The sequence below is a fragment of the Peromyscus eremicus genome, unplaced genomic scaffold (genome assembly GCF_949786415.1).
Source record: "Peromyscus eremicus unplaced genomic scaffold, PerEre_H2_v1 PerEre#2#unplaced_621, whole genome shotgun sequence".
NCBI classification, from domain to species: Eukaryota; Metazoa; Chordata; class Mammalia; order Rodentia; family Cricetidae; genus Peromyscus; species Peromyscus eremicus.
The window spans coordinates 1-71,879 of NW_026734857.1; the positions used below are offsets into that span (position 1 = coordinate 1).

The following is a 71,879-nucleotide window of genomic DNA, read 5'->3' on the forward strand; positions in this document are numbered from 1 at the left end:
ACATCTTGTAGCTCTGAACTAACCAGTGAGGAAAATCCCAACCTACCAGCAACCTACTAAATAATGTTGATTCATTATTCCAGGAGAAAATAAATCATCAGAAAGAAGCTTGAGCTACAGAGGACCTGCCAAGACTACTCAGAACTCAGACATCTATTAACAAGTGGCCCTCAAACGGGACACAGCAGCATGAGGAGGGTATGTTGGTGAGCCAGAGTTACTCTGACAGTTTACTCTCCATGTCTTTAGTAAGCTGTCTGAGTCTTCCACATGTGGTGAGAAATCCGACAAGAAAGCCTGCATGGCTGTCATGCTGTTATCTATATACCACATGGAGAAGAATAGGATTCCCTCCCCAGGGCAATGCTGAAGCCAACTCCATGTCACGTGAAAGTGTTGCTGAAGATGACGCACTGCAGGTGCTACAGCACTCCTTCACACCTATGTTAGTTAGTCATCGGATCTTCCATCAAGAAAATGACTAGGGATTCTCCAGTGTCACAGCCTGGACTGGCAGGACTGGTCCTGAGAAAGAACTTATAGAGGAGGTCTGAGTCATCTTTGGTGCTTTGGAAAGCCAAATGTACTCCATTGATTCGTTGGGTCTAGAGTAGAAGAATATTTGTAGCTTAAGTTTTTGGAGGGGTCTTTTCTTTGCTGGGGTTTTGTTTGCTTGGTGTTTTTAGTTTAGTTTAGTTAGAAATTTTGTTATTTTTTGTTAATTTTTTTATTCTTGTCAGTGTTTTAATAGTTGGCTAAGTATATACACTGCATTTACTGACTGCCTTTTAAAAGTCCCCATTGAAGACTTTTTGTGAATAAAAAAGCAATTTCCAACTCTTCACTTTTACAACTCTTCTTTATTCAGGCATGGTGTTGCACTCCTGTAACTTCAGAACTCAGAGGCAGAGATGAATCTCTGCAAGTTCCAGGAGCCTTGGCTACAAAGTGAATTCCCACCTAACCAGGGCTACATAGGGGGTTGACACATTGAATGTTGATGGCATGGTCTACTCCAGTCTTCATGACCTAGCCTTTATGTTAACAGCCAGATTTAGAGAATGTAACAATGATGAGCTTCTGGAAAGAAAGGAATCTCCCTTCTGCACTACATTAGTCCTTTCCCCATGCCATTTCACAATTGCCCATTGTGGTTCTGGGATAGCAAAACAGTGAAAGTGGCCTTGAAATGCATGAACAAAGTTTACCACTACCCACAGCAGAGGGGAACTGCTGAGCTGCAAGTGTGAATACTGGAGATGACTTCTAACCTCTCACTCCTTTAGCATGACTGTTGCATTGGGGAGATGTAGAGTAATGACCTGCTCTGGCACTGTCATCTGCTTCCATTAGAAATATTGTGAACAAAGCCTGAAGGATTCATTCCAGTCTCTGAAATGGTGATTCCCGTTGGTTTATGACACAAAACATTTGATAAAATTCCATAAAGCTGTCTCAGATAGGTTACTCAGAATACCAATTCCATCTGCTAAATTTAAGAAGTATGAGTTTGGGGCTTGGGGAGATGGTTCAGTAGTTAAGAGCATTTGGGTTTGGTTCCCAGCACACATAAGGGGGCTCATATCCATCTGAAATTCTAATTCCAGAGGACCCAATGACTTCTGACCTCTGTACCAAGTATGCCTCTGGTACTCAGATATACATGCAAGCAGAACATTCACACACAAGTATACATAAAAGTAAAATAGGTGAGTATTACCAACTAACTTAATGCTACGTGGCAGATGAAAAGCTTCATCTACATTTTTTTTCAAGACAGGGTATCTCAGAGTAGCTTTGAGCCTTTCCTGGAACTCACTTGGTAGCCCAGGCTGGCCTTGAACTCACAGAGATCTGCCTGGCTCTGCCTCCCGAGTGCTGGGATTAAAGGCACGTGCCACCACCACCCGGCTACTTCATCTGCTTTTACTTTTAAATATTATCTCTAGATTTTTCTCAGGCTACATCAGAATTCAGTATCCTACTTTGGCATCAAATATCAAGTTTGTTTATTTTATTTTTTTCTAATAAAACTAAATTTATTCAATATCCTACAGTAATGGTTTTGATAATAACTATCCAAGAGTATAAAAAGTATAAGACATATTTGTAGAGTTAGTATATTAATACAAAGTGCATGCCTAAATACAGTAAGTTTACAGGCAGAGAGTTGAGTGGGAGAAGACTGCAGTTGAGGTCTAATAATAAATATATAAATGCAGAAATAGAGATGCTCAATCATTGGGCACTCTGTGCATATGGTGGCTTGTACTAGGTAGGTTTTTCTCAAAAGAAAGAAGCACACAAGGTAAAACTATAAAACTACAGGTTGTCATAAACTGTGGCTCTCCTTGTTGTGAAACACTAACAGACTTTAAAAATCCAGTTTTCAAAAATAATCATGAGTGACAGAATACTAAGGCAGCATGTACCCTTCCCTCTAAGAGATGTCTGACATGGCAGTATTGTATTTTCCTGAATTTTGAGAAGAAGCCATTGGACAGCTTCAGGAGCGTTCTACGGAGAAACCCTCTCTGAGATCTTAATGTGAGGCATTTCATTCAGCTACCTGGATGTTCAGAAGCCCAGCTCCAAGAAACCAACTCAACTAACCAACTTAATCTCAATATACAAGTCTTCTCTTTAGCCTACTTTAAATAGTGGGAGAAAAGCAACAAAAGCCCAAATCCTAATAAGGTCAAGACAAGGCAAAGGGCTACTCTATAGATAAAATCTCCACAAAGGTCAACTGAGGAAATCCAGAGCTAGAACTGAATCATACAGATATCAGTGAGTCCCATACAGTCATGTAGCAGCAATGTCAATTATTTATACACTGCAAGTTCTCTAAAAAATGTGCCTCAAGCAGCATCAGCTATGCCCAATGCATCCCCAGGACTTACACATTCTAATAAGTGGTTTCTAACCGCGTGTTCTCTACTGTATGGTGATATTTTGATACTATTCGTATAGGACCTTGCCCATCCTACAGGCTTACCTTCCCATGAGGGAGCTCTGGTTCTGTTTTAGAAGATTCACATAAAGTCTTCTTATCAAATATTAAGATGAAGGGAGGTGACACGATGCTACCTTTGTGTTCAGAAATTGCTTCCTCCTCCAAGCTATTTGGAGAAATCTCAGTCTCCCCTGCTTAATAGTCAGTACTAATGGTCTGAATCATCAGAAGTTTGGTAATGCTGAAGCACTCCAAAATTTTTAACTGTCTCTAGAGGCAGGTCATGCTTCTGAATTATGACAAATTATCATGAGGAAAAATAAGTGTAGCCAGACATTTTAAAGTGCCTCAAGTACAACCTTTCCACAGAAAGACTAAACTACATGTGGTTTATCATAGAACAATCGCACCTCTGTGCCCTGAAATCCCCTAATTATATTCATTTGGGGGTATTAAACAAGCAAAAAAAACTTAAAGAGTACTTTACAACAGCATTCCACTTTCCAATGAAATACTCAGCATCTTAAGTATCATGTACACTTTTTTTCTTGCAGTAAGCTAGATACTGGCTTCTGAGTTTGTTGGATGGGGAATGGGTAACACATTAAAACTGTTATATAAAATGTCTTTTGGCAGAATAATAGGTATCCAAGTTAAAAATAGGAGGTCAGTTTGTTGCTTTGTGGTCTTTTCAAAGTTGAAACCAATCTTTGTTCCCTTCTACTGAACCTCAGTCACTACTCCTGAGTGGAGATGGGCAGAGGTGCCTGCCCCTCTTCCTCAGGCTTCTCAGCAGCTGCTTTCTTTCTGCTGCAGCAAGGCTTAAAGAGATGGGTGTCAATGAGAACTTCACCAAAACTGCCCTTAAAGATGATCCCACAATGTATTTTCTGTCTTTTCCAGTAGGTAATATCTAAAAAGGAAAAACTGGAGTCCTCTTAGAGCTGGAAGCCATCTCTGTATCTGAGCCTTGATCTGACTGGTTACTGAAGCAGAGACTGGGCTGGAGAGGCACTTGAGGTGCTGTGAGCATCAGGATTGTGGTGTTTAAATTCCTTCCACAGTTTACTCATGTGATTGCTTTTCATCCTGTTTCCAGTTAGAGTTCTCACTTTTTTTTGTTTTAAATGTTGTCTTTAGACTGGGTCCTGCCCTTGCATCTACCATATGATTCCAGTTTTGTTGGTTTTTTGTTGTTATTTTGTTTTTGTTTTTTGTTTTGCTTTGTTTTTCTGTATCAGCTGGCAACTTCTTCCATCTTTCCACAAACAACACACAGACACTGCAGATGTCATGTGCAACCCAAATAGCTCTGAAAATCCTTTTTGTAATGTTTACTGTCCATGAACCAAGAGCTGGAAGACTTAGCTCTGCAGATACAGCAGTCCTCTGTTCTTCAGTGCACCTTTGGCTTGTGAAAACCAAACATATTTCCTTCTGGGAAATAGCTTCCACGTGCAGCAGCATCCACACAGGGCAGGCTGCACCGAGAAAACCCCTGCAAGCACTCACTGTGCCCACAGTGAATCCAGCAAGTTTGCTGATTTTATCTGCTGCCTAAGTTAAAAAAAATTCTAAAACCTACCCAAATGTTATAGCCTAGAGCAGTAATGAAACAAAAATGCTAAAGCCAATTAATGATAAAAAAAATGTGAATGTGTATATACTTGTCAAAATTCTTAAAGTGGTAGTGTGGAGCTATTTTAATGGTTGTAGCAAAAGAAATGGAGTCAAACCACAGGGGAAAAAATGAGTTTGATGGGATATACTTCATAGTTCTCATTCATTGTTTGCTCCTCATTACAAAAACAACCCTCCCCCATATTTATAACACTTTTATTATCTCCTTCTATTTTGTAATCAGAAGGTCCTATGGTATATACCTATGGTTACTTTACCATGATATGGACCATGCGGAAAATAGAAACAATGAAGATGATTGAGGAACAAAGATATGAAAATGTTTTCATCAGCTCCTATTTAGACATAAAAAACAATCCATATCATGAGGTGTGGTGGTGCATGTCTTTAGTCCTAGCATTAGGGAGGCAGAGGCAGGAGGCAGTGTTTGATGCACACCCCAATTGTTAGTTTCTGCCACGCCGCAGCAGCCTGCATCTGCTGCTGCCACCACAGCAATTACGTCATCACTTTTCATCGGGTTCTTTCCACCCTCAGCTCTGCCACACGTGCAGCCTTAAAAATGCCCACCAGGCACAGCTCACTCCCTTTCCATCTCTACCTTTTTCACATCTCTTTGCTTCTCCTCTCTTGCCTCTTCTTTTCTCTCTTGCGTCTCTTCTTCCTCTTGTCATTCTGTCTCTCTCAAGTCCCCACTCCCACACAGCCCTTCACACTTCCACTCACCATTCCCCAATGAACCTCTTTGCAATAACTGTTGCTGGTGCTGTGTGTTGCTTAGTGGCATACCTTGGCAGGACCTGCTGAAAGGTACTCAGTATCACCTCGCTTTCTTTTTTATTTATCATTTCACCAATTACTTAATTTAATTTAGTTTATGTGCTTTGGGGTGTGGGATAGGGAGAGGTGTGCATGTGGAGTTAAGAGGACAGATCTTTGGAAGTCTTTTTGAGAGGATGCCAGGGTTGCAGCCATCTTAGAGAAGGGTCAGACAGGGGACAACAGGCCCTTGGATAAATTGTTCTTAAAAAACCCACCAGATGATCTGCTGCCCCTTCACCCCTAGACAATTAGGAGCTGCACACCAGGCATTTCCTGCCATAACCTAAAGGATATGCTATAACATGACTGGCATAATAAATAAAGCACCAGATATGTCCTCTGAGATATTTTCTGCTGTTATAGATTGTATACCATAGCTGTCATAGGGAATGAGTTTCCTGCAGATAAAAAGTGGGATGTCTAACTGTCAGAGGAAATGGATCTGCTGGTCAAATGGATACAATAACGTAGATTGCTAGAGGATAGGGCAATTTCCTTTGAGTTGCAACTCTCCAATCAGTTCAAACCAAGCATCTCTAACCTGACGTAAGCACCAGTCTTGAGCTTGTAATGATATAGAGTTGGAATTCCCCTAGATCTCCTACCCTAACCATTAGAAAAACCCTGCTTGAGTGCTACTCAGGGTCTCTCCTGCTCTGCTGCATCAGATGGATGGAGAGACCCAAGTTAACTGGCAGCAATAAAAAGACTCTTTGCTGGATTTTGGTCTCATGGGGGTCTTTGGGGTACTCAGGGTACAACATGTTCCATCCCGCTACCTTGTGAGATTTCAGGGTTGAACATAAATTCTCTGGTCTGCTTGGAAATGCCTCTCCCCAATGAGCATTGCTAGTCCTTGTAGCAGGAATCTTGGAGAGTCTTATTAATAAAATCAAACCCGAGGCCAGTTATTGGGGTGAATGCTGGTAGATCAGAGAGACAGAACAAGCCACAGCATTCTCACCTCGCCGGATCCTCAGCTGGTCTCTTCTCCACAGAATGGAGGCCTCTGTGTCCTCATCCCAATGGCTCTCAGCTGAACTGCTGCTAGAAGCCTGAATGCTTAACCAGCCAAATGCTCAACCAGGCAAATGCTTAACCAGGCAAATGCTTCTAGTTTCTGGTCCTCACAGCTTATAAACCTTTCTGCTTTCTACCACCACTCCCTGGGATTAAAGGCTGCTTTCTGGGATTAAAGGCGTGAGTCACCATGCCTGGCTGTTTCCAATGTGGCCTTGAACTCACAGAGATCCCAGAGATCCAGAGGGATTTCTGTCTCTGGAATGCTAGGATTAAAGGTGTGTGCTAACATTTTCTAGCCTCTGTATCTAGTGGCTGTCTGTCCTCTGACCCCAGATAAGTTTATTAAGGTACACAATATTTTGGGGAACACAATACCACCACAAGTCCTCAAACAGTTTCTTGAAGAAGAGCTTTTATTTTTTTTTTCTTTTGCAATTTTATTTCACTTCCAGCACAGCGTGATTGATGGCACAGAACTCAGAGCCTGGAGGCAAGGCAGGGTGTCCAGAGCCAGTTTTTCTGCCTTATTGTTGAATTTCAGACTTGATAGAGGAGCTGACAGTTTGGTTCAGCTGGTAAATTAGGCACTAGTCACCAAGCGTGATGACCTGAATTCAGTCCCTGGGACCCACATTTTTTTGGGGGCAGAGTACCAATCCCTTACATTGATTTCTGACCTCTATACATGTACTGCGGCATGCATGTCACACAAGTGCACAGAAATAATAATAGCAATAATAAATCTAATTTAAAATTGATGGAGAATATTGTTATGTCTATCTCACAGAATTTTAAGCTTTACTGGAGCTGTGTGCCAATAAAAATTATGTTGATTTCTATATTTTATAAACTCAAAATCTGTGTTAACTTTGTGTTAAGATTAAAAAATAACAAATATGCTTCTAAATTTATTTAACTCAGTTGTGCTCTGTTATTAGCTACCTATGTCTAAACACGAAAAAGAGCACCAGACTCTAGGTACAGAGATTATAATGCAGGACTAACACTTGCCTCTAAAACAAACATGTTTTTGTCAGATGACTTGCAGGGTGCATTCAGAAACTGAGGCCAAACAAAAATCCAGCATCTTTCCAAAGAATCCATTAAGGCCCAGGAGCTAACTAGAGCAAGTATACAAAAATGCTTTGAACTCAAGGTGAGGTCAAGGTCACTGGGTCTTATGAAGGCAGCACAGCATGATTGATGGTACAGAACTCAGAGCCTGGAGGCAAGGCAGGGTGTCCAGAGCCAGGGCTTTGCTAGCCTTGTTCTCAGGCATTCACTCAACCTCCCAGCTTTCATTTCAGATGGTGAGATGAGAACTGTTACAGTTGGCCACCTTCCTTCTTTGTGATTGTGAAGAGCATTAAGAGTTCTAACAGCAAATGACCGCCATTGTTCATTGTTAATTACATGCTAATTGCAGGCTGAATGTCCCTTATATAAAATGCTTGGGATCAACAGTTTAAGATTTCATAGCATTTTTGTATTTCAGATGTTTTTAGATGTGAGATGCCCAATCAACCAGTGCAAGGTAAGCATGGGGTGCACGGGGGGGGGGGGGGTGATGGTAAATTCAGTTATATATAGAGAGAGTGAATTGAATTATGTCAGTACTCACTTTTGACGAGATTTATTTAACAGGTTTCAAACACACTTCAGGTTATGGAATATTCTGTGCCAAGCACTGTAGCACACATAAAGAAATACTCAAGTTTGAAATCAGCCTGGGTAGCTAGACTTAAAACAAAAAGAGGATGAGATAGACAGACAGACAGACAGACAGACAGACAGACAGACAGACAGACAGACAGATAGATAGATAGATAGATAGATAGATAGATAGATAGATAGATAAAATGAAAGATTAAAACCTTCTCATCTTGGCCACTTCTACTCCTGATAATTATTTACCAATGGGGTCCTTGCTGTTCTCTGGAGCTTATGTTTCCAGATAATTCCAGTATTTGCCCTTTGGCAATGAAAATCTTGGAGAGTCCTAAGATCCATCCAATAGATTCTTATGAAATCCTTAGGTTTTATAAGATGCCCTTCCTGAGGAGAAGAACAACTCAAATGTCCAGAAGAAGCCAGGATCTTCTTATGACTACTTCCATTCCTGGTTCTTAACGACATTACTGTGTTGATGAACTTTAACTTATGTGTAACAACAGCTCTAGTTTTCCTGGAACTCGCCCTGTAGCCCAGGCTGGCCTTGAACTCACAGAGATCTGCCTGTCCGACCAAATGTTGAGTGTTGAGATTAGAGGCATGCTCTCCAACCACCTGGCATTAAATTGTATTTCTTTTTTTTTCCATTCACAGGCAGGTTTATTAGGTCACAGCTCAGGCTTGCATCACTGGCCGAGACAGCTCTGCCTGTAGCTTCACTCCTGAGCCTGCGAAGCGGGTACCGCCGCGCTGCAGCACGATGATATCACGTTCTGTCAGCGGATCCCCGTTCACCGGGTCCACCATGTCCTTCTGGATCAGTTTCTCTACACACTCCAGGGTGACCACAGCCCCAGAGGGCCACAGCACTGCACATGGTGTGGCATTGCTCAGGCTGTCTCGGGTCACAGCACACACGTAGCGCTCACTGTGTGTGATGAGTCCCACGCGGTCTCCAGAGTCGTCCAGCTGCGTGAAGTGCACTGGCATCAGGTCCGACATGCGTAGAGGCTTCCCAGACATCGGGCAGGTCACAGTGCGAGATGGTTTTTCCAGCTTGGTGGCCTTTGCCTCAGGCGTCAGTGAGGGAATCCAGAAGCTGGGCAGCGCTTTGTTCTTGTCCTTGCCTGGGGGACCCACCCTGGGCCCTGGCTGCTCACCATCTGTGTTGGGTAAGGTGGCAGCTTTGGGCATGAAGGGGTTGAGGGGCCGGCTCACGATGGCTGCCTCCTTCTCCAGGAAGCCTCGAACTTGGTCCTAGGCTGCAGCTTGCTGAAGCTGTTTCTGCTCTTCCCTCCGGGCTGCTCGCTGCTTCTCATCGGCCTTCATCTGCCGGGCAATCTCTTTCTTCTGGTGTAGGATGTACTCCAGGATCGCCTCCCGTTCGTACAGGTAGCCATCTGGGGTGACCACAGGATCATGGCAGGGCTGCAGTGAGAGACAGCAGCAGTCAAAGTCCTTCACGGCGTCCCGGCTCAGTCGGATGTTCTGGGTCCCATAGCCTGAGGCCGCTGCGTCCCTCTTCTTCTCATGGTAGGTGTAGACAGCCCCTGCAGTACAGTTCTTACCATGCCGTGTCATCCTCACAAACGGTTATCCGACCCGTCGCTGCTTCTACTGTGTTATGATGACACATAAAGTTCCATTTAATAACACACTAGGAAATAAACGTAGATATTGTAAATTTTCTTTCTACTGTGATTTCTTACAAAGAGTAATTGTTTCCTCGACAACTCCTGATCAGATCCTGTTTCCACGAATCTGCAGACTGAAGCTTGTGAGTCCTCGCCGGAATGGATCTCAGCCGAACTGCTGCTAAAGGCCTAAAAGCTGAAAAGGCACTAGTTCCTGGTCCTCACACCTTATATACCTTTCTGTTTCCTGCCATCACTTCCTGGGATTAAAGGCGTGTGTCTTTCCCAAGCAAGACATGATATCTCAAGTGCTGGGATTAAAGGTGTGTGTCACCATGCCTGGCTGTTTCCAGTGTGGCCTTGAACTCACAGAGATCCACATGGATCTCTGCCTCCCAAGTGATAGGATTAAAGGTGTGTGTGCCATCATTTTCTGGCCTCTATGTCTAATGTGTTGGCTGTTCTATTCTCTGACTCCAGATAAGTTTATTAAGGTACAAATATATCAACCACAGAACTCCCTCTCCCAAGTGGAGGCAGTGTGGCTTATGGGTGGAGTCCCTGCCTAAAACCTCACAGTGAGTGGCTGGGTGCCAGTATGGTTCACCAGTGGAGCCCTTGCCTAGAATCTCCCAGAAGGGATCTACAGGCCTGGCTTAGTGCTACTGCACTTGGCTACTTGCAGAAGGCCCTGGCTTCCATTCCCAGCACTGAAAATAATAAAGAAAATAACAACAGTGTAGGTGGCCCCAGGAATGCATCATGGGTTGACTGGACTCCAGCCAAAGTCTAACATGGAACACCAGGAGAACTGTGGGTGTCTAGAAGCCCAGACACTGCTGAAGGGCTACATTCCAGGCTACATACATTGCACTAGAGTTTTGGGGTTTTGGTTTTGTTTTCTTTTCAGCACTGGGAATGGAACGCAGGTACTAAGCATTGGGCAGACACTTATTACGGAGTTACAGCCCCAAGCACTCAGGAGGCAGAGGCAGGCAGATCTCTGAGTTCAAAGCCAGCCTGGACTACAGATTGAGTTCCAGGAATGTAGCTAGGAGCAAAGCAGGAGTCTGAAACTTCTAGCCATAACTCTCAATGTGAGCCCGCATAAAGGGCACCATTGGCAGGCAAGAAGTTGTCTGGGCTGCTTGCTGGTATCCACACCCACTGAGAGCCTTGGTTACTTGGGATGAGGATCTTGACAGAAACTGAGAGTAGAGCACATATCGTAGGAAATTAGAACAAGCCCTAAATGCAATGTCTGCCACTCTTAGAAGACACAAGGCTGGCATGGTGGCACACTCCTGTGTACATAGCACTAGAGTTTTGGGGTTTTGGTTTTGTTTTCTTTTCAGCACTGGGAATGGAACGCAGGAACTCAGCATTGGGCAGACACTTATTACGGAGTTACAGCCCCAAGCACTCAGGAGGCAGAGGCAGGCAGATCTCTGAGCTCAAAGCCAGCCTGGACTACAGATTGAGTTCCAGGACAGCCAGGCTGTTACACAGAGAAACCCTGTCTCAGAAAAACAAAAACAAAAATCCCTTATGTTGTATACTGAGGACAGTAATAGATTTGACTATGGCTTTGGACCTGTACCCTTCCAACTCTGTACACTTAGGGACAACCATGCTGAGGGTGTAATCGTGAGGTGCAGATTGCTTTGGGAACCTTGGCCTACTGTGTCTACCAGTTCATGCCCTATGGAGCTAAGTGATATGGTAGAAGCCATTAGGGCTGAATTGTCAGGAAGGCAGGTCTTGAGAGAGAAGTGATAACCAAAGCCACTGAGACAGAAATTCCTGAATTATAGATCTGTTAGCCTCATATTTTTATTTACTTAATTTATATGTCCAAGTGTTTTACCTAATGTGTGTCTGTGCGCCATGTGCATGCTTGGTACCTATGAAGTCCAGAACAATGCCCCTGGAACTGGAGTTACAGGCTGCCATGAGCCATCAGGAACTGAACCTGGGTCTTCTGCAAGAGCAGCCAGTGCTTTTAGCCACTGAGCCATCTCTTCAGCCCCCCATTAGCTCTATTATAATTGAGATTTAATTATTTTTGTCTTCTGCATTTGATATAACCCTGATCTAACTAATGTTAGTGTGATGGTGTGTAGACACACATGCAGGCAACACTTTGTACACATAAAATAAATCTTCTTTTTCCTTCTTTTTTTTTTAAAGAAATACACAATCCAACATGGTGGCATGACTTTAGTCCCAGACCTCAGGGAGCTCTATGGTTGCTTGGGTGGTTTCTGCAAGGAGTAGGTTTTAGTTTTCCTCTTCCACCCTTATGGTGATATTTTATTTGTGCTGAAATGTGATTTTATTTGTATGTTAATAAATAAAGTTGCCTGGGGGTCAGAGCTAATAGCAAGCCATAGCAAAAGTCTGGCAGTGGTAGCACACGCCCTTAATCCCGATCACATGACAGGCAGATCTCTGTGTGTTCAAGGACACCACCAGCATGGAGACACACGCCTTTAATCTCCATACCAACCATAGAAGACCTGGAGTTCTGTATAGACAGGTAGTAACGAGAAGGTCATGTGGTTGGGTTTACAACCAATTAAAAGGCAGAACAGAAAGTCAATAAAAAGACAGACACACAGGAAGTAGGTCTCTTTCTCAGGGGAAGGATGGCAGCGGCAGTGAGGGGTAAGAAGACGGTTTTAGTCTCAGTTCTTGGCTACTGCTCTGACCTCTTAGGCTTTTAACTCTGCATTTGGCTCTGTGTTTCTTATTTAATAATAAGACTGTTACATCTACACACCCTGCTGTCTGTTTATTTCCTAGGGAGGGTCTCATTCAGTGGTGAATGAGAAGGGCATGAACCACAACACTACCCCCACCGTGCTCCTTCTTGCTTTACCTGGGGTAACTGGCAGCCTGGCATCCACTGTTGCTTGTTGTGCTGTTGCTGTTTGTAAGCTTTGAAGACTTATGCCAGTGTAGAAATTTGGTGTCCTCTTAAGTCCAAAGCAATATGTACAGAAAACAAGTATATCTTGAGAATGCCATAGGAAGTCAGTTGCCAGCACCTCCACAGCACACAGGAGCACAGGCCCATCGAGATGGCTGGGTGTTGAAGGTAGTCCAGCAGATGTGCCATTAATTTCCCATGTCTGATGAATGTGACTGTCCCCTATTAAACAAATCCTTCTTGTCCTGCATACACAGTTTCAAGACTCCTGCATCTCTCTCTGACCTCTAAGCAAATACATCAAAGGTCAACTGGCTTGATCTCTGACTGTTCCCATAACAGGTTTCTGTACTGGCTGCTGGAAAGCCACCTGAAGGAAGGAGCAGCATATTGCCAAGGACCAAAGGCAGGGCCTGGCTGGGGCTTGGGGGTTGGCATTCTGGCATCAGAGAAGGAGCTGCCAGGCTTCCCTCAGAGCAATCAAGACAACCTCTCACAGACATGCCCACAGTCCAGCCTGATCCAGACAACCCCTCACTTCCCAGGTGATCCTAGATTGTGTCAGGTGGACAATGAAAACTGACCATCCAGGGGTCTCTGTCAGAAAGGATATGATTCAAGTGTTTGTGATGGGAGCATGGGGCAGTGTGTCTGAGGGCACAGCCATATGTCCAAGGAACTACTTGCAGAACCAGGGACCAGGTGAGGATTGGCTACTGCATTCTGTTGGTTTAGGGGCTCTGCAGAAATTAGAGCCCACTGGGTACCTGACATCTGGGCACTTAGGAGTTGGAGATAGAAAGATCAGGAGCTCAAAGTCATCCTTGGCCACACTGGGGAGATTTAATCCAGTCTGGACTACATGAGACCCTACCTCAAAAAAAAAAAGCAACAAAAAATTCTCCAGGTGGGGATGAGAGCAGCGCACGAGTCTGGCTAGGATTTTCTCATGTCACTGAGTGAGGGCTGTGATTGAAGCTGGGCCAGTCAGAGGCCAGGACCTGCCTGGATTAAACAGAGTGCTCATCTAACAGTGACGATGACTGGTTAGGGATGTGTGCAGATATTTTATTTGGATTTTCATCATTGGTAGTTTATGGGTTATGATCATCCCAAGATTTGCTCAGCAGCTGCTGGTTGAGTCCTTGGTGCACACAGCAACCCTGGACAGGCCCTGACTAGCCCAGAGGTCAGCAGTACCAAAGCTGAGGAACTGCTTTTATTTTATTTTATTTTGTCATCACTGGCACCTTGGCACATGTGGCATCAGAGGACAGCTCTGTGGGTTCTCTCCTTCTAGCTTCCTTTGCATTCCCCAGATTGAGTCCATCATCAGGCTTACCAGGCAAGGAAGGGCCCTTATGGGCTGAGCCAGCCAACCAATCCCAGTGTTTTTTGTTTTTTTTTTTTTGGTTTTTTGATTTGTTTATTTGTTTTGTTTTTGTTTTTTGTTTGGGGGTTTTGGGGGTTTGTTTGTTTGTTTGTTTTTGGGTTTTTGTTGTTTTGTTTTGTTTTGTTTTGTTTTGTTTTGTTTTTTGATACAGGGTCTCATGTAGCCCAGACTGGCCCAGAAGTTGCCTTGCGTCTGAGGGCAGCTCTGAATTCCTGAGTGCTGTGTTGGGACTTGAGCACAGGAACTACTAACTTCATAGCTCCAGAAGTCAGTAGCTCCTGTGTTACTGTGAAGTTTCTTAACTGTTTCCTTGCATAGCATGGTTGTAAAAGCAGTAAAATAGAGCCCCTCCCTACCTCTTTATAGGTCACCACTTTGAACAGATTTATGTTTATCTCTAGGAATTACTTATTGTGGTTTACGGGTTATGATCATCCCAAGACTTGCCCAGAAGGGCTCCATCTTCAGCACCACAAAGAAGAAACACTTAGCCTAATGGCAGCCATGGTCCCTTTAGTCTGTTTAGAATGCCTGTGCCTGGGGAGTTGACAGGGTTTGTTGTTTGTTTTTGAGACAAGGTCTCACTGTGTGGCCCTGGCTGTCCTGTAACCCATAGAGATCCAACTGCCTTTGCCTCCTGAGTCCTCTAAAAGTAAAGGTGTGGGCCACTAAATTATGCTTGGCAGTAATTTGCTCTTCTGAGAAAGAATTTGTTGAGGCTAGAGAGAAGGCTCAGCAGATCTTAGAAGGTGGGAGAGATGGCTCAGAGATTAAGAGCACTGGCTGCTCTTCCAGAGGACCTGAGTTCAACTTGTAGAACCCACATGGCAGCTCACAACCATCTATAATGAGATCTGGTGCCCTTTTTGGCCTGTAGTGACACATGCAGGCAGAACTCTGTATATCTAATAAATAAAATCTTAGAAAAAACGGAAGGGTAAGTCTCTGTTTGTTTGCTTGCTTGCTTGTTTTTCACAACACCTGGCTGTTCTGAAACTAGCTCCATAGACCAGAATGGCCTTGAACTCATAGAGATCTGCCTGCCTCTGGCTCCCAAGAGCTAGGATTAAAGGTGTGTGCCACCACCTGGCAAAAAAAATAGATCTTAAAGAAATAAAAAGGTTTCCTACACCCACCCAACTCCCACCCCGTGAGTTGGCTCAGCCAGTAAAGGCACTGGCTGCATGCCTGGTGCCCTGAGTTCAGTCCCTAGGACCAGCCTAGAAGGACCTCAGCCCACAACAGTCTCACTCACCACAGTAAATAACTTCCTAAAAACAAGACACTTAAAGAGGCTTATTGAGCTCATGCTTCTGTAAGTCTGTGCACAAGGACAAGAGAATTGAGGAGCTGCCCCTCACCTCAGCCACGAGGCTCACAGGCACAAGAGTCCAGCACCCACACACGGGGGCCCCAAGCAGTACTGTACCAAGAGGTGCAGGCCCAATGGCACTGACAGTGGCATTCTTTGGGCAGAAGAGAGCCGAGTGATGATAGGAAGAGGAAACCTGCAGTCCACCATGCTGGATGGGCACGGCACAGCTCCACCTGACCTAGACCTTTCAGCCATCAATGGTAAGTGGTTTCTTTTAGCCCCTCAGCAGCTGAGCTTGTAAGGATGGTCCACAGCCTTAGAAAGCCCTTGTTGCCAGTTTGACTCCCTGCTGTGAGAAGAATCTGTGCCTTTCATGCACACCAGGCCTAGGACTGTGGGTCCCAGTGTGTCCTCAACTGGCAGTGTGGGTCAGTTCCCTCCTGCCTGGTGGGGTGGCAGGTCCCAGGCTGGGTGACTGTACCAAGTACAGGTCACAGGCTGGGTGGTGGTAACAGGTGTGGGTCCCAGGTGGGATGACAGCAGCAGGTGTGGGTCTCAGATGAGGTGGCATCAGCAGGTGCAGGTCCCAGGCAGAGTGACAGCAGCAGGTACAGGTCCCAGGCAGTGCTTCTGTCATAAAGGGCATGAGGGCCTGGGTGCTGGGGTTGAGGGTGACATCTTCCGCTTGTGACAGTCTGAGTCGTGAGTCAAGAGGCACCTGTTATGTTCTTGGTCACTTATGGTAGCACAAGCCTGAAGCCCCAAGCTGGGGCAAGAGGATTATTAAGTCTTAGGCCAACATGGACTACATCTCCAAAATCCAAGTGAGAGACTTTTTTAAATAAATGAAATGGTCTATTTTAGACAAAAGCATATTCAGGGAGGCTCCCCAGCTAGACAGGACAATGTCAAAGAAAGCCAGCTCCAAGTCCTTTACCATCTCTCAGAGAAAGAGACCCCTTCACAAGAAGAGACAGGTAAGTACAGAGATATTGGGCAGTGGGTAGTTCTGACTCCCAGCGCCTTAGGCTTCAAGTCAGAGGCCAGGACTGTGCTCCCCATGAGACCTGCTCAGGTGAGTGTGTTCATATACTGAGTGGGGTAGGGGATACCCATACAATTTCAGGCAAGTATAGACCTGGCTGCACCCCCAACCCCTCTGACACTATTTCCATTTGAACCTATAAAGTACACAGAGGTTGGGGGTTCTACCATACCCGGAAGAACCAGGTGAACTTGGCTTACTGAGAACTGAACAGCTGGGCCCTGCAGGATCTGCAGCAGACCATGGACATGATGGAGTCACAGATGCTGCTGACCCTGCTGTCTGTGTAGGTAGCTTAGCTGGACCTCATGAGCACCAGTGTGTCTTCTGCCATCTTCCCCACCCCACCTGAGTTGGCCTTGCACCCACAGATGGAAGAGAACATGATTCTGCTAGAGAAGGATGAGAAGGACTTGGCAGCCATGTGCTGTGAGGAGAGGCTACAGGACAGGTGCTGGAGATGCAGCACCAGCTGCTGCTCTAGCAGAAAGACCAGGAGCAGAATGCCATCCTGGATGCCCAGGTGGGTCTGAGAATGCTCCTGAAGCCAGGGGTGCATGAGGGAGCAAGGGTCAGGGTGTCACCACTGCATTCTGCCCACTCTGCATAGACTGTGTATGGACACGTGTCTGCCACAAGATGTGCAGAATCCTTGGCACCTGCCAGCTGATGGCAGCTCCATCCCACCCTGGTGCCTAACACAGCAACAGTATCCCATCAAGGGCAGATCAGAGGGGTTCCTGTTTCCCGGAGGAGATGGCTAAGTCAGCCTCCAACCTTGTGACTTTCCTGTGGCCAGGAAACCTGAGGCTGGAGGCTGCCAACACCCTGTTGGCTGCATTCTCAATCTGCTAGGGAATCCTGGGGCAATTTTCTAAAGCTAAGCACATGGTTTCCATGATTGTACCCTTAACACAAAGCTGGTGTAACCATCCCCATCTTCCAAGTGCCAGGATTAAGGACATGTGTCACTACCACCTGGCAATAGCCTCCCTCCAAAACATGCATTAACCTGTATTTAGATTGTTAGCACAGCCTACAGAACAATTTTAGAGTGTTTGATGATTGGGTGACTTTCAGGGATTTGAAGCCTGTGGGTCTCAAACTGAGTATTTCCAATCCATAAGTGCTTGTATGTATGACTATCTGACAATTTTCTCTCATGTTTTATAAAAATCTAGTGAAATTATACATAAACTTGCTGGAGTTGAGTGACTTCAGTGTAGAAGCTTAGTTCTGAAGAAGTTTTCTTTGTATTTCATAATCATTTCCTGAGACTTTTTTTGTTTTTTTGAGAAAGGGTTTCTCTGTAGTCTTTGCTGTCATGGAACTCACTCTATAGACCAGGCTGGCCTCAAACCCACAGAAATACACCTGCCTCTGCTTCCTAAGTACTGGTATTAAAGGGGTGTGCCACAACCTGACTGGGAAAGTAATCCTGTTGGTAGGGTTCTTGCCTAGTATAAATGATGCCCTTGGTTTATTCCCAGCACTGCACTGAACCTCCCATGGTGGTGCATGTCTGTACTTTAGAGCATGAGGAGCAGAGGCAGGAGGATCAGAAAGTTCTGCTTTGTCCTTTGTACTGCCGTGACGTTACTTCACTTCCCCACATTCTTAACCTTAGATAAACACTGACACTGTGTCCTACCTAGCTCATTAGGTCAGAACAGATGAGAACCAGCACCTTTTTTTCTGTGTAGCTTGAACTCAGGATCCTCCTGCCTCACCTTCCTGAGTGCCACAATTACAGGCTACCTATTCAGTCACAATCATGTGAAGCATAGTGAAGGTTAAAAAGTCATTTTCTAAACCCGACATGATGCTTGTAACCCTGACCCTCAGGAAGTGGGAAGTGGAGAATTCAAGGCTGACCTACACTAGGGAGTAAGACCCCATGTCAATAAAATCCTTTTCTAAGTCGTAGTTTCTCAACCTGGGCGGTACTGATTCAGAAGAGAAAACTGTCAGGGAAAGGGTGGTTGGTGCCCTGTATCCTGTGCCATGTTACACTGTGGCATACTTAGCAGCATCCCTGGCCTCAAAGTTTGACAGAGGTACTTTCTTCCCAAGGCAGGCCAGCCAAAATGCCTCCAGACATTGTCTAATGTCCTCTCAGCTGCAGATCAGCCCCTGATGGAGAGTGCCATGGGGAAGAGGGAGGTGATTATCCCCTGGGAAAAGATGAGTAGGCTTGGAGGGGCCTCTTCCTGAGAGGAAGGAACCCAGTGGGTTATCCCCACAACCCATTTTTCTGCCCACATCTCTGAAAAGGTTCCAGTCCTAAAAGGGGATATCAGTGCAAGACCTGCTCCATGCCATGAATAAATTGTGTTTGAGAACCTGGGTGGGACATGGATCAGGGATGGCCTGCCATAACTGAGTCAGTGTCCTTGTCCTGTCCATCCCCAGAAGCACCACTACAGGGAGCTCCCAACTGAAGTACACCAGGCTCTGGGCCAAGTCCCTGCTGGCTACATCCATTACTTCACACACCCATTCCAGAGGCTGCTGCTACACACTCACCATGCCCTGAGAACCTGTGCTCCTGAGAGTTTCTTCCTGCCCTACTAGTCACCAGCTTTGGATTCTGAGAGGTCCTGCCAGATGTTAAAGAGCTGAGACAACCAGGTGCCCCAAAGGTGGACCAAGGAGTTAAGCCTGTGGATCAACCTTGTCTAGGGAGCATCAAAATATTGGACAGCAGTTTAGCAGCCTGAGGATCTTGGAACAGAGGAATACTCTGGGTTCCATGTACTCACAAAAACAGAGGATAAGAAAAGATATGCACATATATTGAATAAATATAAAATGAAGAAAAGAACAGTCTCAAATTCAATAGAAATATATCTATACAAGTTATATCTATACAAGTTATACAGTAGGCTGAGGGCAGGGGAAGAGGTTATAAACTCAGATCCAAACATATACAAAAATAACTTACACAGCAACCCCTTCCCCACCCAGCCCCAGGGACACGGGCACTGAGCAGCAGTCCCAGAAGTCCAGCAATGCAGCCCCAGGCAGAGTGAAGGGGCACCAGCCTAAAGGACAGAGGCTTAGGGGTTGTCCTCGAGTCTGCTGCTGGTAGACTTTGAGCTCAGCAGCCTGTCTACCATGGTGTGGGCATAGCACAGCTGTCTACCCAGTTCCTCGCAGCAGCCATATTCCTCCAGAAGGCTCAGGCAGTATGTGTGGAAGTCCTGGTTCTTGCTGATGCAGGTCACAGCTGCCATCATGGGGCACAGAATAAGTTTGGTGTGGTCCTTGGAGGGAAGAAGGGAGTGAGTGAAAAGCTCAGCTGGTGCCTGAGGTTGAGGCAAAGGGGAGGAAGTCCCCCCACCTGGTGAAAGGGACAGCACTTCCACCCACCCAGCCACCTCAAGTACAGGCCCCTGCACACCTGGAAGAAATTAATCTGTATAGTGCCGTTGCTGAGGTGCAAGACGATGGCGCGGCTAGTGTGGAGCCATTTTTTCAGGTAGGGCAGCCGGGCCAGCTCATCACCTTCCCGGGGTGTGGTTTTGACCCCTGCCTTCATGTTGGCCCCTGCCTTCTGCAGGTGTTCATTCATGTAACTTCGGAAATGCTGGAGGAGAGTGACCTGGTTGGAAAGTTGAGGCAGGGATTCCAGAATGAGAGCCTGACCCTGAGGCAGACCCCATACCCTGCCACACCCTCTTACAGCAGCCAGTTCCCACCTTCTTCATCAAGGAGTCAGGGTGGGAGCTCATGGTGGGGTAAGACTCCATTCCATCATGGTCTATGTACTGGAGGCTGTCGCCATCATTGTAGAGGACGAGGCATGTTGAGTCACTAAAGAGTGCCCCTGTACTGTTGTCACAGAGCCGATACCCTAATTGCAGGGGGAGGGCTATCTTAGAAAGGCAGGAGGAGGTGGACAAAGGCTGGGAATAGCTCAGTAGTAGAGTGCTTGCATGCATTAGGCCCTAACAATTCTTGGTAACACAGCCACACAATTATGGACATCACTCACTTGTTCACTCAAAGGCTACTATGGCAACACCATCCCCTGCCCATCGTACATTCTGGAGACACCTACCAAGTCCATACTTCATTGATTGGTCTACCCACTGGCTGACCCAGAAGATGGGGATGCATGCAGGATCCTCAGCCTCCTCTGGGACAGAAACACAGCACTGCTTAGGCCAGTCCCTTCTTCTGTCTTCTCAGATAATCCTCCCCAGAGCTGGGGGGTCACCACATGAAGCCTGTGGAGGGCTCTGATGGCACAAACCCAGACACCCAAATTGCAGCCCAGGATGTCAAGTCCCAATTCGTTAAGTGGGCCCCTTTACTGTGTCTCAGGAACTGTGGTAGGTGTGGATAGGAAAAGAAAAGCCTAGGCTTCTAGAAGGACCCACATACCAACCAGAGGGATGAAGAGTAACCAAAGTCATTAACATCAGGGCTGGTGGAAAGCCTAGTGCCCCAGATTAAAGTGCTGAAGAAACTGAGCAGACCCAACAATTTCTGCAATGCTAGAACCACCTCAGTGCACACGAGTCCCAACTGCAGATACATGAATGTGTTGGGAAGAAATGTTAAGGAGAATTACATCAGGTTAGGAAGTGCTGGCAGTGGGGGTCAGGGTGGTGACAGTGGGCACAAAAGCCCTGAGGCTGGAGCTGACCTGAGTCTCTTGAGGACCAAGGGATTAATTCCCTGGGCAGAAAGGAGACAACAGACACAGCTGTGCAGAGGTGACCTATCAGTCACCTACAGAGTGAGACGGGGCAGAAACAGGCAGAAGGCACACCAGGAGGGCCTTGGGTGTCAGGCTAACTCATCTGGATTTTGATCTCCAGGAAATGGGGGCTCTGCTTGCTGACTGAGATACCCTGCCTTCTCCAGATGGGAAGCCCCTTGCAGGACTCACCTTGCCACACCAGCCTTCGCTCTGAGGGCTTGGAGGCATTGACCCTGGTCAGCTGCTGCAGCATGTCACTGAGGTGGCACTCGATGGCCTCACTTGTCCCCCAAACCACTGGCTCCTCCTTTTCCCAGGGACGGTCAGGCAAGGGTCTCTCTACACCTAAGAAGGTGACATGGTCATTAGCCAGGCAAAAAAACCACTGGAGGAAGCACAGGCCTGACTGGCACAGCCAGCAATCTTCCCACAGTACCATCAGCTCTCACTGCTGTTGGGAACTGAGTCAGGACCAGGTTGGTGTGTCAGGTATATGGTGCTCACTGAGAGGCCACAAAGCTTCAGGAGCTCAGGCCTCTGCTCCAACAGCCTGCCCTTCCAGGACCCCTGCTGTTGCTGCCACTCAGGGAGGGAGCCCGAAGGCACCAATTCAAGCAAAGAAGGAAGGGTACCTTGTGCATCCAGGAAGGCGGAAGGATGGGTGAAGCGCAGTGTAAGCCTTTTGCTCTGTGTGCTTACAGATAAGTGAGTCTAATGAAATCCACACTGAAGCATTAGTTGGCCTGTGGTGACCGGGGCTGCGCTGGTCACTGTTGCTGTCTTTATTCTTGAACAATTCACTTCCCCAAACCAGCATGTGTCATTTCTCCCGTGAAACAGGACATTCCCTAAATTTTCAGTTAAAAACAACAACAACAACAATCCCACCATGCTGTATTAAGAATTTAAGTGTGAAATAAAATATCCAAGCTCTGATTTTAAAACTAGCCAGAAAGGGGCTGGAGAGATGGCTCAGCCACTAAGAGCACTGGCTATTCTTGTCAAGAACCTGGCATTGGTTCCCAGCATTCTCATGGAGGCTCACAACCACCTGTAACTCCATTTCCAGGGGATCCAAGACCATCTTCTGGCCTCTGTGGTCACCAGGCATTCACGTGCTACACAATCATATATGCATGTAGAACACCCACTCATAGGAAAAACAAAATGAGACTGTTTGCAGAATATGTAAAATCAAACTTGTCCAAATAAAACTATTGAAAATGGAGGACGACTACTCCAGGATCATATAACACATGATACAATTCCCTACCTTTGGATAATCTGGAAAACGTCTATAAAACATTTTCATTTATTGCTACTTTACTAAGAAAAAAAGAATCCTAAAGGAGCAGTATTTTAATACCTCCCCATAAGATAGGATCCACAAGTCCAGCACTACAGGAAAGGGAACAGAAAAGGGGGCTCAGCAATAGCTCAATTAACAGAGTGCTTGTCTAGTGTGAAGTCCTGAATTAACATCATCAGCTCCTTATAAACTGGCTGTGGTGGTGTCTCCTAGCACTCAAGAGACAGAGGCAGAAGGAACAGAAGCTCAAGGTCATCCTTGGATACTGGGAATTCTAAGCAGACTGGGCCACATGAGACACTGTCTCAAAAATTTAAAGGGAAAAATAAAAATTACAGCAATAATTACTACACCAAGACCCACATGTGGGTGCCAAAATTGATGGGCAGCAGTGTTTCAAACAACTTCCTGCAAGATACTTATCAATGACCAAAAAAACAGCATCTGTAGCAGAGACAGCCTTGTCTCCCTAACACACTAAAAAGAGCACATCCCCTCTGCAGCATTCCTGCTCAGAATGTAGAATCTTCCCTAAATCATGAGGAAGCAACAAACCCAACAGGAAAGACACTCATCAGCACCCTCTGAAAGTGTCAAGGTCACAAGACACAAGGAAAAACCCAGAGACTGTCACAGGCTAGAGGAAACTAAGAAGCTGAGGTCTCTAAATGCCTTGTGTGGTATTGACATGCACCCTGGTACAGAACAAGGTGATGTTAATGGGGAATCTGTTTGATTGACATGAAGACTGAAGTTTGTTGACAAGATTATCTTGTGGTTAACGTTTTAGTTTTGGTAATTATTCTGTGGTAGAGAGATGCTGATAGCGGAGGAAGCTGGGGGAAGGGCACATAGGAAGTCAGCTCTATTTTGTTTATAACACTTTGTATAGCTCTAAAATTATTCCAAAAAATCCAAGTCATTGAGTCAGGGGTGAGGCACACATTGGTAACCCCAGCATTTGGCAGTTTAAGGCTAGTCTGAACAACATGAGACTCTGTCTCAAAGCACCAAAACCCAAACTAAATCATCGCAAGTCATTTGCCTAAAAATGTAAATCTAATTGAACAGACAAACTGAGAACTTTATATTAAATTGGTGGTATAGCCACACAGAGAAACAAAGTCCTTCAAGTTACTTCTCAAAGTCTACAACCCTTAATGAAATATATTAAGGTCAAATAAAGCTGCAAGAAAAAAAATAGTAATTCTAAATACAGTGGCCCACTCCTATAAGCCCAGCATCTGGGGGGAGAGGGGGTAGTGAGGCCAGGGATTTCAAACCTGAGGCCAGTCTTGGCTTCATAGTCTGTTTCAATAAGTAAGTAAGTAAGTAAATAAATAAATAAATGGAAGGAGGGAGGGAGGGAGGGAGGGAGGGAGTCAAAAAAAAGAATGCTACCAGGTGAGGTGGCTCACGCCTTTGATCCTAGCACTTGGAAGGCAGAAACAGGTGGATCTCTGTGAGCTGGAGGCCAGCTTGAGCTACATAGTGAGATCTTGTCTCAAAAAAGAAGGAAGGAAGGAAGGAAGGAAGGAAGGAAGGAAGGAAGGAAGGAAGGAAGGAAGGAAGAAAGGAAAAAAGAAAGAAAGAAAGAAAGAAAGAAAGAAAGAAAGAAAGAAAGAAAGAAAGAAAGAAAGAAAGAAAGAAAGAAAACAGAAAAGAAAAAGAAATCGTGAAGACAATACGGGGTTGGATTAATGCTCACAGTCCTGAAGGTTGTGCTGATGTCCGTCATGTCTGTTTTCAAGAAGTATACACAGAAGCGTTAACAGAAGAAAGTTTGCTCTTGGGGCAGCAGAGATGGCTCAGCGGTTAAGAGCATTGACTGCTCTTCCAGAGGTTCTGAGTTCAATTCCCAGCAACCACATGGTGGCTCATAGCCACCTGTAATGAGATCTGGTGTCCTCATAATAAATAAATAAATTTAAAAAAAAACAAAGTTTGCTCTCAATCAGTTAAGAGAAACACAGAGGATTGATGATGAAAACATCAAAAGAAATGGAAACAGACTGGGAAAAGAGAGTCAGATGCTTCCTGTTCATTCTTCTACCTATTTAATCCTTCGTTTTCTTTTTCAGACAGAGTTTCTCTAACAGCTCTGGCTGTCCTGGTACACGCTCTGTAGACCAGGCGGGCCTTGAACTCACAGATGTACTTTAGTTTAAGTGTAAAATGGCAGACTGCTGAAGTTGGCTGTAGTGACATTTCAAAAGTGAGATGTGCTGACAAACTTATAATCCAGAGCCCTAGGCAGGAGGACTGACTCCAGAGCAGCCTAGTGACAGTGAGAGACCTGCTCCTGACAGACAAAACGCAAGCACTCAAAGGGGTGAAAGGTGCAGAGTGAACCATGGCTGAGAATGAGAACTGAGGATGGGTGCTGTGTTATACTCCATGTCTATACCTGACAAGTTCCAGCATTCAACAAAACATGCAAAAGAGATGATAGAGACTTTTAAACAAAATCAAAAAGAATTTCCTGGGCTTGGTGTGCAGTCCATTTTTTCCTTATCAGATCAAATGGGTTGATTCAGTCTGTTCTTCCTGCCAAGCCCAAGGGTCAGAAGAACCCAGGGACCAGACCTCAAGGATAGGACCCACCTCTGGGGGCAGAGTAAGGTGCATGCACCCTGAAATGCACCCTGGAAATATGGGCTCTCTGCAGTCTACCCTACCAAGACCAAGCTTCACCTTTCTCGAGGACCATGAGAGGCTTCCTGCTGCTGGGGTCCAGGCCGCTGGGAGCCACTGACAACCTTGGTGGGATGGTGAGGCAGGTGATGGGCAGACGGGCAGGGATATAGCCAGAAGTGAAGAACTCATCTTTGAGCAACTCCTCAATGGTGGGGCGGGCAGCAGGTTTTGCCTGGAGCATCTTCTGGATGAGGGAAGCAGCAACGGGATTGATGTGCTGGAGGGGAGAAGCAGAGCCTAAGTGAGATGAGACAGGGACCCCACCTGACATGTGGCTGCTCCTATCTCAAATATACCATAGCTCAGTGGCCGTAAGCTCCACCAGGTCCTCCACCCCAGCTTTAGCAAGGACCAACGTCACCCTGCTGGTGAGAAGGATCATTTCCTGCCACTTGGCACTCAATATTAACTTGGGATGATTTCCCCAGCTTGCCCTTGCAAAACACATTTAGTTATTTACCACCAGAGGGGCCTCCAGGTCCCCACACCTGTGTTTAAATCCCAGTTCCACCCCCATGATTCCAGCTCTGACAAATAGCCTGGGTTTTCTGGGCCCACCAAGGCATATCTGTAGAATGGGGGAGCGGTACCATACCTGGGACCCCACCACGTGAGACCCCTGGTATATGGGATAAAACCTACAACAGGCCTGTCAGTCAGAGCATTAACTCTAGGCTTCTTATGTATCAGGAATGCAGTCTTGTATATTAATTCATTTGGGCCTCACAAAAACTCCTATAAGACTCCCTCCCCCTATATAGTTTGAGACAGGATTTCACTGTGTAGCTCAGGCTAACCTGGAACTTGAGATTCCCCTGCCTCAGCCTCACAAAAGTGAAGACTCACTCCACTACTATGCCTCACTTTAGGTGAAGAAGCAGGCTCAGAACTGAGAAAGTGCCCCGTCTGAGAATACACACAGCCTAGGTGATAAAGCCAGGACTTATACCACAGCAGTCCAGCTGGGTCAAGCCAGTCCATGCTGTCTGCAGTGAGCCAATTCTCTGTGACATAGCAACTCTACATACAAGTCAAGGACACCAATTTGAAAGTGGCCATATGTCCCAGGTAGACCTAGTCCCCAGAAATGGGTTATCCCTTCAAACAGATATCTGCCATTGGTTGTGAAAAAAGATGTCATTTTGTCACTGGAAGCCCTTGGGGAAACTTCCACTTTGTAGATGGGAAGCCTGGTTCACAAGAGTCAAGCTATCATCTGCTAAACACAGCTCAGCTGGGTGGAGATGGTCCATGTCCCAAGCTTAAGTACGTCTGCCTCTTCTCCCCCATTGTCTCCCTGCACTTTACATCTATTCAGGCAGCTGGGCATGGGACTCAGTTGGCAGAGTGCTTGCCTATAAGCACAAAAGCCAGTTCAGTTCCCAGTAAACCCCATAAAGCCAGCCTAGTGCTGCATGCCTATAATCTCAACACTTGGGAGGGAGAGGCAGGAGAATCTGACATTCAAACTCAACATGTAGCGAGTTCAAGGCCAGGCTTCAGACATACATTCTCTGTGGCTATACTAGAGTCAAGGCTCTGTCCTCAGGATATAGCTGGGCACAGTGAATAGCTTTTCAGTGAAACATAAAATAAAATTGTGTTGCTGTCACCTTGGGAACACTGTATTCATTTGGTTTCATCCGGAGGTAGGTTTCTTTTTCGAATGAGGTCTCAAAAGGTGGCTTGCCCACTAGCAAGGTGTACCTGGAGGTACAAGGAAGAATTTTGCTCAAACTCCCTGGAAAGTCCAAATGCATAAGTCATTGTCTAGAGGAAGGGGGCTGTGCTGGATTCACTGACTAGGAAGAGATGGGGATGGTCTCCAAGTCTGCCTAGTGCCACAGTAACCTTGGCTAGGACAAGCCCTCAGAAGAATGTAGCTGATAACACCTGGATACTAAGGGGCCAGGAATTCCCCAGCTCTGGGCTGCAGTAATAAAGGACCCCAGAGGCCACTGCTATCCACCACAGGCCACCATGATGGGACTTCTGCCTACCATCAGCCTTTCTGATGATCTGATTCTCCCATCAGTGCTCATCAGTGCTTCCAGAGCTTTCTTGAAAGTCAGCCAGGGACACAATTAAACCCAGGTTCAGAACTGAGATTCCATAGTCCTAACAAGCCCTCAGGTGTTGATGGTTTGGGTCTGTGCACACTTTTAGTAAACAGCAAAGAGCTGGAGGAAGAATTGTAGAGACTTTCTCATCCCTTCTCTGGACCATAAGTCCAAGCTACAGGAAATCCTACATCCTACACCAGATTGATAAGGAAATAGGGCTTCATGTGGGCAACCTGCTCCCTGAAATAGCCTTTCTATAAGGAAGAAGGATCCAGAGGGTAAGGTCAACTGGGTGAAGTGCCTCAGAAAGCCCCATTGAGACCCATAGCTCCTGAGTCCATTCCCAACTTACATGATGCACCCGATGGACCATACATCCTCCTCAAAACTTCCCAGTCTCACCGCTTCGGGAGCTATGAAGTTCTGGGGGCTACAAAAGGTCTTCATTTGTTCCTCTTCATATTCCACTTTGGTTGCCAGCCCGAAACCCCCTGGGACAGAGGAAAGAAGAGAGGGCGCTCAGCTGCTAGGTCTGGGTCACCTGTGGTTGCAGACAGCTGCCTCAGGTCTGACCATTGAGAATCAGACTCCAAAGTCTCTGTTCCGGGAACCTTCCTACTTTGCTGGCTCTGGCAGGCCTCCCACTGCCCTTTACACTGCTCTTTTAGATAGCAGGGCTAGGGCGGTAAGATGGCTCTGTAGGTAAAGGTGCATGCTTCTAAGACAGATGGCTTGAGTTGACCCTGGGACCCACACAGTGCAAGGAGACGACTGACTCCTGAAAGTTACCTTCTATCCCCACCCCTCACATAAATAAATGAAACTTAAAACACATGACAACAGAATGGGATGCACTAGGGAACCAAGTAAATACTCTTCGTGACTGCTGATGGACAAGGTAAAGGTGACGTGGGAATAGGGACTGAGGCGAATCAGAGTCTCAAGGGAACAGAACTTTTCAGCTCAGTAAAAAGACAGCTAAGGGAATGCTGCCAGCCTTGCTGCATGGCATACGTCTAGACCTCCAGTTTAAAAAGGAAACTGACTGAGGAGCACCTGGCTCAGTGCTATGAGATAGGGTAGTAATTGGGGGAGGCACCCCCAAGTAAACTATTTTCAGAACTACTGTATTGAGGTACACAAAACAACAACAGCAAATACAAAAACAAAAAGAGCAAATGCATCTAAAGGCAAGACACTGGCGTGTGGGCCCCTCACCTTCCATTTCTAGACTAGAGGGCGTTCTGGAGGGCAGCACCTCCATGTCCCACTGGCCCTCCATTTCTCTGGCTCCCATTCTCCCAGATTTCCTCTTCTTGCCTCCTCTTGTAGTGGCACCGGCCACCTGCAGGTCCAGCACCTTACCTATTTTCACCTCCAGATCCTCGTTCAGGAAGACGTTGCTCAACCTAAGGTTCCTGTGAATGACTTGATTGTGGTGCAGGTACTGACAGCCTAGAATTATCTGCCTTAGGTAGTAGCGTGCCTCCAGCTGGGTCAGGGCTTTCCTCCTCTTGTGCAGCTCCAGGAGGGACTGAGGAAGAAGGAAGAAGTTACTGAAGCCCACCGAAAAGGGTGGCCCGCTGGATGGGACCAGGACTAAGCTCTCGGGATTAAAGGGAGGTCTTGGCAGACTCCTGATTATTCTGCCCATACACTGGTCATTATCATTCACAGGACCCTCTACTGTTAATGCGTGCCCTTACCCAGAGTCTTTTCTCAACCGCACTCAGCACCCTCACTAGAAGCCTTTCCATAATTGCTTCATACACAAGCACTCCTCTAGGCTACTCCAAGGCATCAGTGCCCCAGTCCCACAACAGAAACACTCACCCTCTCCCGACAAAGCTCCAAAATCACAAACACAAATTCACTGTCTTCGAAAACGCTGTGGAAGCCTACGACGTGTTGATGTGAGAGGCTGCGGTGAATGGAAATCTCTTTGGACAGCTTCTCCTTCTGGGAGGGTGTGAGCAAAGACTTAGGCACCATCTTGGCTGCGAACACCTCCTTTGTGTCTGGGTCTGAGATCTCAAAGCATTTGACAAAGCCTGTTTTACTCAGAAAGCGTCCCCTTACATAAAGGCGCCTGCTGCCTTTGTCCACTAAGACCTCTGGAATCTTTTTCAACAGTGGGGCGGCCATTGGGGCACTGGGACCTGCATCTCCCTGGACCCTGGCTTTCAGGAGGTCTGCTGGTGCTCGAGCCAGCTTTTCAGCATTGTCTGATGTCTTCATGCTCCTAAACTTGCTCTGCTCCCCCTCGAATTCAAACAAGGCACTGGGAATCTTTCAAAGGCCTGCGCGTTGCTGATTGGCCACGGGGATTTAAAACGGAAGCCACCCAGCACTCTGCAGCATGTGAGTGCTCTAATGGTGCAGCTCCTTTTAAAACCTGTATCTTGTGAGCAAGAAACTTGATGGGCAAGGACTTGAGGACTGAATGCACGTGGGATAGCCAAGGAAACTAAGAACTAATCGGATACAGGTTAGTTGATTCTATGAGTCTTCTTGTGGTGTCCTGACCCCTCTGGCTCCTATAATCCTTTCTCCTCCTGTTCTCTAGGATTCACTGAACTCCTTCTAGTATTTGGCTGTGAGTTTGCATCAGTTTCCATCCTTTGGTGAACGGTGCCTCTCTGTTAACTTTTTTAAAAAGATCATTTGCAGATTGCCCTGTGCCCTGTGGCCACTAGATCTATGGTCAAGTCCACAGTGGTCTTCAATCTCGGTATAGACAGCCACCCTTCAGCTGAGTCTTCCTCTAGCTATTTGCAAAGTTCCCAAGGTAGAAGAAAACTTTGCTGCTCTGAACATTTGAAAGGAAGTATTTGGTTACGAGTGTTTCTCCTTTCACTGAATTATTCCAGGATTCATGTCTGGGTGGTGACATTATGTGCCATAGTCACTCATATGAAGTCCATCCATCCATGGGGTGAAATTTAAGGATGGGAATGTCATCCTGAACGTTCAGGTCCTGGTATTTTGTTCATGGCAAATGATGAACCAAGACAAACAATTTCCAGTTTTCATCTGCACTGCAGAGACTCAGTGTTTTCATGGCAAACACATGGTCCTTGGGAATGCTAAAGAAGACACGAGCATTGTTGAAGCCATGAGCACCTTGGGTCCAAGAAGAGCAAGTTCAGCAAGAAGCTCACCACTGCCAAGTATGGGACAGCTGTGACAGTTCTGACTGACATACACCTTAAACACCAGACCCTCCCATCCGCAGCTCCGAGGGCACCCATCCAACTGTGGCACCCATCCTTCTGCTATGAATATCTTATAGTCCTTGAGTCCTGATGCTCTTCTTTGGGTTTGTAATTTCCTCATTCCCCCGAAGTTGAGCTGGATTGTGTAGTTAAGATTATTATTATGAGTAGAAACTAAATAAGGGAAAGAAAGACACCATGTTATAACAAATCAATACCTTCAATCTAAAAAGTGTTTTATTTTGCCAAGTAGAGGGGAGGCTGGGGAGGAGCTGGTAGTTCAATCATGGGGTAGCAAGCTGAAGAGCCAGACAAACACTAGAGCTGCTAATTTCCTTCCAACGCTCCTTTGATGCTAAAGCATCTGTATTCTGATTCCTAAATGCCTTCCTAAACACCTCCTGACAGCTTCCCCTGTAAACACATGCAACTCCTCCAGACCTTGGCTGCTGCTTTGAAAGTCTGTTAGTGCTGCTAGGCAAGGGAACCTCTGAATGTTACTTTCTTTATAGAGAAGCAAAGGGGCCTAACTTAACATTAGGGCAGCCATGACAGGCTGCAAACTAACAATATTAGAACTAGGTCTCACCATTACAATAACCAGGAAAAGCCACAAATGTACCCTGCAGGAGCCCAATAAGAATTGAGACAAACAAGTACTAAGTGCTCATTAAGGATAACTTACTTAATTAGTATACAGACTGCCAATTTCCTTGCAGCCAGTACCAACCACTGTTTGACAAAACTTCTGTTACCTTGCTCCTGCCCAATCAGGAGTTCAACCCCCATCTGAATCCAGAATTCCCCGAACCCCCATCCTTTACTCCTTAAAAGCTCTGCCTCAACTGAGCTCGGTGCTGTCCCTGATCCAACCACTGTGTCAGAATGGATGAAGAGCCCAAGCTGGATCTTGCATGAAAGGTTCTTTGCTTTTGCATATGAACTCGGACTCCTGGTGGTCTCTGAGAGGCTCATGATGTGGGAGTAACAGGAAGTAGGTTGTGAAAGGAGAACTTGGCATCTGTTCATTTCTGAAACTGTATCATGGATTAAATGTGGTATGAAGAGATTGTGCTGGGAGTTAAGATCAAGACTGTGATTTTTTTCCATCTTAGCATCAGACTGCTTAGTTATAAAGTAGGCATATTATTAGATCTGTTTACCATTATATTGTGAATTGACTCAGGTATCAGGAAGATAACCTCTAGCCTTAGCCTGTCATGACTAGTTGAAACTGGGAACTAAAATCTTTAGGAACTCCCTTTTCTCTCATAGTTTCAAGAGACAGTAAATTATTGTCTGTCATGTAAAGGATTAAGTGACCACAGTGAGGCAGACAGTGGAAGGATGTGATGAAATGTGCCATCTAGAGGTTGCCCCTCTCTCTCTCTCTCTCTCTCTCTCTCTCTCTCTCTCTCTCTCTCTCTCACACACACACACACACACACACACACACACACACACACACACACACACGTGCACATCTAGAAAGGGGACCTAATTGGAGGAGGGAGGCAAAGAGGATAATGGTGTATATGAGATGAACGCAGAAAGTCAATCTGTTTGGGGTGGAGAGAGGGAAGGTCTAGTTGACAGAGTGGAAAAGGTAGTGAGAGCATAAATGAAAATATAACATATGAAAAATGTCAGAGCAGCTCAGTTCTATGCTAAATATAAAAAACCCACAAAACAAAAATGAAGCCGAAGTGTGCATGGAACAGCACAGCACCAAGGGTCAAACATCGTCAGCTCCTGGAGGCAGTTTCAGGTTAAATGAAGGGTCTAGATTGGGTTCATAGGTCAGTGGGAAGTTGTTGCCACCTTTCCAGCAGGGCCCCATTCATCCAGTCTTTTCTATACACAGAAGCATTTTCCATGAATGCTCACTGAGATGGATGTGCAGAGGAGCCATGCCAAGAATCTGCTCAAGAAACATATTTCATGTTGAGGTGCATACCCACAGTGTCATTTACTCAGGAGGCCCAGGCAGGTGTAACACTTGAACTCGGGGCTTTAAGATCATCCTGGGCATCATAGTAAAGACCAGCCTCAAAAAATACACATGATAAACTTAGTGTTCACATAATTTTTTTCTTCCTATTGTATGTTTCTTCCCTAGTCTAGGGATGTAGGTCAATTGGTCCTGGGCTCCATCCTCAACACTCACACAAATAGGGCATGGTGTTGCCTGCCTGTAATTGAAGGACATCTTTGCTACACAGTGAGTAAAAGGCCAGCCAGGAGTACACAAGACCCTGCCTCATTAAGACAAATGTACTGTCTCTCACACAGGTATCCTTGCTTTGAAATTTTTCATTTCTGTGTTTTTGGAGTACATGTGGAAGCCAGGTAATTAGAGACAGGCCATTGGGGATGGATTCATGAGGGCAGGTGGATTTAGTAAAATATAGTTAAAAAGTCAAGGTAGAGAGCGGGAATGCTCAAAGTGGGAAGGTTCAAACATGGATGGGGGAGTGACACACTGGAAAAGACTTAACTAGAATGAAGGGCATATGAAAAAGCTATAAGAAAACCTACATCTTGCAGCCAAAGTAAAAAATATAATCAGAAGGGATAGTAAACACAGGTTGCATGAAAGAATGAGGGAGAATACTCCAGGTTAAAGGCGTAAGTGGGGCTGGCAGCAGGCTGGTAGGGGATAGTGGGGTGGGGAGGGTAAACTGTGCAAGGGTGAGTTAACAAAAACTAAAGATGTCCGAAGAAGCCTTTTGACCATCCAGTCTTTGTAAGCTAATTATAAATGAAACAAAGATAAAAGGATGTTGGTAAGGATACTGTCCCCATGTCATTTCCACGCCAGTGCATTGAGAGGCTTAGCTGTGAATGAAGCAGACCCTGAAAGAGTCAATGAGGAGGTTTTGTAAGGCTGGTCCTTTAATAGCTGCAGATCCAAAAATTAACAAAGCTACATTTTTCACTAGGTGCTGATGTTCATTTCTTAATCTGCAGAACCTGTGATTTCAGTGCCCATAATGGAGCCGAATGAATGAATTGATTAACTGAATAAAGCATGCAAGCTGGGAGACACCATGAGCAGAAGAAAATGAGACAGAATGGGTTTTCCCAGTCGGTGGTCATTAGGGACTTGCTGGATCAATAATTACAGTGGAAGAAATGTCCATGTGTGATCTCGCTACAACTTAACAGCCAGGTGAATCATGTATAAAACAAGTTACATACGCCAGAAAAGCAGGAGTCACAGTTCCTGGGTCTGATGCCTCACACCTGTTTATCAGGGTTTGGGAGACTGAGGTAGGAGATTACAGGCATGTAGAAGGTACCAAGTTTATGTGGGTGCTGAGGATTGAACCCAGGGCCTCATGCATGCTACACTTCTAGTCCCTGGGAGGAATATGAAATTTAGATAAAACCCTTTAAATTTTAATATGGATTTTTGTGAAAATTTGAGGTCAGCATGGGCTACATGGTGAGATTGTGTCTAAAGAGTAATGGTTCAACGACATAATGGAAACAGGTCAGAAAAGGACCAGAAAATATCCTTTGAATTCAGCAAAGGGTTTAGATACCAATTTTAGGTGATAGATTTGCTCATTACTTTGACATAGCTATTCTTACTTCTAACACTGTGCATAGCACAAGGTATTTCCTAAAGTACCTTATTTGATATTGTTCTTGTTTAGCAAAAGTCAATTTAACTTACATTTATATTTCAGTGGCAATAACAAGACCAATTTCAACATATTAATGTTACCCACTACATGCAGATTCTGGGAGGAAAGACAACAGAAAGAACTCACACTAACCACAGTCTATGCTGGAATAAGGCAGTGGGTGAAGCTCAGGGCCACAGTACTTTGCTGGAATTCAAGAAGCAGTTCTCAACCTTTGGGCCTTGACCGCTTTATGAACCTCTAGTTCCAAAAATATTTACATTACAATTCAAAACAGTACCAAAATTACAGTTATGAAGTAGCAATGCAAATAATTTTATGGTCGGGGATCACCACAATATGAGGAACTTGGGGTGTTTAAGGAGGCACTGAAAATGCCTGATCTGGAAGGACACTGAATGACAGAGGCTAACACATGCGTCCAGGAAACAAATGTAAATCACGTGTGGACAGTAACTGGGAAAGAGCATCATAGATTTGATGGTGAAGCTCAACTTAAAATGTTACATCATCTCTATAAACAAAATGTGATATCCTCTGTTAAGGGGAGATGTTTAACCAGCCATGATGGATCATGTCTATAAATCCAGTCCCCAAGAGATTAAGTCAGGAGGATTGCCTCAAGTATTGAGGCCACGCCCCATCTGAGGGCACACCACAGATGCCTCCTGTGGTTGGTGCTTTCCCATTTCCCAGCTCCATAGAGCTGAGAGAGGCGGGACGCTAAGGTAGCCCTGCCCCCCCTCCTACTAGTATTTAGTGCTTTCCAAGTGGGGCTGGAAGCCTGAGCCTCTGAGAGAAGTCTCGAAGGCACGCCTCCTTACACCGCCCTTTGCTGGAAGATACCAAATGCGAGCTTGGTACTCACCCGGCATGCTGCCTGCAGAAACAGCCTCCAGTTGTGATGATACACGGTCCTCTCCGCCTCCAGGGCCTGAGAAGCTTGCGGAACACTGGCACACTTCTCCGAGTGGGGCGTGGGGTGAATTGTGGGTGCAGCAGGGCAGAATTTAGGGGCGTCCCCAAGGGCTGGTTAAGGCTGGAGCCTGGGCCGACAGGCATCCGAGCCAGAGAACGGGGGTCCTTAGAGCAACTCCCTGAATCCCTCCCAGACTGGAGGCCCAGACTCTCTCTCAGGTCCTCTGTGCATGCTCCGGAGCTTGGCAAGTATTGGAGCATTGATCCTTTCTTCTCAGAAGTCAGGTTTTCTTCTTTCCTGAAAGGAGTTTTGTATCACTGATAAGGGAAGAGTTGGGGAGTTAGGAAATAATTGCTTGAGAGTAATGTCTGGAAATTGATAAAAAGTCTACACCTGGGTGATGCTGGGGGATTCTAGGCAGAGGCTCTACCCCTGAGCCACACCACCAGCCCCTCACTGGGGGATTCTAGGTGGGGGCTCTACCCCTTAGCCACGCCCCGTCTCTCACTGAGGGACCCTAGGCAGGTGCTCCAACCCTGACCCATGCCCTAACCCTAAAAAGAATTGTTTTTAATAAAATACATTTACTTCTGAAGGCTGCAAGAACAAGGAATGGGTTGATGCTGCTAATAGCCTGCTAACAGCACCTCACCTATTTTCATCTCCAGATCCTCCTTCAAGAAGAATAATAATCCTGGCAGCCCAGGATTATCTGCCTTAGGTAGTAGCATGCCTCCAGCTGGGTCAGGGCTTTCCTCCTCTTGTGCAGCTCCAGGAGGGACTGAGGAAGAAGGAAGAAGTTAGTGAAGCCCACCGAAAAGGGTGGGCAGCTGGATGGGACCAGGTCTAAGCTCTCAGGATTAAACAGAGGTCTTGACAGACTCCTGATGATTCTGCCTATACACTGGTCATTATCATTCACAGGACCCTCTCCTGTTAATGTGTGCCCTTACCGAGAGTCCTGAAACCCAAGCACTCCTCTAAGCTACTCCAAGGCATCAGAAGCCCTTTGCCAGCAAATTCACAGTATGGGCACCCCAGTCCCACAACAGAAACACCCTCTCCCGACAAAGCTCCAAAAGCACAAACACAAATTCACTGTCTTCGAAAACGCTGTGGAAGTCTACGACGTGTTGATGTGAGAGGCTGCGGTGAATGGAAATCTCTTTGGACAGCTTCTCCTTCTGGGAGGATGTGAGCAAAGACTTAGGCACCATCTTGGCTGCGAACACCTCCTTTGTGTCTGGGTCTGAGATCTCAAAGCATTTGACAAAGCCTGCTTTACTCAGAAAGCGTCCCCTTACATACTGGTGCCTGCTGCCTTTGTCCACTAAGACCTCTGGAATCTCTTCCAACAGTGGGGCGGCCACTGGGGCACTGGGACCTGCGTCTCCCTGGACCCTGACTTTCCAGAGGTCTGCTGGTGCTCGAGCCAGCTTTTCAGCATTGTCTGATGTCTTCATGCTCCTAAACTTGCTCTGCTCCCCCTCGAATTCAAACAAGGCACTGGGAATCTTTCAAAGGCCTGCGCGTTGCTGATTGGCCACGGGGATTTAAGATGGAAGCCACCCAGCACTCTGCATCATGTGAATGCTCTAATGGTGCAGCTCCTTTTAAAACCTGTATCTTGTGAGCAAGAAACTTGATGGGCAAGGACTTGAGGATTGAATGCTCGTGGGATAGCCTGGGAAACCAAGAACTAACTGGATACGCAGAGATCGTCAGCCTGACCAGATTTGGTCCTGGTTGTTTCTTCTCAGCCACATTATGCTCATGTGGTTCACCTGTGCCTCATTGTTCTGTGAGGCTCTAACACCTTCCTCTGGCTCTGAAGTGGCTTCTGGGGATTTCAACTCATAGCAGGTGCCCTGTCTGCTGAGCCGTCTTTCCAGCAATCTCCACTCTTTAAATTTTTAATTAATTTATTTTTTAATGATTTAATAATAATAAACGGTCTTTCTAAGCTGGCTAGATAGGCTTTGGACTTAGCAGTCCTGCTTCAGCCTCTATATGCTGATATTACAGGAGTCTGTCACCACTCTTGGTTTATTTAAACTTTTCATTGAAATATGATGTGTTTATAGAAAAATGGTCTGGTTATAACTGCACATGTTGAGTTTCCTCTGGACACATACTGTCTAAAGAGTATCCAGACTGATAAAGAAGGCACTACCAACATCCAGAAGTCCCCCGTGACTGCTGCTGGGTCCTGGGAACCACCTCTAGCAATCCTACTATTCTTTTTTTTTTAAATAAAGATTTATTATGTATACAGCATGTATGACTGTAGGTCAGAAGAGGGCACCAGATCTCATTACAGATGGTTGTGAGCCACCATGAGGTTGCTGGGAATTGAACTCAGGACCTCTGGAAGAGCAGTCAGTACTCTTAACCTCTGAGCCATCTCTTCGCAATCCTACTATTCTAGTCACAGGACTGGACAGGTATTAGGTCTGACTGCTGTGGTTTGTTAAAAGGTTGCAAAGCAAAAGCAACACAGACAAGGGCAGCATGGGGCAAGCTCCGGGGAAGGCAGGCACCGCAGCTCTGGCCTGTAACATGAGTGCTCTACCACCTGACTACTTCCCCACCCTGTGCGCACAGGCCTTCAGTCAGCAACTTAGCTTGAAGCTCTTATAGCAAAAGCTACTATCAGTGGGATCCACTCAGCTAGTCCAACTTTTCATTTTAAAAAAATGAGCAATTAGCCTTTAAAGGGGGTTATATGCAAAAGACACAAAACCATTTTTTTTTTTTTTGCCATTAGTATTTTTATGCAACTTGACCAGAGAACTGTGCTGAGGAACTGGTGACAATATCTTATGGACTGAGGTGTGTGTCCCCTCCCCCAATTTCTAAGACTATATTTGGAGAGAGGTCTTGAAACCGTGACTTAAGAAGTTGTTGTCCTGTGAGATGGCTCAGTATGTAAAGGCACTTGCCACTCAGCCTGATGCCTGAGTTAGAGCCTCAGAGCCCACTCCCCAAAGTTGTCCTCTGCTTCCACACTTGTGTTCACACACACACACACACACACACACACACACACACACACACACACACACACGGGGGAGGGAGAGACTCACACAATAATAGTAAAATACCTTTTTAAAAAAGGTTAAGTCAGGAGGATTACCTTGAGTTTTGAGGCTAGCTTGATCTACAGCAAGATCCTGTCCCAAAAGAAGGGGGTGAGGAAAAGGGAGAAGGGAAGAAGGGGCCCCCTTTTCAGAAGAAAACCACAGCATTTTCCAGACTCAACCCATGGCTTGGCATGACACCTAGTAGGCTCAGGTGTTTGCAGTTTTGTGTATCTCTGCTCTAAATCCCCTCAGAAAGACCCTGGCACCAGACTTTCACTATGATCAACACCACACCTGCCTCTCTAAGTCTCTGAACCAAACTTTATCATGGACCTAGGTTCCAGCAGATGAAAAGCTGCTGTAAGTCTTAGGAGGAGTCATTGGGGAGGTCTCCTCCAAGTCCACTACAACCTTTGCACAGAGAAGTTCTGAGGGTTGGGGATGTGGTTTAGTGCTTGCCTAGAATGCACAAACTACTGTGTAAATTGAGTACAGGTCCAAGCCTGTAATCTCAGTACTCTAGAGGCAGGCGGTCAATTCAAAGACATCCTTAGCTATAGGGCAAGTTGAAGACCAACCTGGACTACACAAGACCCAGTTTCAAAGAATTAAATTTGAGTGCAAATCCACACCTCATAATTCTTGCTGTCAAGACATCCAAATCCTCAAAGAAATGAATGAGAGAACTACAGAGACACCCACAAGAGTGAGTAGCCAGACTGCTGCTCATCTCTCCAAGGCCAGCATCTACTTAGGCTCATAGTGCTACAGGTGTGGGAAAGTGCTCTTAAAAGTGGTTGCCTTCCCACCCAAGCTCTGAGATTGGCCACTGGGAATCAATCGCACCACTGAGAAATTTCTATCGAGGAAAGGGATAGTTGGAGTCTGACCCCCACCCCAGCTCCATGCTATTCCTAGCTACACCAGTGGTTTGCAATTTTGATTGCAGTTAGACTTCTCCATTCCAGGGTGGGGAGTTGAATGGGTGTTATTTCACAGTGCTAATGTCCCAAGTGTCTGTTTTTAGGTCAGGTTGCTCTCAAACATTAAAGAGCAATGAACGTCAAAGAGGACTTAAGAGAGGGAAAGACAAGAGACAGTAATGAAGGAAAAGAATGACAAGCGTTTTCTCTCTTATAGGAATCTAAATTAAATTTTATGACATTTATGTGTTTGTATGTGTGAGTAAGAGAGAGAGAGAGACAGAGACAGTGAGAGAGATTGCACACAGGTGGAAGTCAGACATCAACCTGTGGGAGTAGCTATCTTCATTATGTGGGTCCAGGGGATAGGGAATTGAACTCAGGTTATCAGGTTTGGTGGAAAGCATCTTTACTTGCTGGCCCATCTTACTGGTCCAGGAAGCTACATTTAAATGAACACACACACCAGTGAACACAAACATTTAAGATGAACTTCTGATTGAGTGTGGCAACACACACCTGTAATTGTAGCATTATGAAGCTGATCTAAAGTTTAGGTCAGAGGGGATACAAAATGAGACCGTCTAAAAATATCAGTCTTGGCTTTCTGATGTGTGCATGTGTGCTCACGCGCGTGCACGAGAGAGAGAGAGGGGGGGGGGGAGGAGAGACAGACAGACACGGATGGACAGACAAAAGGATGGAACCTAGGGCTTCACACATGCTAAGCAAGTGTCCTATTACTGTCATAGTAGCCATCAAGTCATTTATCAAGCTATTAAATTTCATCTGGGAAATCCTGAGGAATCCCTTATAGCACATGATCCAGTCCATCATTAGGGATTTGGTTTAAAAAAAAAAAACAAAAAAAAAAAAAACTTTAATCTCTATGTTCCAGATTTTGCTTATTCTGACAGTTCTTAAAACTTTTTTTTGAGACATCACATTATGCATTCCTCACTGTCCTGGAACTCACTATCACGACCAGGCTGACCTTACACACACACAGATCGACCTGCCTCTGTTGCCTGAGTGCTGAGACCAAATACATCCAAACCTTAGATATGCTTTTGCTATGGTCTCATTTTGTAGTCTATGTTCATCGCCTGATCTCACCCTATAGCTCAGGCTCACATCCAATTCATAACAATCTTCTAGCCTCAGCCTCCTGAATGCAAGGCATGACTGCTTGTACCAGCTTGGTTCTGAGACTTTTGTCCAGTTCTGCAATGCTTTTGAACGTAAACTTCTCAATGAATTAGTTGAAACACTATCAATTTTCCAGTTATATTTAAGGAACTTCGTACTTTTTGCTGTTGTGTTAGCAATTAGTCGTATGGCCTTATGCAGGGCAAGCAGATGTGCTGGTTTTTGTCAAATCCCAGTCCTTGGGTGATCTCTTTTGTGGCAGAATTAAGATAAAGGGAAACTTACTATTACTCAAATCAATTTGCCCCCCTTCAGAAATTTCTTCTCAACACTGATTTCTTAAAAAGTCTGATGAACAATTTGGTGTCATCATGTCCATTTAAATCTTATCATGCATGACTCTGTTTTGGTTTTAGCTTGGCTTACTGGAATCCATGATGAGTATTACGATTTTTATTTAACAGTTTATCATTGTTGTACAGGGCTACATAAAGTCACTTTTATGCAAGTATACAAATGCTCATGGTGCATAGCATGTTCGACATGTCTCCAGACAGCTCTACTTCTCACTTCATGGCACTAGTATGTACACAAGTTTATGTAGCTATAAAGATCCAAAGTAGGAGAAAACTCATTATTTTCCTTTCTGAGAATGACTTGCTTATGTTAACCTGGCTGCATCCATTTTCCTACAAGCAACTTCATTTTTGCCAACATTTTATTTTTAAAGGATATGCAAGAAACTTTGGGAAAACAGAGAATCTGTGCAATCTCGCCCACTTCCAGCATCAATCACACGTCCAAGCTGCAATCTCCATTTCTAACTAGCTAGCTGCCTGCAATTTGGAAGCTTCTGCAATGCCCTCCTGTACTCAAAAGTTTTCTAGATGGCTCACAGAACTCAGACAAACCCATTAGTGTGCATTCACCAACTGGTTATGGTGTACTCAAGGACACATGATGGCCAGAGGAAGGCCAGTATAAGAGGCATGCTAAAATTCACAAGGGTCCCCCAGCCAGAGTCTCTTATTTTCAAGGAGTTGAGGTACTCTACTCCCTTGGCATATGGTAGTATTCTAGTTCACAGACAAGAAAATCCTAAGCTTCATACTTGGGGTGGAGGTTCTATGAAGGCTTCTTTAGGTGGGCATGGGTGATTACACCACTGGTCACCAGTGATCCACTTGAGGGACAGCTCTTCTCTCCGTGGAGGTCAACTGGAAGTGGGACTGAAAAGTTCAACACATGGCTGGTTCCTGTGGTAATGAGCCCTTCAGTATTGTGGTCACCCTAAGTCAAGCTGAAGTGTAGCTGGACTTGCCTGCTTATCTTTGTCTTATACTTCAAAAAGGTTTCAGAAACCAAGGTCAAGTATTTTAACAGAAGATACTCCTGTTGTTCCACTGTGGATGTTACAGAGAGTCAGAGACCATTCACAAACCCCTCAATTTTACATGGGTGGGAGTTAGCCTAGTTTACAAAGTGCTTGCCTAGTAATGTGGTTCAACACCCCAGAAACACATAAATCAGGCATGGTGGTACATGGCTGTAATCCCAGCACTTCAGAGGTTCAAAGTCATCTTTGAACATAGTTGCTTCAAGGCCACATAGTTTTGTGCTACATGAGACTTTGTTTAAGAAAATAAAATCTATATATTTTTAATGTCCTACAATTGCATCTTCCTTCACCCAACTCAGGTGGTCTGGGAAGGGGTTTAAGCTTAGAGTCACCTGGGGTGCTGACTAAAGATCCTGACTCATCAAAACCCACCCTCAGCCAGTTAAGTTATAATCTTGGAGGATGGAGCATAGGTGCTTGACCTCCAAGGGGTCACACCCTCCAAAGAAAGCTTTGACTCCCTTCCCTGGGAACCATTAACAGTCAGAACCTCCTCAGTTAGGGGTGGGAAGTCATGAGCCCCCTTTCTCCGTGTTACAATACTGACTGGCTTGATTATGTCCATTAGTGCCATGATCCAGGCCTGTGGTGTCCAGAAGACAATCTCACTGCAGTCTTCCAGACCCCCGAGTTTTACAATGTTTTCACCCCATTTCCATGTTAGTTCCTGAGTCTTGAGGTGGTGTATGTGTGTGTGTGTGTGTGTGTGTGTGTGTGTGTGTGCAGTTGTATGCTTTTAAAAAGTTTTACTGCTTGTAGTCTAAAACTCACTCCTGTTAAGTATGGATTTGCAGCAGGATGCCGGTATCACCATGGCTCAACGTTAGAACATTTGCATCACACAAGAAGCCCCCCATCCATCAGCAGTGAGCACACACTCCTGCTGTATATGGAAACAGGGCAAGACAGTCTCCAACCCTTGCTCTTCTATCGTTTGGGAGTCCAGACCTGCACTTCAACAGGTGGCATGGTCATGGAGGCAGAGGGAGAGTAGCCTGTGCTTATGGTGGGGATTCATGGGTCTGTATTTCCCCTGTAAACACCCATGATGACTGCATAGCAAGGGGAGCTGTGAAGCCAGCTGTGGTGGCTCCCTCAAAGCAGGCTCAACCCGTTCTAAGGCATCAGACTGTTAACATGTTGTTTCCTGGTAGGAGATGCTGTGCTTTACTCCGTGAGGAAAACATCTCTCAAGACTTATTCTGACTCAGCTCCTACTCTCATCAGGGCTGACTGGCCATCATTAGTTACTCACACCTACCCAGTTCCAGAGTGACTCTGGCCCCTAAAGTTACATACAAAGAACAAAGTGTGGTTATGAGTTATGAGGGCTTGGGATAACGGTCAGAGCTTGTGTCCAAATGTAGAATGGTAGTTACTGTTGATAAAGGAGCATGTGTGTCCTTAAGAGTTTGAGATTCCTCTACTCTGACCATACGCCAACCCCTGTCCATTCCTGATCAACATCGAGGATCATGTCTCTCTCTCTTCTCCAGACCAGGTCCCTCACCACTTTCCCCTAAATGGCAGGGCCCCTTCAAGGTAATTACTGTAACCCCCACAGCTGCTAAGCTTGAGGGGTGATAAGTCTCTGTACACTGAAGGCCTCTTCACTGACGCAGCAATCCAAATTAAACCGCATCAGACTGAATTGGAAAAGCCCAGGTTTAATGGGTGAAGCATTCCTGGGTGATTCCCCAGCCCACAGAGAGGAGACCAGGACAAGAGACCAGAAGAACCACATGTTTGTTTTCTAAAATGCAGCACAGTATATACCTGTGGGAGTGGTCTTGAGCCTCTCTGGGGGAGGAGCTGTGTCTGGTGGGCTTAGAAGGAGTGGGTTTGGGCAAAGAGATGGGGGAGGGGAGTTGAGTTAGATCTTCCACCAGAACAAGCTGTGTTTGGTGGGCTTAGGAGTGGGTTTAGGGAAAGAGATAGGGAAGGGGAGTTGAGGTGGATCTTCCACCAGAACATTCCAGACTCTTTGGGTATAGGGACGCTGGTTCAAGTCTGACTACTTCCTGCGGGCATGGGCCGACATGGGGAAGAGTCAGGAATTAGTGAGTTCACATTCAGCAGAAGGTATGAGTGGAGGAGCATCTGGTTAACTGTCATCCTGGAGACCTCAAGCATCTGTTTCTTGAGGAATCAAAGGCGGCAAGTTTCTAGGGGAAAAAAATAGATCATTAACATCTGCCCTAGTTGTACTGTAAAGATGAATGTGCAAAGCAGAAGAGCAGATAGGCCCTTTGTTGGAACATCTTAGAAAAATGGAAGGTGGAGGGTCCCAGCTGCTGGACAGACCATGTATCCTGAATAGGTGCCCACTTGAGCCTGAGAGATGGTATCAGCATGGATGTCCCAGGAGCTTGGCAGCCGAGTGGGTGGTGAGGATCACAGTATGATTGGGAAAGGGACCTCAGAAAAGAGAGGTAGGGGAAATACCCGGCCAGTGGGGGAGTTTGGGCTGGGAGGTGGTGATTGAGGAGGAAGAGCCTTCCATAAAGGAGCTCAAAAGGGCTAAAAACTGTAGGAGAGTGTGGGGTGGTCTGGAGGCGAGTAAGGGAAATGGGGAGAAGGGAGGGCCAAGACAACCTGAGTTCAGTGGAGAGCTTGGTGAGCTGTCATTTGATGAGTCCATTGGCCTTCTCAGCCTTTCCTGAGGATAAAGGTGCCAATCATTGGAGGTAATAGAATTCCTTAGGTGTGCGCACGTGAGTGAAGTCCACCTGCCAATCCTCATCTGGTTGGTGTCCTTGAAGCTGGTGCACAGGCTGACATTTATCTGGAGCGACCCGTTTATGGACCTGTGAAATACTCAGGAGAGTGTGGGGGCCAAGGTGAGAGTGGCCCCCAAAAAGCTGAGAACATTGCGACCAAGCAGAGGCGCAGAGCAAGCAGGTACGACCAGAAAGAGTGAGAGAAGATTCACCCTGCAAGAATGCAGGGAAGTGTCAGGGTCTTAGTGGGAAGGAAGGGATCCTGTCCACCCCTGTGATAAAAATTCGTGAGGGAACTGAGATGTCAAAACAGAATGGGTAGCTCCCATGTCCAAAAGACAATCATTGGACTTAACCCGCTACCTGCAGCGTCACCCCAGGCTCAGAGAAGGCAATGGGAGTCAGCAGGTCTAGGCCATGTCAGTTCTCCACCAGGCTTAGGAGTTCTCAGTTGCCAGTGTTGGTGAGTCTCAACCTCCATGGCATGGCATAGAGGACGAGCCTGTACGAGCGCATTCCGATTTCCAGTGCCCAGTCTGTCGGAAGATAGGGCATGGCCTCCTGGGCAGCTAGGGGTCAGGGCAATACTGTGACCAGTGGCCCTGCTTGCCACATTTGAAGCAATTTTTGGCAGAGTTGACTTGGACTGAGCTCCAGTGGGATGGAGCCTTGTGGTCGACTTCCCTTGTACCCCTTGTGGGGGCTGTGGGGGCCTCAGAGCAGTGGCCAAGGCTTGGGCTTGGGGCGTATTCTGTTGCAGCCTTGTCTGTCAGGTTGACTCGGCTGTCATTCTCGAGCATTAAAAACTTTAAAAGCCATTTCTACCAATTCCTGTAGATGAATTTGGGGATATTCCTCAGCCTTTTTAATTTTTTTCTAATATCTGGTGCTAAGAAATGAAATGGGTGGGAAGGCAGGAGTCTGGTGAGACCACCTATAAGAAGAAAACAGAGAAGATTTGGGGGTGTTAGGCTTGTGTGCATGGGTTGAGACATTGGGAGATATGGGAAAGCAGTGGGAGGAGGGGAGGACAGGAAGAAGAGTAAGGGGGAGGGTTTTGGTCTTATATTTGTGGCCCACATGGGCCACAAAAAAGGAGCCTTTGTTTACACTGAGATTAGACTGGATACAAAAATCAGACAAAGGAATGAGTATGATGTCAGTACATAAACAGCTCATAGGAAAAAAATGAGTATAGGGTGACCTTTAAAACGAGTGGTTGGTTCCTTCCACCGCCCCGCCCCACCCCACCCGCTGTGTTCTGCAGTTTCCAGCTTTAAAAGATGCTTACTGCCTAATAAATGATTTCCTGCTTGACATGACTACCTGCTGCATCCGATTGTCTACAGACAAGAGGAAGGCTGGGAAACAGGAAAGCAGCACACTTAAGTTTCCTTGGTACCAGAGCACCTCCTCAGAGGCGATCTAAGTTCCCGGTGAGGTTAGACCCCACAGCTGGCGGCCAAAGTGGGGCTCAAAAGTATGTTTGGCTGAGGCCAAGCAATCTTCCAGGGTGAATGAAACCCTAAGTATGGGTAATGAAATCTCTCCAAAAAATCCCAAGAGCCAGGGGAGGCCAAAGAAGGCAAAGAGGACCAGGAAGGTAAATAGAACAAGTTACACTCACCCGCTCCATGCCTTGTGAGCCATGCTCCCCAAAGGAGCATGGCCCCCCACCTTACATCCTAGAAATAGGGGAACGCTCGCCATACACTACCCTTAGAAGGAACCTACGTGACTGGGGTACCTGTGACTGGACATCAGCCAGGAATCTGAGAGCCAATGAACCGAATTATACGGAGGCCTACATTACTCAGATAGGGCCCCAAGGGAGGCAAAGCACAGAGCCCCAAGAGCAATCCCCCAGTCATTTCCCGTTAATCTGGCCCCCAGCCCTAATAGGCCACAAGAATGGTACCCATGGGAGGCCAAAGACCTTAAGGAACTCCACAAGGCAGTGGCAGAGGATAGTTCAAATGCCCCTTGGTCCCAGACCCTACAGCAGGATATTGCATATAATCCCTGTGTCCCCAACGATTGGCTGGACCTGGCTAAGGCTGTCCTTTCAAGCACTCAATACATCAAACAGTGCACCCACTATAAGGAAGAATGTAGAGTCTGAGCAGAGGCCAATAGAGCTGCTTAGTACACAATCCTGATTACTTATGGGATGTTGGTGGGAACTGCTGATGGGTACCCTACAGGGGTCCAGCAGGCCGCAGTCCCAACACCATACTAAGACCAGGTACGACAGGTGGGGCTAGCGGCCCTGGGTGAGCTAGATGAGGAACCTACAGAATCCCCCATAGCTAGAGTCAGGCAGAAGCCCAGTGAAACCCTAGCAGAGTTTATAGACTGGGTTCAACAGAGCATTAATCACAAACTTCCGACTGGACCCCTCCGGAACCAACTTAAAAAGATTCTGGCTGGGCTGGAATGAATTCAGAACACCGTGCTGCCTGCGCGGGCATGAAAGAGGCCACCCAGGATCTTGGCACCCAACATCACCAGACCCAAACACTGGCCTTAGCATTTCAATCTAAGATGGCTGCCCTGACTGAGGATTTCTCACAGGCCCTGGCAACCCAGAGTCAGGGAACAGCAAAGCCTGTGACCCAGGGGGCCTGGTTCAGATGTGGACAGGAGGGACATTTTAAAGGAGTGTGTCCTCTGTAACAGCCTCCTGCTGGCCAACAAAAGGCTTTAGGTTGGCCAGGGTAAATAAAGCCACCTACCACTCCCTTTCCTAGGTGCAGAAAGGGTATCATTGGGAAAAACACTGCTGGTCAAAATTCAACGTAGATGGGAAACCTTTAAACTAAATAAGGGGCATGCTCCAGCCCCATTAGCCAAAGGAGGAATTCCCCCTGGGGAGGCAGGTGTGGCCCCCCAGAATGGCCCATGCCAACTGGACGTTCCTTTGGTCCCAGTGACACCGCCCAAAGATGAGTATTGTCATAGGTGGGAGAAGGTTCTACTTCCTTGTGGATACAGATCTGTGCTCTGGAGGGAGGACTCCGGGACACGGAGTATTGGGTGTAGGTAATGCTCAATCTCTTGAAATGGTTGCTCTCCTCAAATGGACCAGCCTGGAGGGGGAACAGGACAAGTTACGTCCCCTGGTGGCTGGGAATCTTAGTGACAACTTACTGGGGTAAGACATGTTGTCCCAAATGGATGCAGTACTCACCACCGACCAACAAGCTTTCTATGATATTATGGAGGAAGAAGAGGCCCAAGGAAGGGGATGGGGAACAGAGGAGATAAAAGGAGAGGACTTCTTCACCTACTATAGAAATGACCCCAAAAATCCACTCAGGTTTACCCCCAATCCTAGAGGCCACTGCCCCCCGCCAGGTACCTCTTTAGGTGGAGGCTGGGTGACCAAGTATGGGTAGAGCAGTAACCACTTGCTAAACCTAAATTAGAGGCAACCATGCTCTGGTTAAGAAACAATCAGACCTTGGACTTGAGCATTCTTCCCCCGAGTCCCTGGAATAACCTGTCTTTGTTATTAAAAAAAAAACTCAGGAGCCTGGTGCATGTCACAGGACCTATGGAAAGTAAATGAGAGGATAGAGCCAGTAGGCACCCCCTTGAGGGGACTGCCTGGGTGCCAGTAATACCCTCAGAATATACCCTGGTGGTGATTGATGTTAAGGACTGTTTCTGTTCTATCCCCCTCCATCTGGATGATTGTTGTGAGGGGAAGGTCCTAGGAGCCAGATGCCAGTAAAGCTGGCCCCGAGGGAAAATGTGGAGGGTGGAACCCAAGTTGTTTACAAAAGGTATGACTGGAGCTTCAGGTCAAGAAAATGATGTTGCCGGGCAGTGGTGGCGCACGCCTTTAATCCCAATCTTGTTTTCTTTATGCTTTAAAAAGAGCTTGTTTTTAAATAAATGAATCCTTACCTGACTTGGCTCTCTGCTGCGTCTGTCTCCTGGGAAAAAGGGAGGCTGGGGAAACATGGTTCCAGGTCTCCCTTCTCAGGGGATCCAAGTTCCTGGTGGGGCAGGACCTCATAGCTGGCGCTCCTAACGTGGGGCCTGTAGTACTTCAGCCAAAACCAAGTGGTCTTCCAGGGTAAGTGAGACCCTCAGTATCGATAATGCAATCTCATCAAAGGAAAAGCCAGCTCTCAAGACCCTGCACTAAAGGTTCAGGTCCAGGTGGCTTGAAATATATGAACTCAATTCCATTGCTACTTGGGAGACTATCATTCTCCCAGCCCGCCCCCCTTGGGTTCCCAGTGCTAATCTCTTTTCTTGGAGCACTGGGACAGAGTGGAAAGATTGGCCAGAGAAAGGAAAAAACATTTTGATACAGTACCATCATTGGGGTTCTATCCCACCATTACTGTCCTTAAGGCTGCGTAACATCCAGACTCCCTGTACCCTCCTCCGAGTACTCATAAAAGGAAGGACGACTCTCACTTGATGGGTAAGACTGGGGAGGATAAAGAAAACGAGAGAGAGGGAGAGGGAGAATGAGCCAAGTTTGAGGACAAGCATGCAGATGATATGGAGGTGTGCATGATACCAGTTAAAGCAAAAGTACAAGTTTCTCCCTCTGCGCCTGCTGAGCCATGCACCCCGACAGGGCAAAGCCCTCCACCGTATGCCCCTGATGTAGAGGAATGGTCCAGTCCTCACCATATATGGTCCTTAGAAGGGACCTACATGATTATGACCCCCATGGCAAGCCATCGCCTAGGGAACAAGAGGCCAGTGGTCCTGTACTTGTGGAGGCATATGTCATCCACATGGGACCCAAGGGAGGACTGGGCGCAGAGTCACGGGAACAAACTCAACCCCTCCAGGCATTTCCTGTCAACTTGGCTCCTGGCCCTAATAGACCACAGGAATGGTACCCGTGGGAGGCCAAGAACCTTAAGGAGCTCCGCAAGCCAGTTGCTGAGGACGGTCTAAATTCCCCTTGGTCCCAGACCTTGTTGCAAGATATTGCCTACAACCCGTGTGCCCAAGAACTGGCTAGATTGGCTAAGGCTGTCCTTTCAAGCACCCAATACATTAAATGGTGTGCCCATTACAAGGAGGAATGTAGGGTGCAGGCAGAAGCCAATCGGGCAGCTAGGGCTGCCGTCACAATTACCTGTTGTTGGCAGCAGACGCTGAACAGGCCTTGTGCATAGCCTGTTTGCTTGCCCTAAGTTGCTCTAAGGTGCCCCTTTGTTCTTCCTCTTTTCCTGTGGTCAGTCACAGGATGTTTACGATATAGCTATTGCTGGAACATTGTTTCAAGAATCGACTCTCTGCTGATTCGCTTGTGGTCTTCCTGTTTGGCTGAGCTGCTGGGACGGGGATGGGAACCTGAGGACCATACCCTGACCCCATGGAGAGTAGGAAGTAGCAGGGTATATAAGACTGATGGATAGTCAATAAAGGAATCACGGTGTGTCCTGAGTGCTGCTTAACCTCGACATCCCTTGCCAGTTCTCGGTTCCAGGCCGTGCGGGTCGCAGCAAGTGGAGGTTCCATTGAGACTTGTAAAGAAGAGGTAAGCGTACAAGGCTCACCTTCACAAAGGATGGTGAAGGATTGGATGTAACAGAGTAAAATAGGGTATGTACCATGGGGAATTCCACAGCTAAGGCTCAGTTGGCCACTTGAGTTGAGAGAGGTGTTGCAGAAACAAGGAACAGGTATTAAGTCTAGTACTGCAATCACATTTGTGGACACTATAGCCAAAGCTAGCCCGTGGTTTCTGACAGGAGGACAGTTGAATATCCCTGATTGGGAACAGGTGAAACGTGATCTACAGAACGTGTTGCAGGATTTGGGACCAGGGAAGTTTCCTATTGCAGCCTTTTCTCTTTGGAGGCTGGTAAAGGATGTGCTATTAACTGACAAGGTGAAAGTGAAGGAACAATTAGCAGAACGTGAGCAGGTTTTCGCCACTGCCTAGGAAGCTGAAACTAATGAATCTTTAAAAGGGGAAAAGGAGGAAGAGAAGGCTATGAAACCCCGCAAGAAACTTGCAGTTCGGGATGATGAGAGTGACCTGGAGTCTATGTATGAGTTGTTGGATGAGGAGGAGCAGTTAGAGAAAGAGATTGAAGAATTACAACGGCGGCTGCAGAAAATGAAAGTAAAACACAAAGAGGCTTCGGCTCCGATCTGCTGTCGTCCACTCCTCGTAATCCATACTGGTTGGATGGGGACAATCAGGGTGATAAGGAGGGAGGGAAACAGAGGGGAGTTATCTGGCAGGATACTGTGCAGGCTTATCCCGTTTCCGAAACTGTTAATGCTGCCAGACAAGCCATCAGGAGTCATGTACCTTTGACATTTAAAGAAATGAAACAATTAAAAGAAGCAGTGAGCAGTTATGGTCCGCAGGCTCCATTTACTGTGATACTTTTTGAGTCCTTTTCAGCTAGTTATTTAACACCTAGCGATTGGCAGCAACTATGCCGTGCTGCCCTGTCTGGAGATTATGTCTTGTGGAAAAGTGAGAATCATGAAAGATGCTTAGAGCTGGTGCACATTAATGCGTGGGCAGATCAACCCCAGAGGAATTATGACATGCTGGCAGGCGCAGGGCAATACGCTGGCTGATATTCAACAGCAAATATTATATGACCCTGGCACTTACGCTCAAATAGCTAATGCAGCGGTCCAAGCCTGGAAATCTCTGCCAAACCTTGCTGCAGGAGAACAAATTTCAAAGGTCTTGCAAGGTCCTTCAGAACCCTATGCAGAATTTGTGTCACAGCTTTTGCAATTGGCAGGAAAGATCTTTGGAGATTCTGATCAGGCTATGCCGGCAGTTAAACAGTTGGCATAAGTATTGCAAAGAAGCATTAAGAGGAAGCAAAGGAAAGAGTTTGAATGACATGCTTTGTGTCTGCAAAGACATAGATGGTAATCGTATTACTGGACAAGTTTTATCTGCTGCCATAAGATATGGCTTACAAGGCATGAATGGACGAAGTGCTCGACCTAAAGGATGTTTCCAGTGCAGGCAGGAAGGCCATTTGAAATGCAATTGCCCACAAAACAATTCAAACCAGTCACCTGGAATATGTCTCAAATGTAATAAGGGTCGGCACTGGAGTAGTGAATGTAGATCTAAGTTTGACGCACAGGGTAACCCACTACCTTCGGGAAACCCCTTTTAATTGGCCAACTCAGACAAAGAACACCACGAAGTGCAGGACTGGACCTCAGTTCCACCACCAGCGGAATCTTATCCCCTCAAATGGGACCTCGAGCACTACCCACTGGAGTTTATGGCCCCTCACCAAAAGGATCTGTGGGACTGCTTTTGGGTAGAAGTAGTGTGTATATGAAGGGCATAAGGATTTTGCCTGGAGTGATAGATAATGACTATGAAGGAGAGATAAAAATCATGGCAGAGGCAACACAGGGGGTCTTATGATCCCGCAAGGGGAGTATATAGCTCAGCTACTTTTGCTTCCTATTGTTTCTACAAAAGATAGAAGTTTATGTGTACCTCGGGGAAAGGGAGGTTTCAGGTCCACTGGTACTCCTCAAGCGTTCTGGGTAGCCCATCTAGACTCTAGGCCTAAATTAGAATTAAAAATTCAAGGTAAATCTTTTGTAAGGATACTTAATACTGGGGCAGATGTATCCATTATATCCAAAGAATATTGGCCTGCACGATGGCCTCTGGAAGATTCTACAGCAGTGTTACAGGGCATAGGACACACCAGACCAGAGAAAAGTGCCTGCATATTGAAGTGGAGTGATCAGGAGGGGCATGAAGGACATTCTCAACCTTATGTTGTATTAGGTTTGCCTACTAACCTGTGGGGAAGAGATGTGTTAGAAACCATGGCAGCGGGTCTCACTACTCAAGCTCTAAAGGGAGAAAATCCATTCGTTAACATAACGATGGATATGGGATGGACACCAGGAAAAGGGCTGAGAAAGGCAGAGCAGGGTTGTGTTGCTGCTCTTACTGCCGCCGCCGATGAGGTCACCAGACTACCTGGATATCGGAGAGGCTTAGGGCATTTTTAGTATGGGTCACTGGTGTGCGGCCTTCTCCCACACCTATCACTTGGTTATCTGATGAGTCTGTGTGTGTAGATTGGTGGCCCTTACCACCAGAAAAATTGAGGGCCACCCATGAGTTAGTGCAGGAACAATTGTTGGCAGGGCATATTGTCCCTTCCACATCCCCCTGGAATACTCCTGTTTTTGTTATCAAAAAAAGGACTGGAAAATGGAGACTTTTACAAGATTTACGTGCAGTAAATGCCACTATGCAGTTAATGGGCTCTTCAGCCAGGCCTTCCCAGCCCAGTTGCTATTGCCAAAGATTGGCATTTGATAGTGCTAGATTTGAAAGATTGCTCTTTTACTATTCCTTTGGCTCAGCAAGATTGCCAGCGTTTTGCATTTTCTGTTTCTTCTATTAATTATAAAGAACCATATAAGCGGTATCATTGGGTTGTTTTACCTCAAGAAATGGCTAATAGCCCTACTATGTGTCAAATGTATGTTGCAGAAGCCATACAACCCATTAGACCAAAGTTTCCCTATGTACATATTATACATTATATGGATGATATATTATTGGCAGCATCCACCCAAGACTGTGAATTACAAGTTTATGCAGATTTGCAACAAGCACTTGCAGCTGCAGGATTAGTGACTGCCCAAGAAAAGGTACAAAATATGGCTCCTTATCAATATTTGGGATATACTATAAATTCTGTAGGGATATTTCCACAGAAATTACAATTTCATATTGCAGAATTAAAGACAATGCATCATTGGCAGAGGTTTTTAGGGGAAATTCAATGGCTCTGCCCCTCATTCCAAATACCCACCGGAGAACTTAAGCCTCTCTCTGATGTTTTAAAAAAAAGATTCTAAGCTGGGCGGTGGTGACGCACGCTTTTAATCCCAGCACTCAGGAGGCAGAGACAGGCAGATCTCTGTGAGTTCGAGGCCAGCCTGGTCTCCAAAGCGAGTTCCAGGAAAGGCACAAAGCTACACAGAGAAACCCTGTCTTAAAAAACCAAAAAAATAAATAAAAAAATAAAAAAAGATTCTTCTCCAACTTCCTTAAGGACCCTATCAGCAGAAGCCAAGGCCGCTTTAGGAAAGGTAGAACAAGAACTACAAGAACTCCAAGTGCAACAAATAGATTATACCAAACCCTTATTATTGCTAATTCTTCCCTCTGAATTTTCACCTATGGGAGTATTTTGGCAAACAGGGCCCATATTTTGGGTGCATTTTTTTGCATCCCCATCTAAAACTTTGAATGCATATTATGAATTAGTAATTCAACTCCTACGGAAAGCTAAACATATGGGGAAATCCTTGTTTGGAAAGTCTCCTGAGTGCATTGTACTCCCTTATACACAAGAAATGTTAACTTATTTGCAAAGAGAACATGAAGCTTGGTGCCTTTTCTTGTGTACTTTCGCAGGCTATATAATCATTATCCAAAACATAAACTTATAGAAAGCTTTAAAGTATGTAGTTTTATTTTCCCCCATATTGTAAAACAGGAACCTATTAAGGGTGCTCATTTAATTTTTACTGATGCATCTAAAGGAGGTTGTAACGGTAACGCCCGAGTTACTGTCACCCGTTCACCATGTCCGAGCGAGGGGCTGTGGATTAAAAAATAAGGGACAAGAGACAGCGGGTCATTTGCCTCAGCTGAATGCCAAATGCCAAATGCCGTTTATTGAAAGAGGGAGGAAACCTTAAATACAGGCTTACAGCACAATGGCGGATCCCCGGAGGGCAGAAGTTTGCTACTGAATGTTCTACATTCTTGCATCTAAGCTGTTAACGCCCAATATGCAGGATACACAAACAAGGAACTTCCCTAAAGCATTCAGGAGGGTGGATACCGGCAGGGAATTAGAATAGGGAGGACATCTGGTCAAGGTCAGCAAGCAGGCAACGGCTTTACTCAATATGGGAGGAGACCAGGGCCCTACAGGTCCCCCCTTTTTACTAAAAAATGAGCTTCTGACTTAGGTTGCGTGGGACGTCAGCAGGTCACCTTACCCGTCATGGAGACACCTGCCCAGGCCCCGCAAGTGCTCTGTCTTAGGTTGGTGAGCGCCCCCCAAGCATTACCCGTCTCTGAATACTCATTATCATACAGGCTCAACCACGTGAGCTGTAGAGTAAACTGTTGCCAAAGATCTCAAAGTGGCACTGGGCTTGCAATCTGTGCGACCCAGAAAAGACCAACAGTAGTCCTAACCCACCCATAGCCAGGAGGCTAAAGGCGATTGAGCCATTCCCTTCTTAAACGAGCCTTACTGCAAATTGGAGTCCTTGTAAGGTGGTATCCCATACGCAAATGGAACTTGAGTTTAAATAATTTTTGCAACTTTCAAAGCCAATTTAAATGTATATAACTGTTGAATTAAATTTATCATGCCCAATAGAATGAAAGATTAACTAACTGTGGTAGCTACTTTTGCTGCCAGGGTCTCCATTGTGCTAGCTGTAGAACCCAATTATGAAATAGCCATCCCAGAAATAGTAGCAGCAGTGGCCACCACCGCTATAACAGCAACAATGGCAACAGCGATGTCAGAGTCTTCTGGAGCATGTGAGCATCATCTGTGTCTAACTGTCACGGTCCACTGGCATGGATGCAGCTCCAGGAACACGAAACACCAAGGCCCATTTTTCTTCATCCCAGCACTACTTAGGCTGGCAGGTCTGCAAAAGAACAACTAAGAACCATAAAGAAAACAAAAACAAAAACAGCAAACAAGGAGCAGAACTAATGGTCTCATAAATGGCTACATTCAGGCTCACAAATTTTAAGGTGTCTACAAAAGAGGCTAGATGAACTTCAGGAGGCCAATAGATGTTGCACAGAGCCATTCCTGAAAAGTAGGTACTACACCAGCTTGAAGAGGGTTGCAAAATGTGAAAAGGCTTAGCTTGCATGCTACTGTTAACAAATAGAGGTCAGTGACCTTCATGGTTATCCTTAATCTCCAAGGTGTGACACATTCCCAACATTTTTGAAAAAAGGTTACCATGCATTACCTTCTGAAGAATCCAACCACATGGCTACACTTCCTAGGCTTACAATAATGTTTGCCAAGGCTGGCCGTATTGGGCTCTCAATCCCCATTGGCATCAGAAGGGGAGAGTTTTTTATGAAGGCCCAATAGGTCTCTGCCATGTCAGGATTCAGCAGCAGCCACAGGGTGCACACAGCGTTCAGGAACCCAAAGAGGAACTTCATTGTCCTGCGGAAAGACACAAACAGATCCCCGGGCCCACACCAACACCGGATCAGGTCCCCTTCAAGTGCCAGTAGAAAGATCCTTCCATCGCACCAGAGGATGATTTGCAACAGGAGCCCTCCAGTGCTTATCTGCAGTGGATACTCCAGCAGAATCCACCAATAAAAAATTTAAAATATATAAAACAAGGGAAAGAATAGAATGTGGAGAGGAGAGATGAGCCCCTAGCTCCCCCCTTTTTACTTTAGAAATATATGTTTTTAAGGTAAGATGGCAGTATTCTACTATAGCCTGTCCTTGAGGATTATAAGGAATACCATACCAGTCTTATTAATGATAGAAACGTCTTGGCAGAATTTTGAAAATCCCGTACTGCTGTAGGCGGGACCATTATCAGTTTTTATGCATTTTGGCACGCCCATGTAAGCAAAAGCATGAAGGCAATGATTCTTTACATCCTTAACCGTTTCCCCTGAATGGGCAGAAGCAAAAATTAGAGAAGAATATGTATCAATAGACATATGGACATATTGTAATTTTCCAAAGGAAGGTATGTGTGTGACGTCCATCTGCCACACATGATTAGGTAAAAGTCCTCGGGGATTAATTCCCAAATGAGGAACAGGTAAAAATTCAACACAAATAGGACATGATTTAACTATCTGGATGGCTTGTTCCCGGGTTATGCCTGTATGATGACGAAGAGATCCAGCATTAAGATGATAACGTTGATTCAACTGAGTAGCCTTATCAAAGGCAGAACAAACTAATGTGACAGCCATACGAGTAATGGCGTCAGCCCTCAGATTACCTTCACTTAGAGGTCCAGGCTATTGAGTGTGAGCTCTAATATGACCCACATAAAGGTTATGTGAGCAGGACCATATAAGTCCTTGCACTTCCAATAAATATTCATGAATGGGAGAAATGGATGGTATGTAGGCCGTTGTCTCCAAAGGCATAATGGCATGTGCCACATATTGACTATCAGTATAAATATTTACACTCTCATCAGAAAACATCTGTAAAGCAAGCAACAGTCCCTGTACCTCTGCCATTTGGGCAGAAGTGCCCTGGACTTTTATTCTCTTTACTATGTTACCAGAAACCACCACAGCAAAACCACGTGAAGTGCCATCAGTAAATACTACACGGGCCTGAGGAATAGGAGTCATCTGTACTATCTTGGGAAATATAACAGGATGCAATTTAAAAAAAAATTTACACACATCATTGGAGGAGTAGTGAGTATCAAACTGACTCTGCATGGAGCATGTCAATATGGCCCAATCATTATCATTAGCTTGCAACCATGCTGTTTGAGACTGGGTGTATGGGGTCACCACAATATCTGGCTCCTTATCAAAAGTTTGAACACTGATCTTGATTCCCTTAAATATAATCTGAGCAATAGCCTGTGGATAAGGAGTGATGTTTTTTGCTGGAGAAGCTGGGGAATGTACCCATAGAATAGAACCTGTTTGCCAAAACGCTCTAGTAGGTGAATGAGAAAAACAAAATATTCATGACCTAAATAATGATAGGGAAAAGATACCTGTACCTTTTCTGGGGCAATCTGTAAATTACCCAGGCTAAGAACCTCTTGTAATTTAGAAAAGGCATCAAAAACAAGTTTTTTATCTTTAGCAGCCAATAAAATATCATCCATATGAGTCAATCACAATTAAATGCCAGTGTTTAGGAATTGCCATGGGGCAGGCAAACCAGGCTGTGTTGCTCCCATGAGAAGCATGGTATTATTTACAGCTCTAAGATCTTGTAATAGCCGCCATTTTCCTGACTTCTTGTAGAGGCCAGTTGGGATCTCAGGATTCTTGTGAAATTATAGATATGCCCAGCACCAGAATCCAGTAATCTTTTAATCTCAATCCCATATAATTTTATTTTTAATTTAGGCTGTTTATCATTGATAACTGTTTGTCAAAACAACTTTTTCCTATACTTTCAAAGCCTCCAGTTCTACATATAGGTGCCATTTTGCAATTAAAATAGGAAAGCAATATTAATCGAGCAATTTTATCACCAGCTTCTATTTTCATGGTCCTTTTTACATATACCAATTATAAAAGCATTAAATACAATCTCTACAGGATTAAGAGGTAACTTTAAGTAATACTTCTGAGTATTTTTATAAAATCTTAAAAAGAGGATCCTTTTTTATAGATTCCAAGTAACATTAATGTAAATTGCCAAATATTAACAATGTGGACCAAACAATTTACTTGTATTTTATTTACTGGAAAAATAATTTTGTAACCTCTTTATCAGTAAAAGATTATTATTTATGGGTTTATCTTAGCAACATTATTTAATAAGCTAACAACCCAATACATTTCAGGTGTTATATTTCTATAGAATTAAACCAAGAATTTCTAGAAAGCAACTTAAATTGCAGGGCCAAATTTTTAGTAATGATCAACAGACAAGAGCACACCTAATACATAGTTCACAATTATGAATTCTGTTCCTTAGTTTATCTACCATGAGAATCCAAACATTTATTAAGACAATCAAAAGGACAGAACATCCTTTATACAATGAATAATTAATATCCCTGGAAATTCAACAGCATTGACTTAGCATTCCATGTCTGACCGAAACCATTTTTCACCAGAAGTTGGGCCCGTTTAAACTTTTAGGCGCTAGTCCCTCTCCCGGACTCTGCTGGCTTGGAGCGAGCTGAAGCTGTGGCTTAGCTTTGGCTCCGTCCAGTGCCCAGGCTCTAGTGCTGGTGCCCGCCCGGGCCGCGCTACATTGCAGCTCCACCTCCCACCGGCCTGTACCTGTCCGCCCGCCGCTCTGAGCTATCTTGTGCATGTCCACCACTGCCGCCGCTGGGCGCGCGCCCCGCACACACAAACTCATGTTTAAACTTCCTACTCCCATGAAGGGACTACCTAATGAGTTATTCCCACCATAAAGGAAAAACAGAAAAACATTTCCCACGAAGGGATCCTAAATATTGAATTATTCCCACTCTGAGGGAGAAATAAAAAGCATTTGAACCAAAATAAGCAAACAGACAGCAGAACTTCTAACCTCTGGGCTCTCTTGCTGTTCAGCCAGCAGCAATGAGGCCTACCTGCCGATTCTTTGTAATTCAGATGCTGCACTGCAGAAAGAGCTCAGAGTTTCAGCTATCCTGAAAATTCTACAATTGGAAAAAGTCTTTTCTTCCTCCATTACCACTGGGAAGAGGCTTCTCTCTTTCCTTCATCCTTCCTCTACAGGGCCCTAATCTTTAGGCCTAGTTTCAAAAAATTTTTCCCCTTTTTACCAGGAAAATCCTTTTTTCTTGATTAAAATTTTTCTCCCTTTTCTAATGGGAAATTTCCTTTCCTTCCCTCTTCTCTTTTGGGAAGATTTCCTTTTTTATTTAAAATCTTTAGCTGTCTTGCCCTTTCTTAACTTCGGTGCCTTCCTGCTTCAACAGTCCAATCAACTGACTGTGAGCTAGCTGCACCCATTTCAATGCACCCTTATCTTTTCTTTTTTTTTCTTTAAATTGCTGGCCAGCCTTACCTTTCGGGTGTCCATCAGCTCGTCCCTTCTTTCTCGGATCTCGGTAACGTCTTGGTAGAATCTCGGTAGGGACCTCCATTTGTAACGGTAACGCCCGTGTTACTGTCACCCATTCACCATGTCCGAGCGAGAGGCTGTGGATTAAAAAATAAGGGACAAGAGACAGCGGGTCATTTGCCTCAGCTGAATGCCAAATGCCAAATGCCGTTTATTGAAAGAGGGAGGAAACCTTAAATACAGGCTTACAGCACAATGGCGGATCCCCGGAGGGCAGAAGTTTGCTACTGAATGTTCTACATTCTTGCATCTAAGCTGTTAATGCCCAATATGCAGGATACACAAACAAGGAACTTCCCTAAAGCATTCAGGAGGGTGGATACCGGCAGGGAATTAGAATAGGGAGGACATCTGGTCAAGGTCAGCAAGCAGGCAACGGCTTTACTCAATATGGGAGGAGACCAGGGCCCTACAGGAGGTTTTGCTGTGGCCATCAGTGGGGATGAGGTAACGCGGGTGGCAGTGCCCTCCATGTCTGCACAACAAGCTGAGATTACAGCTTTACAATTGGCTTTGCAAGTTTACTCTTTAGAACCTATAAATGTCTATACTGACAGTTGCTATGTGGCCAAAATGATGCATAGTGTTGAAACCACTCCATACATTGGAAAACAGTCCGCAGTACATTCTCAATTACAGACCATTCAAAGGTTAATTTGGGCTAGAAAACATCCTCTGTTTGTGGGCCATATTCGAGGGCACTCTGGTCTTCCAGGGGTTCTTGCAGAAGGCAATGCCACTGCAGATGTAGCTACTCATTTCACTTGTGTAGTCACCACCTTTGATCAGGCATTTCAATTACATCAGAAATTCCATCTCAATGCGCAAACTTTACAGCATCGTACTGGCTGTACTCGCACTGAGGCCTTAAAATTTTATCTACTTGTGCCACTTGTGCTCCTTTTATTCATGTACCATCATTAGGTGTTAATCCTCATGGCCTACGTCCCAACGATATCTGGCAAATGGATGTCATGCATATTTCAAGTTTTGGAACTTTATCATATGTACATGTGTCTGTGGACATGTATTCTCATTATATAGTAGCCACCCTTCACAAGGGGGAGCATGCACAAGATGTAATTAAACATCTTTTGACTGCTTTCTCTTATATGGGAGTTCCACAGTGTATTAAAACAGATAATGGGCCAGCTTATGCCAGCCAAAGTTTTCAGAAATTTTGTTCACAATGGAATATAATTCATAAAACTGGCATTCCCTATAACCCTCAAGGACAAGCGATAATTGAATGAGTGCATAAACATTTAAAGACTTATTTGCAAAAAACAAAAGAAGGTGAGATGTACAGGGATGTACAGGGACCACAATTACTCCTTTCCATTACTTTATTTATTTTAAATTTTTTGCTTGTGGATGTTCATGGGCATACTGCTGCTCAACGGCATTTTTCCAGCCCCTCTCCCTCCGAGGTTCTGGTCAGGTGGAAGGATCTTTCCACCGGCACATGGCAGTCCCCGGTGCTGCTATTGGCTAGGGTAAGGGGAGCAGTTTGTCTATACCCTCCAGGTGCTGAGAAACCAATCTGGATACCAGAACAGTGTGTTCGGCCTGTGGAACAGACACAGAAATCTCAACATGAAGAACCTCATGATTCCGATAGTGCTGATGGTCCTTAGCCCTTGGGTCTACACAGAGCCTTCATGGAGCCTGGTTAAGAATCCTCCAGTTTTGTTGCCAGCAAGTATTGAAAGCTCTGTGTTTCCTGCTGTCTTTGCCTCTAATTGAACTATTGGAACTGCAGCTAGTAATGTTAAACTTGATGTGCAAAGCATAAATGTCACCATGAATTTATGTAATTCCCTATGCTTTGCTTGAAACGTTACTGCAGGATTCAATTATACCAATTTTTTTCTTTATTCTCTGGAATGGCTCAGGTGTGGGAGGGGAGGAGTTAAATTGTTCAGCTTTGAATTGCAGCCTAAGTAATTGCTGGAGTCCTAATGTCACACATGCTGTGGGCCGTGAGAATTCCTGCCTTTGTCATGATGCCGCTGGAACAGAATGCAGTAGAATTTCCCTTGCAACTCCATCGCAGAAAACGGGACCTTGGCATAAATGCTGCTGTAATTGCTGCCATTGCAACTTCGGCTGTTGCAGCCACTGCAGCTGGATTGGCTATTTCCCAGGGAGTGCAACAGGCTACTACTATTAATGCTCTGTCGGAAAGAGTGGCTGGTGCTTTGGACATCCAACAGACTTTAAATGGACAATTAGACAACATATGTTGTATGCCTATGGGTTTTCTGAAATATGTGTAACCCCTCATATTGTGAATGCATCTGCTAAGGTTAAAGAACTGAATGATTACTTAAGAGGGCCATGGAATGCAACTTTTGTAAATTTTACTTTGTAATTAGTTCATGCCATTGTTCGTATTAATGAAACTAGAGTCACTCCTATTGATGAAAATGTTTGGTGGCAAGCTATGTCAGAAAGTTCTGGATGGGTTACTAGGTTGTCAGGGTCCATTTCCCTACTTATCCTGTGTATATTGGGTCTTGGGCTCGGATTCTTCATGGCGTACCGATGGCATCTCCAGTTTAGTCGAGGCCAATGGGCAACCAAGCAAGCTTTATTAAATATGCAGCCCCCTGAATCTGCTCAGGTGTGGTTACATATGTTGGAAAGATAGTACCCAAAGACGGGCAACTCCTGTGCCATGCTGACGACCTAAGACAGGGGATAGAAGGGCCTCCCCAAGGACAGGTAAGTCAGATCTGTGCGCTTTAAAAAAGGAAACGAGAGGACATGTTGGCATCAGACGCTGAACAGGCCTTGTGCATAGCCTGTTTGCTTGCCCTAAGTTGCCCTAAGGTGTCCTTTTGTTCTTCCTCTTTTCCTGTGGTAAGTCACAAGATGTTTACAATATAGCTATTGCTGGAACATTGTTTCAAGAATCAGCTCTCTGCTGATTTGCTTGCGGTTTTCCTGTTTGGCTGAGATGCTGGGATGTGGATGGGAACCTGAGGACCATACCCTGACCCCATGGAGAGTAGGAAGTAGCAGGGTATATAAGGCTGATGGATAGTCAATAAAGGGGCTTTCTTTGAATGACGAATCACGGTGTATCCTGAGTGCTGCTTAACTTCGGCGTCCCTCGCCAGTTCTCGGTTCCAGGCCGTGCGGGTCGCAGCAACCTATGTCATGTTGGCAGGAATGGCTGATGGATATGCCACAGGAATTCAGCAGGCTGTGGTCCTGGGCCCATACCAATACCAGGTCCAACAGGTGGGGCTGGTGGCTTGGCCCAAACTAGATGAAGGGCCCTACCAGAGTTTATAGACAGGGTCCAGTGGGAAGTTGCCACCCAAGACTTGGGCACACAACATAAGCAGACTCAGATGCTAACAATGACATTACAATCCCAGATAGCCGCTCTAACCGAGGCCTTCTCCAGGGCCCTGACAGCACAGGGACAAGGAGCCACAAAATCTACAACCCAAGGAACCTGCTTTAGATGTGGCCAGGAGAAGCACTTCAAGCGAGAATATCCATTGCTGCAGTCCCCAGCTGGCCAACAGAAAGACCCAGGTCAACTGTGGGGAGTAAAGCTCCCCTCCACACCCTGTGGCCCTAGGTGCAGGAAGGGTTATCACTGGATAAAGGACTGTAGATCAAGGTTTGATATTGATGGGAAGCCTTTAAACTAGAACAAGGGTGCCCTCTAGGCCCATCAACCACAGGAGCAGGCCCCCTTAAGAGGGGGTGGGCGAGGCCCTCCAGAGTGGTCCACACCAACTGGACCATTCCCCTGATCCCAGGTCACCACCCCAAGAGAGTGTTGTCATAGATGGAAAACGGTTCCACTTTCGAGTGGATACAGGAGCTAACAGGACAGTAATCCACCGGGAGGAGGTGCCCCCTCATTGGGACTTAGCAGCTGGACCCCGAATACTTTGGGTGACAGGAACACCCAGTCCTTAGAGATGGTTGTGCTCCTTAAGTGGACCAGCTCAGATGGAGAACAGTGCAAGATACGCCCCCTTGTGGCGGATAATCTTGAGCCAACATTCTGGTACAGGACATGCTACCCCAAATGGATGCAGTGCTCACTACTGACCATATGGCCTTTTATGGTGATGTTTTGGAAGAAGAGGAGGCCCAGGGCAAGGGGTGGGGAATAGAGGAGATAAAGGAAGAGGATTTCTTCACCCATTACAGAAATGACCCTAACAAGCCTACTTGGGTCTACCCCCAATCCTAGAGGCCACTGCCCCCCAGGTGCCCCCTATTAAGTGGAAACAAGGTAACCCGATATGGGTGGAGCAGTGGCTGCTGCTAGACCTAAGTTAGAGGCACTTCATACTCTGGTCAAGGAAAAATTGGACCTTAGGCATGTACGCCCTTCCATGAGCCCTTGGAATACAACTGTTTTTGTTATCAAAAAGGCCTCTGGAGCCCGGTGTATGCTTCAGGACCTAAGAAAAGTGAATGAAAGGATGGAATTGGTGGGCACCCCTAAATAGGTCTGCCCTGGTTCTCGGCCATACCCGCTGAGTATGCCCTGGTGGTGGTTTTTTTTTTCTCTATTCCCCTCTGATGACTGTTCTACTGCCTTCTCCACTCCTTAATTTTTCTCAACCTGATCAGAGATTTGAGTGGACTGTGTTGCCCCAGGGAATGGCCAATAGCCCAGCTTTCTGTCAACAATGTCTAGACACCTTATTAGGGCCCCTGTTAGGGGGCCATTCTCCTACAGATTCAGGAGACCCTTGATAAAGTCTCCCTAAGAGGTATTCTGTTGATCTTCCCATCTCCCTCTGGTTATTCACAAGTGACATCCTAAGCAGTACTGGTACAGGAAGGAGAGCCTATAGAATGGGTACACACTTCCCCGGGTAGCATGCTGTGAGTGTACTCTCAGGCTGATCAGCTCCAGGATGCTATAATCAGAGGCAGGACACAAGCCCAGAGACACTTTGGAATCGACCCCCAATCTACTGTCTTCCCTTTTTGGATGGCTCATGTGGAATGGCTTTCCAGAGCTAATGCCCAGCTTGCACTCTCCCTTGAAGGGTTCTTGGGGTCCCTTGGCTGCCATTACGGGCCTTCCCCATGGGCAGTCATGCTCTGGAGGCTCCCGCTAAAGCTTCTTCAACTATTCCCTCTGGAACTCATCCCAGATGCCCTTCATGTATTCACAGATGGGGGTCAAGCAGGCTTCGCCTTTGCTGTTTTCCAAGATGATCAAGACCCCCCAGACCTGCAGGAGTTTTGACCCTGCCAGGGATCAGCACAATATAAGGAAATGTTGGCAGTTATCACATGGCCTTTCAAAATATTCAAGGACCTTTCAATCTATATTCTGACAACCTATATGTGGTGAATTTGCTACCATATTTGCTCCAGGCACACATTCACCGGGATGCAAACCCTGGGGATTACTGGAGGGAGCATCACATTCATGTGTCACACATGAGAGGGCACTCCAGGCTCCCAGGATTCTTGGCTAGAGGAAATAGTTGGATCGATGAGTTGGCCTCCAGGGCCCAAATGCTTACATTACAGGAGACCACTAACCTGCATGGCCTGACCCATCTTAATTGGAGGGGCTTGCAGCATAGGTTCCCTCATATACCTGTCAAAGATCTCAAGAAAACAGTACATACTTACAAGGCCTGCCAGCCCTTTCTCAGAGTGCCTCCCCTACAGACACCAGGCATCAACCCTAGATGAAGCCAAATGTCCTTTGGCAAACTGATGTTACTCATTTCTCACCCTTTGGCAAACTTAAGTATATTTTTGTTTCAATAGACACCTTTTCAGGGGCCTGCTGGGCCACAGCCCACATGGGAGAAAGGACCAAACATGCACATTCCCATTTCCTTCAATGTTTTGCTACTTTAGGCCTGCCATCACAAATCAAATCAGATAATGGGCCTTGATTCACCAGCAGGGCCATGGCAGAGTTCTTTGAGCAATGGCATATAAAACACACCACAGGAATCCCCCACAACCCTCAAGGGCAGGCAATCATTGAAAGAAACCACCAATGCCTTAAAGAACAGCTTTGAAAACAAAAAGGGGGAGTAACCCCCCATATTCAATTAGACCAGGCCTTATTCACTATTAATATTTTGAATATGCCCAAAGGAGTCAATAAAGCCAGGTTCCAAAAACATTGGTGTCAGTTAAACCCCAAGTCTCAGATTCAAGTATGGTAGAAGGATCCTTTAACATTTCAATGGAAAGGACCGGATCCCTTACTTACTATGGAAGGGGGACACTCTGTGTCCACTGTGTGGACACTCGGCAGGATCTGCAGTGCACACGTCGGCAGGATCTGCAGTGCACACGTCTGCTCGCCCTATATCCAAAGGGACACAGGCTCCCTCCCTCAAGTACACACCCAACAAGCATATCTGACTAGTTAATTACGACTGTGACATATTACAGAGTTTATCACCATGATGCACTTCGCCATAGGGGAGACAGCCCCAATCTGGCTCCCAGCCAGGAATCTAAAATTCCTTCCTATCCCCCTCCCAACAGGAAGATGCCCAAAGCCAGACTGACTAACAAGGAGAAAAACATCTATGGAAGTCTCAAGTCAATTTTAAAACAAAAAGAAAAAACAAAAACAATAGTCAAGTCCAGGGGCTTATCATCCTTGAGAAAACTTGGTGTTCCTTGGCTCTTACAGATAATGGCACCCCAGACAGAACTTCTGCTGGTGACTCTGGTGCTCTTCCAGGCAACAAACATGGCCTCGAGAAATCCTCACCAATCTCAGAGGTGACCTGGTCGGTGATGGGTGCTGGCAATGGAGACATCCTCAACTCCTCAACAGCACCATGCGTTCAGGCCTTCCTTGTAGTCTGGTGGCCTGAACTCTACTTCGACCTTTGTGATCTGGTGAGAGACTCCTGGGACATTGGAGACTGGACCCCTGCTCATGAAGGTCAACCTGAATGCAAAGGGGTGAATGGGTGCAGCCTACCACAGGTTTCTGACCCCCAGAGTCTGGGATGCTCCCATGTATTAAAGAGGGCCATTCTATGGGATACTTCTTTCTACATATGCCCTGGAAGCAATCGGACTGCAAAGGAGGTTGCCCAATGTGGAGGTGCAAATAACTATTACTGTGCTCAGTGGGGATGTGAATAAACTGGGACAGGCTACTGGATAAAACAAAGAGGTATTATCAAGGTCCGATGGGCTCCCCAGACTCCTCTGGCATCCAAACCCCTGTATGGCCACTGCTCCAAGTATAGAAGTAATCCCATGCAGATGACTATTACAGAGATGGGAGAGAGAGCGGTCAAGTGGGACATAGGGAAACTGTGAGGCCTTCACTTATACAGGCAGGGAGATGACCAGGGGCTACTCTTCTCCACAAGGAGAACCATCTGGCCAATTCAGGAGCTCCCAGTAATAGGGCCCACGCAATCCATCCTACCCCTGATCACTTCTCCCCCATTGGACCCACATAAGGAATTAACTAACTCTCTCTCCTCCCCTGTGATAAGGACCCCTCTCAGGCCCCCTGGACTACCTAAGGATGAGGGACTTGGCCTGTCAGCAGTACAAATGGCATTTTTGGTTTTAAAACTATTCCTGGCCAGATCTCACTGCCTCCTGCTGGATGTGATTATATCGGCGCCCCCCCTTCTTTGAGGCAGTGGGAGTAGAAGGACAATTTTGGACAGAGCACAGCCTTACCGGATGCAGGTGGGGTGACCCAACTGTGGAGGACCACACGGGGCTATCTTTCCCATCTGCGGTTACAACTATGACCTGTATTACACCAGAGGGGGCTCCGGATGTCCGCTGGAGGGGATGCAAGGAGATAAATGCCACAACCCCTCTCTGGCTGAGGCCTAAGGATTCAGGTGTCTTCTGGCTCTGCCGCCAGACCAGGCTGTCCATTTGCGTTTCCACTGAACTCTTAACACAATGGAATGATTCTTGTGTCATGGTGTTGATGCTTCCTCATGTATTGTACCACGATAATGAGAAGGTCATAGCGCGATTGAGCCCTCATGTTAAGAGAAAACGAATGACAGCCCTGACAGTGACCACCCTCTTAGGGACGGGAGCCACCAGAGCGGGCCTGGGGGCTCCCTCTATGGTGTTACAACAACAAAAAATATCAAGAGTTAAGACAATTAATGGATGTAAACTTAGCTAAGTTAGAAACTCCTGTTAGGTTCCTTCAAAAGTTCCTTGATTCGCTAGCACAATTGGCCTCACACAATCATAGGGGGCTAGGCCTTTTGTTTTTGCAACAGGGAGGGCTATGCAAGGCCCTGGGGGAAGAGTACTGTTTTTATGTCGATCACTCTGGGATGGTCACCAAATATTTAGACAAGATTCATAAGGAAACTGAGGATAGACAAAGAGATAAACAGAATTCTTGGTATCAGCAAATGTTCAACTGGTCCCCCTGGTTAACCACCCTGGTCTCCACATTGTTGGGTCCAATAGTCCTGCTAATTCTATTATTTAACTTTGGGCATTGCATCTGGAGAAAGATATTTGGGCTCACAAGATGCCCAAAACAAGAAATACAGCTTATGGCTCTCCATTTCCATAACAATAGGGTCAACCCAGAGGACTCCCCCAAAAACATAAGGCTAACCTAAACCGAGGTGCCATGGGCGAACCTCCTAAGAGGTGCCTTGTGCCCAAACCTAAACCAAGGTGGGCATAAAACAAAAAGGAGGAGTCTGCGGGGAAGGGCCAATGGAGCCAGGGGCTAGTAAAGGTGCTCCGAGGGAAAGTGTAGATGCTGGAACCCAAGTTTACAAAAAAATGTGATTGGAGCTTTGGGTCAAGAAAAATGTCAGTGGATTGGGGATTTAGCTCAGGGGTAGAGCACTTGCCTAGCAGGCACAAGGCCCTGGGTTCGGTCCTCAGCTCAAAAAAACAAAAAAACAAAAAACAAAACAAAACAAAAAACCAAAGAAAAATGTCAGTACATGGTTCCCTCATAACAACACTGTAAATACTGTAGACTAGGCACATGATTAGGTAACCTTTAAGCTGATCGGCCCAATGGGGGATTTGCTGCCCCCCCCGAACCTGGGTCTTTTGTTCTTTATACTTTAACAAGAGCTTGTTTTAAAATACACGAGTCCTGGCCTGACTTGGCTCCCTGGGAAAAAGGAAGGCCGGAGAACAGGTGAGCAGTGCACTTACCTCTCAGTTCCATGCTGGGGATGGTCTGTATGTCAAATGTGTTGCTGATTGGTCAATAAATAAATCACTGATTGGTCAGTGGCCAGGCAGGAAGTATAGGCGGGACTAACAGAGAGGAGAATTGAGAGAACAGGAAGGCAGAAGAGAGACACTGCCAGCCACCCACCATGACAAGCAGCATGTGAAGATGCCGGTAAGCCACGAGCCACATGGCAAGGTATAGATTTATAGAAATGGACTCATTTAAGAGATAAGAACAGTTAGCAAGAAGCCTGCCATGGCCATACAGTTTGTAAGCAATATAAGTATCTGTGTTTACTTGGTTGGGTCTGAGCGGCTGTGGGACTGGCGGGTGAGAGAGATTTGTCCTGACTGTGGGCCAGGCAGGAAAACTCTAGCTACAGTTCCAGGTCTCCCTTCTCAGGAGACCTAAGTTCCCGGTGGGGTAGGAACCCACAGATTGTGCCAAGTTTGCCTTCTCTATTCCTTCCCTTAATTTCTCCCAACCTGATCAAAGACTTGAATGGACTGACTGTATTACCTCAGAGAATGGCTAATTGTAGTGAGTAGCCACTCCAGCTTTGACCTGGAAGTTCCAAACCCCATTGAGGCTTCGGTATGGGCACGCCTACAAGGCAGGGCTGAGAGAGGACCCTGAAGACCTGAGATCCCAATGTGCCAGCTCTCTTTGTTCCTGGACCTTGGACGCTGGAGGTAGACCAAGCAGAGTTCTCCAGAGAACACTGTCGGATTGCGCTACACCTTTCCCAGACCCTGTAAACTATCCCTTCACTTGTAAGTTACCCCAAAACATAAACCTCCTTTTTTTACTACATGGAGTGGCCTTAATAATTTCACCAATAGCTAATAGCCCGACCTTCTGCCAACAATACCTGGCCTGTAGTGGGTAGCCATTCCAGCTTTGATCTGGAAGTTCCAACTGCCATTGAGACTTCGGCAACTGTCATGCCTACAAGGCGGGGCCAAGGGAGGTGCCTGGAGACATGAGATCTGGATGAGCCAGTGCTCTCTCTCTGTTCCGGGACTCTGGACGGTGGAGGTGGGCCAAGCAGAGGTCCAGAGAACACCGCTGGACTGCGATACACCTTCCCCAGACCCCACGACCTACCTATCCCTTAATTTGTAAGTTACACCATTAAATAAATCTTTTAACTACATGGAGTGGCCTTAATAATTTCACCAATACTGGCCACCCTGTTAGGACCCATGCTAAGAAAGACAATGGGCCTTGCTTCGTCAGTAAAACCAAGACAGAATTGTTTGAACAATGGCACATAAAACATATGAGAATTCCCTGCTAAAGGGTTCACAACACACCCCCACAGTTGGGCATGTCTGCATATGCCGGGCGGACCTGGACACTTCCACCTAGCCAGCTCCAGGTCAAAATAGCCATTTCCGGGTCAAGGCGTCTTGCGTGACCAGGATCCATGACGTTACATGGTTACGTAAGAGTGCAACATGTGATCTATGCGCATGTGTGGAGTAGTTACGTCGACCTGTGCACGCCCAGCCTTTATAAGCCGGCGCCATATTCCCTGCTCTTTCTTCTTCTCTACACATGTGTCTCTTCCACAGGCCTGGGCACTCTCTGTCCCTTTCATCTTAATAAAACTCTTAGTGGATTCTGTCTTGTTTCGTGACGTTTCCTCACAGGGTAAGAGCGCAGCAAAATAACTAACATCTGGTGCCGAAGACCAAATATGCGCTTCCGGGCACCCTGCACCTGGAAACCCATAAACTGGGGACGACTGCTACACACAAACCAGGCACTCTGCTCTGTACACGACAGACCACTATCCATTCGCCTGGCTGCACATAAATTACATCCAACACTGCTTCTCCGATTGGTGAGTCTCCCCACTTTTCGGCCAGCTTAAGTGGATTCCTGAATCTGTGAGAACAACCGTTGAGCGTCCAGCGCCTCACAAGTATTCTTGAAAACAGGGGAACCCCCAGTCACGGTCTTTATTGGCTACAGTCGGCCCCTATCACAGGCCTAAATTTCTAGCTGTCTCCCACGTCTGCAGCCTCAGATATTTCTCGCAGTGGGACCACCGCTGTTGGGTGCATCCTGGGAGCCACGTGAGGGCAACACATTCACCTGGTTTGATGAAGCGGCAAATGCTGTCCGGATTCGAGGGAATCCTTGCCTCACGTGGCAGCCCCCCCCACCCGCCGCTTCTGTGGCTGACAAGCCAATTAGTGGCCTGTGCCTGGTATCCGTCCTTGGCCTTGGGGACGCCTGGGGCCTTGGCTCCAGATCATGTTTGGTTTTTTTTTATTTTTTTATTTTTCTGCTTCTCCGCTGCAGACATGGGAAACAAAACTTCCAACCCTATTAGTCCTTTCTCTCCATTAGGCTGTCTTCTTGAAGCTTTAAAACCTCTCAGCTTAATGCCTTACATAAAGATTCCTAAGCTGACCCATCTCTGCACTAAGAAATGGCCCAAATATGCTTTAGAAAACAACAAAAACTGGCCGCCGAGCGGCTCCTTAGGTCCCAATATTTTACAGGAGTTATCTAATTTCTGTCAGCAAGCAGGCAAATGGAAACAGTTGCTTTCTTCTTTCTCAGTGCTAAACTGTCTCTTCTGGATTCCTTCTCTCCTGCTCATATGCTCCTAGCTATGGCTAAACCGAAGGATTCTCTGACTCCGGAATCTCTGACTCTAAAACCTCTACCTATTCGACTTCCAGTTCCCACCCCTATTCCTAGGGCGACAGTTCCTTCAGCTCCTCTTCTGGATTCTTCTCCTTCTAAAGCTGATCTTCCTTCGGCAGCGTCTGCTCCTCCCTTGGCAGTGGTCATTTCCAAAGGCCCTGCCCTGGGTCCGACCTTTACTTCTCCTACCACCTGTTCTCAAACTGCTAAACTGCCTGATTCCAGCCATCCAAACCCTTCCACTGATCTCCCTTTGCGAGAGGTGGCCGGTGTGGATGGACTGACTAAAGTTCATGTTCCATTCTCTCTAGAAGAACTCTCTCAGATAGAAGTAAGCTGGGTTCTTATACTTCTAATTCTGTTTCCTTTATTAAACAGTTTCAATATATAAGTCAATCTTATAGTCTCACCTTTCCTGATATATACGTAATACTTTCTAATAATTTACTTCCTGAGGAGCGCAGGCAGGTATGGGAACAGGCTAGGACCCATGCAGATGAAATTCATCAGACTAACCTTTCACACCCCCCAGGAGCTGAGGCGGTTTCTGACCAAGAACCACACTGGGACTATAACACCCAGGGTGGCTGTCTAGCCAGAGATAGGTTTGTTACCTGTCTCCTGACAGGTCTCCATAAGACTGCCCTAAAACCAGTAAACTATGAAAAACTAAAGATGATAATTCAGGGTAAGGACGAAAATCCGTCTCACTTCTTAGAGCGGCTCATCAGTTCACTAGCTTAGACCCAGAGAGCCCTGAGGGCAGGCAGATCCTAATGACCCACTTTGTCTCACAGAGCTTCCCCAACATTAGGGATAAACTTTAACACTTGGAGAATCGCCCTCTGACTCCACAGGCAGGTGTGCTGGCAAAAGCATTTAAGGGGTACCAAGGGAGGGATGAAAAAGCCCAGAAAAGGAACTGCC

At 46.1% G+C, this 71,879-nt stretch overlaps 1 protein-coding gene and 2 pseudogenes across 1 annotated transcript; all 3 read right to left on the reverse strand.

Moving 5' to 3' along the window:
• Window positions 1–3,693: 3,693 nt before the first annotated feature.
• On the reverse strand, window positions 3,694–4,418 carry LOC131901906 (SIN3-HDAC complex-associated factor-like; annotated as a pseudogene).
• A 4,336-nt stretch (window positions 4,419–8,754) lies between these two features.
• LOC131901904 (nitric oxide synthase-interacting protein-like) lies at window positions 8,755–10,213 on the reverse strand (annotated as a pseudogene).
• Window positions 10,214–19,352: 9,139 nt separating this feature from the next.
• LOC131901900 (serine/threonine-protein kinase PLK1-like) lies at window positions 19,353–29,450 on the reverse strand. Its single transcript, XM_059252965.1, has 10 exons — window positions 29,046–29,450; window positions 28,578–28,746; window positions 27,565–27,703; window positions 26,763–26,856; window positions 25,147–25,366; window positions 21,333–21,488; window positions 20,496–20,573; window positions 20,134–20,288; window positions 19,836–20,036; window positions 19,353–19,698 (listed from the first exon to the last, which is right to left on the reverse strand). Exons 1-10 carry the CDS (start codon window positions 29,448–29,450, stop codon window positions 19,492–19,494), a joined length of 1,824 nt encoding a protein of 607 aa, XP_059108948.1. The 3' UTR covers window positions 19,353–19,491.
• Window positions 29,451–71,879: the final 42,429 nt, after the last annotated feature.

What these genes read in the sequence shown, in the direction of transcription:
- LOC131901900 (XM_059252965.1), bottom strand. Translation starts at nt 29,450, where the DNA reads ATGAAGACATCAGACAATGCTGAAAAGCTGGCTCGAGCACCAGCAGAC. An exon ending in TGGAGCTTTGTCGGGAGAGG is followed by an intron (nt 28,747 to 29,045) that starts GTGAGTGTTTCT and finishes CTTCTTCCTCAG; the next exon opens with TCCCTCCTGGAGCTGCACAA. An exon ending in ATCAATGAAGTATGGACTTG is followed by an intron (nt 20,289 to 20,495) that starts GTAGGTGTCTCC and finishes CCCTGCAATTAG; the next exon opens with GGTATCGGCTCTGTGACAAC.